The sequence below is a fragment of the Salvelinus alpinus genome, chromosome 17 (assembly GCF_045679555.1).
Source record: "Salvelinus alpinus chromosome 17, SLU_Salpinus.1, whole genome shotgun sequence".
NCBI classification, from domain to species: Eukaryota; Metazoa; Chordata; class Actinopteri; order Salmoniformes; family Salmonidae; genus Salvelinus; species Salvelinus alpinus.
Window position 1 is genome coordinate 39135266 of NC_092102.1, and position 72089 is coordinate 39207354.

A 72089-nucleotide genomic window follows, 5' to 3' on the forward strand; every position below is an offset into this window, starting at 1 on the left:
ATTTAAAGACAATGCTACCAAATACTAATTGAGTGTATGTAAACTTCTGACCCACTGGGAATGTGATGAAAGAAATTAAAGCTGAAATAAATCATTCTCTCTGCTATTATTCTGACATTTTACATTCTTAACATAAAGTGGTGATCCTAACTGACCTAAAACAGGGCATTTTTACTTGGATTAAATGTCAGGAATTGTGAAAAACTGAGTTTAAATGTATTTGGCTAAGGTGTATGTAATCTTCCGACTTCAACAGTATATATGTATCTACTGTAGGTCCTAGGATACAACAATGAATAATGTTGAACTGACAAATACAATCAAGGGATCCATTACAATAATTAACACCTTGTGAAACAGCTGTGAAAACCAATCTGACAATATTTAAGATTTAAATATATAAACTTTGCTCATTTTTTGGTACATGTGTGTAATTTTTCTTTCACAGATTTTCTGTACTCTCACAAGGCAATCATAGACTAAAACAGGGATTTCTGGTGTGTGGAATAGAGGAGGTGGGTGTTGTGTGGGTGGGAGGTTCTTTCTGCCTGTCACTTGTTCTCAACAGGCAGTCAGTCTCGGGAGGGAGACTGCGAAGTCCAGACACTGCTGCTCTCTTTGTTCTGAGCGTATGCAGTCCTTGTGTTTTTAGCTAATCTGTGTATCTCACATTATGTGCCCAGTATGATCGCTTTCTTGCTCTTTCTTTGCAGATAATGACAACATGACAATAACAGTATCTGTAGATGATGTAATGAAAAGTTGGAGCATGGTTGGTAATGGAGGACATCAGGTGGATCCAGGTCTGGGTGTTAGGCAGAACCCCTAGGTCCTGGAAAACAGAAGCAGAGTAAAGAGAACAGGGTAGGAGACAGAGACATAAACAAGCAAACACACAGGTTACAGATTGATCAGGTATGTAACAATACAGTTAGTGTATGATTTAATTGAAATGTTTGATTAGACAAGCAATAATGTTAATGGCAGACAGAAAATAATGAATACCTGTTAAAAAAAATTGTCAGTGGGGTTGATCAGGGAGGTAAGGGATGGTCCCTGGAAAAGATAAGAGAGAGGTGAGTTGTGAGAGAAACTACAGGGTAGTGCCATGACCACTGGAGTCATACACCTTAACAGTACCTATCTGGAAGCGGATGTTACTAAGCCTTGAGATTGACTATTTAGAGAAACCCCTTGACCAGTGTTGGTACTGCTGACAGCATGGTGATGCCGCCCACTAGGATGAGGCAAATGCAAATAGTTATCATCTGAGATTTTTATATTCACCTTAACAGATGGTGACCCTAGCTATGAGCGAAAGAGCAGTGAGGTTTCCCAGGTCTCGCCTTCCTTTCGTCCTTTTTCCAAGCCAAGTCATTCGATTGGATGTCGAAGCACTTGGCCCCCTTCTTGATTATTCTCCGGTGGCTCTCCTTCTGTTTCTCCTGCGCTTTGTCCATGTTAAGTCTCACCTTGATAGATAATAGAAATAAAAGCAAATATATTTCAGATTATTACAAATGCTTCTCTTATATATATCTCTTGGAGGGCCAAAAAATAAATTAACAGCGGGTAATCATTTATACCTGGTCCTCATCCTCCTCATCCTCCTCAGCCCATGCCTGAAGATGGTCCTCGAAGGCCTTCTGATCTGGTTCGATAACTTCCACCACATCAGGTGGAGTTTCAGTGATCTCAAAGTACGTAACTGATCACTGAAATGCATGTGAAGTGGTGGAAGTTTTGTATAAATACAAAAATAGTGATGGACAAACAACACTAAGTTAATCACAAATGTTTAATACTTCAGTATATGCAATAATTGTTGAATGGAATAGTTATTAGCTATTAGTGAATAGTTATTAGCTATTTTCATACAAATATGAACACTTTAACACATTTATCGTGACATCACATATATTACCTGAACTAAACTGAGCCTTTGTTCATAGAAAATAAAACAAATAGGATCTAAAACATTGAAAAAAAGTACAGAGAGTTTGGACGCCATCTTAAACCCTTCTCTTACATGTAAACCATTAGCAACCTAGCCAACCTCCATTACACACAATGGTGAAACCAGTTTTTCCCTCGGTTAAAACTCCCTTCAAAGATCACCAAACTCATGGACTATGTAGTTAACCATGTTGCCTCAATATTTTGAAAGTCACATTGCACATTACATTAACTGAATTAATAGGGTAAAATGATGAAACTGAGAAACTTTAGTAGTTTTCAGTAGTAGGCATTCTCCAATATTGAAGAAGAAACCAAGCCACTTCAGGCCACTTTTCTCTCTGTAATTGAATATGGTGACTTGTTGTATATGCATGCAACCTCCTCCATCTTACAGAGATTGGACTCTGTTTATCATGCATCCTTGCGCTTTATTACAAATGCCAAGTCACTCACTCACCATTGCATATTGTACCAAATGGTAGGTTGGATCTCACTTTATATGCGCAGAAAGATACATTTGTGTGTGTTCATCTACAAGCCCTTTTGGGTAAACTCCCTCTTTACCTCTGTAGTCTGGTCTCCTTCACCACCAGTTACCATACCCGGTCTGCTAGGTGGTTGCTACTTAAAGTCCCCAGAACATTCATAGTATTAGGCAAGACTGCCTTCTCTTTTTGTGCTACATATGCATGGAATAATCTACAATTCATGCTTCATCTAGATATGTCAGTGCCACTGTATTAATTTAAAATATTGATGGGAGACTCTGTTTACAGAGGAGTGTAGATGCTTTTTTTAGGCTGGATCATGTTGTTGTATTGTAGTGTTGTATGTTTTAATTATGTAATGGATTGATTGTTGCTCCCTTCTTGACCAGGTCTCCTTTGAAAAAGAGACTCAGGGTCTCAATGGGCTTTTCCTGGTTAAATAAAGGTTAAATAAATAAATAAAATATGGAAAAAAACTCCAAGTCACAGCTCCCCCTATAAATGCAAATACCTAGGAGGCCTAGAAAATGATACAAGGGATAGCTCCATAAAAGAACAAAGAAATTAAAACATCAAAAAATGACCAATACATATTTATGTGTCACATATACACATGGCATATGGGTACCACCTTGACATCTCTGATCTGCTTGCCTCAATAAATTAATGCTAGAACATTGGTTGCCAGGATTAGCTATTTGTATCTCTTAATAATTGCACAACGGTGCAAGTTAGACACATTTTCTTTTGTTTACATGTGAGCATGTCTTTTTTTGTCAGTCCTGTCAATGTTGAGGCTCCCGAGTGGCGCAGCGGTCTAAGGCACTGCATCTCAGTGCTAGAAGCGTCACTACAGACCCTGGTTCAATCCAGGGCTGGATCACAAACGGCCGTGAGTCCAATAGGGCAGCGCACAATTGGCCCAGCGTTGTCCGGGTTAGGGGAGGGGTAGGCCGTCATTGTAAAATATGAATGTGTTCTTAACTGACTTGCCTAGTAAAATAAAAAAAATCACACATGCCTCAACACGCATAGGTCACTTTGCCTGCTGCCAAATCTATGCTAAAAGTGGGAATGTTTCACAGTATTTCTGATTATCTTAACTCCCCATCACCAATGAGCCAATTCTTTTTTACAGAAAACAACGCAACCACCACTGCAATATAGGCCTACACTCACAAAAAAGGTGCTATCAACAACCTAAAAGGATTCTTCCTCTGTCCCCATAGGAGAACCCTTTTTGGTTCCAGGTAGAACCCTTTCTGCACGTAGGTAGATCACTTTTGGGCTCCATTCCACAGAGGGTTCTACCTGGAACCAAAAAGGGTTCTCTTTTGGTGACAGCCAAAGAACCGTGTTGGAACCCCTTTTTCGAAGAGTGTACTCAACAAGTTCAACCTGTTAAGTTTACACCATTTCATTCTGTACTCAAAAATCTGCCTGGTACACAAGATAACACGCAACAACCTCTGCTCAGACGTAAATAGCGGTGTTCCAAGAACCTCCACCAGGGATGACTGTAGTATCCTCAAACGGACAAAAAGGAGACAGAGGGCACCCCACACTAATTTTAGATCCCAAGGGGTCTTTATTTTTATACTGTATGTTCTCACTCTCATCACTATCTCCTTAGCCATCTTCCATTTATGGCATTTCAAGATTGACACAGAGAGGCACATCAAACTCGTGTATTTTCTTGTAACTCCATCCATACACACACAGAATACTGTAGCATCTTGTTTACATTTCTCACATTTTAGGCATCCAGCTGAGGCCTTGGATGGATCATGTTGCAATGAGATGAGCACAGGGCTGTATGTACAGTCCTTTTCAGTCTGACGTAAAATTAGTTGAACAGGAGAAGAGGAGGTGGTTGCTTGTGGGAGAGCAGTGGGGGTGGTGGGTACAACAGCTGCAGTGATGCTTATTGGTTGCTCTGGCTCATCACTTCTTGACAAAAAGAAAGATCGATTTAGAAATGAGTTTGACATTGCCATAGTTCAACAGCTGAAAAGCCTTCATTAGCATACTCCCAGAGATAGCAAGACATTCAGTATTCACTGAATGAAGTAGCCTACCATCCCCATTTACAATTTCATTCATCAATGAAATAAATTATACCATAGCACATTCAATTACGTTATTATTGTAGACTATAGGCTACTCCTGTATCTACCTTGTACAATACTGTAATCATCAAATGAAGTAGCCTACCCATGCAGATTTACAATTTAATTGATCAATTAGATAAATTATAGTAGCACATAGTTACATTATTGTGGAATAGGCTACTCCTGTATCCACACTATATTAGGATACCATTATGATTTCATTGGTCTTGTCAGGCATGATTTTAGGTCTTCGATCGAAGTTGTATGTTGTACCTCGTTTCCCTTCTTCAGTGAAAAGTAGTTTAGCATCCCCCATTCAATTCAGTCCGAGTTTCAATTTGTAGGCCTAGTGACAGAGGAAAAATAAACCCATAGCTCCAGCACACAATGTGGGTATTGTATTACAATGTAAAATATGTATATATCCTATAGCCCCACGTGTGTATATTTTAATTAGAATTTAATTCATCCATTAAATAAATATTACTTGCACATCAAATTACATTATTATTGTATTGTATTGTATTTATTAGCGATCCCCATTAGCTGCTGCTAATTACTTATATTAGGGTTACTTACTGTACAAGGAGGGGTGTCCAAATATGTGTGATGTGTTTACCTCCCACATCAGTGTATTCATCATAGTGTCAGCGTTTGTTGCTGGCATGTCATCCCTAAGTTTGCTTATCTTGCCAATGAAAAAGTCATTAAAGTAGTTGGCAATATCAGTGGGTTTTGTGATGAATGACCCATGAATGATGTATTCAATGAATGATGTAGCCGAGTAGTTTTTTCCGAAGCTTTTTACTATCATTCTTTATATCATGTATCTTTGTTTCATAGTATAGTTTATTTGTATTTATCTTAGTCACATGATTTCTTAATTTGCAGTACATTTGCCAATCAGTTGGGCTGCCAGACTTATTTGCCATACCTTTTGCCTCATCCCTCTCAACCATACAATTTTTCAATTCCTCATCAATCCAAGGGGATTTAACCGTTTTTACAGTAATTTTCTTAAATGGGTGTGTGCTTATTAGTAACTGGAATAAGCAATTTCATAAATGTGTCAAGTGCAGCATCTGGTTGCTCCTCATTATAAACCACAGACCAGTAAATATTCTTTACATCATCAACATATGAATCACTACAAAACTTATTGTATAACCTATACTAGACCCAGCCTTTGGACCTTTGGTTTTCCTAGATATAGCTATTAAATTGTGATCACTACATCCTATGGATTTGAATACTGCTTTAAAGCAAATTTCTGCAGAATTCATAAAGATGTGCTGTTTGTAAATATCCTGGTAGGTTGACTGACAACCTGAATCAGGTTGCGGGCACTGGTTACAGTTTGACGTTTTTTCTTGAGTGTGTAGCTTGATGAGAGCCAGTTAATATTTAAATCACCCATAAAATATACTTCTCTGTTGATATCACATACATTATCAAGCATTTCACACATATTATCCAGATACTGACTGTTAGCACTTGATGGTCTATAGTAGCTTCCGACAAGAATGGGCTTTAGGTGAGGCAGATGAACCTGTAGCCATATTACTTCAACAGTATGTAACATTAGATTGTCTCTAAGCTTTACAGGAATGTGGTTCTGAATATAGACCGCATCACCACCCCCGTTGGCATTTCTGTATTTTCGGAAGATGTTATAACCGTGTATTGCTACCACTGTATCATCAAAGGTATTATCTAAGTGAGTTTCAGAGATAGTCAGAATATGAATGTCATTTGTTACAAGCAAGTTATTGACTTCATGGACCTTGTTTCTCAGGCTGCATATGTTAATATTGTCTATTTTTTAGCACTTTTCTGAGTTGCTTGATTGCTTTTAATGCTTTACTGGGTAGACTATCAGAGGCAGACTTGCTCATGTTATTTATATTGGAGCTGATAGTGCAGGGTGAGCTGCACAAAGTGATCTTCCTACTAGGGCACACCACCTCAGTGCTAACAGTGTAACTCTGGTTCATAGGCTCATGATTACTGCATACAATAGCTGTAGGATCAACAAAGGTATTCAGGGCAATTACCGGGACATAAATTAAGTTACTTACATTGTGTCTGCAAACGCCCCTAGGATAATGTACATTTGATGCAGCATTATGACGACTCATTGTCACAATGGTAGGGATTAACTGAGCTGGTCTTGGGTCATTGATAAGTCATTGTTTCAACGCAGCCTTGAAATGTGTCGACAGAGTCCAGGAGCCAAGATGATTTGGATGGACTCAATCATTCCTGTAGAGTATCTTCTGTTTCCAGAAGGTGTCAAAGTTATCAATAAAAGTGACTCCAGCAGAGCTACAGTAGTATTTTAGCCAGATGTGTAATGCCGGTAGCCTTCTGAATTTTTCACACCCAACGATGGTAGTGGACCTGAAATGATTGGCCATTTTCTGGAGTCTTTTAATGCTAAAATCTGTTATTTAAAATACATTTTCATATGTTCCGAGCTGGCCCTCCTGATGTCGTTTGACCCCACATGGACTACGACAGTGTCAGCACCCGGGATCTGTCATAGAACAGTTGAAGTAACCTTGTGGTGTCCTGTACTCGTGCTCCTGGGTAGCACAGGGTTTTAGCCTTGGGAACTGAGATGTTTCTCACCATAGAGCTGCCTATGGTGCCAGCTGGTGATGTTGAATGGGCCGGTCTCAGCCTCACGGTCTGATGAGGATGGGAGCTCCGAGGATCTGAACCCGAGATATAAGTTACTGGAGAGGGAGACAGAACAGAGGATGAAGACGCAGGTATCTTTGGATCCGATCTTAACCAACAATGCAGTTTTCAGAAAATACCTAAAAAAACAAATAAAATAGCATGGTTGGTTAAGAGCTGATAAGACAGCAGCCCTACCCTCAGGTGCCATCACTAATCATCTAAATGTAATCGTTACAGTTACTAGTTACCTGTCCAAAATTGTAATCATTAACGTAACTTTTGGATTACCCAAACTCAGTAACGTAATCTGATTACATTCAGTTACTTTTAGATTACTTTCCTCTTAAGAGGCATTAGAAGAAGACAAAAATGTATGTTACCAATTGAATGATATATATTGCAGGATAAATCAATGTTCAAGTTTACATATCTGGCCATATATGGATGTTACATTTTACTTTATGGGTTGTTTAAGTAGGCTTCTTCTAACCTATCGCTTTCTACTACATATAATTATACGGTTAAATTATATCTTTACATTAATACATATAATTTATAAATCCAAAAATGTGTGTTGCAACTAGATTGCCCCTTTAAGTCTATCAAAAGTGTGCGAGTTTGAGCATGTGTCCATTAGGCCTATGGATTTTTTTATCAGAATGAATTAGATTGAGCAATAAAAGCCTCAATTTTATTCCATAGGCTGGGATCCACACTATGCATCTGTTGCAAGAGCGCATTTTTCACTGGCTGTCCACTGATTTAAAAAACAATGATTGATAGGCAGCTTAAACAAATTGAATTCAACCATTATTGGGTTCATATACACATTTAGGTCTGAGATTAGCCATTCACAGCAACCACAACCCGTAAGGCGCAAAAAGCTAAATGCAATATGTAGATATAAATAATAAGTGATATCCGGTTCGCCGTAGACTACACCACTGCTGTCATCCTTACCTGCAAGCGTTTATTCAACTTGGATAATCTTTGGATGCCGATAGCAGTCGCACCATTGGAAGACATAGCTAGTACTGTAGCCTACTGTACAAAAGCCTATTCCTGCTCTTTTCCCATGATCCATAAAACACATTTGGTGTGTCATCATAGTGGTCTCTGACTTGTGGTCAGACTCGCTCAGGTGGAACAAATTTAAACTTGATCCTTTTTTCAATGCTGATTTGAATGTCATTGAAAAAAACAGAAGTGTCCGTTTTTTTTCCGCAAACATCCTTTCTGAATTGAAAAGTAATCCTCAAAGTAATCATCTAGTTGTTCAAAATTAATCTGATTACAACATTTTAGCTGGTAACGGATTACAGTTGCCAGTTTTTTGTAATCCCTTACATGTAACGGTCCCGTGTGGCTCAGTTGGTAGAGCATGGCGCTTGCAACATCAGGGTTGTGGGTTCATTCCCCACGGGGGGACCAGGATGAATATGTATGAACTTTCCAATTTGTAAGTCGCTCTGGATAAGAGCGTCTGCTAAATGACTTAAATGTAAATGATTACGTGTAATCGTTACTCCCCAACACTGGTAATTACCACCTTTCCACTTGTTTATCAACGCAGCATGAGCTCGTTTTTCGTTTTGTTTTCAGGGGTGTATTCATTAGACGGATTATGTTGCAAAACGTTTAATCTGTTGCAAAACGTTTTGCATCAGAACTCGTTTACTCAAAACGGTAACCGTTTTTGCAAAGAAAACGAGAGTTAATATTGGACAAATTCAGGTATGTCACTCCCTGTTTGGTTCCATTCTATGTTATATGCTTCCGTTTGGTTCCTAGAATAAACGGTAAGCTCCGCCCATTTCTACAATGTATCTTCTTAAAATCAGATTTTAACCCTAACCTTCACCACACTGCTAACCCTAAACTAGCATAGCAGGTGTAAAAATACACCTGAGCCGAGTCCTCACATCCGTTTTCAACAGGAAATGTGTACATTTATATAATACTGTATCTCTGAAAACATCATCTTACTGCCAAAGCTGCTACGGGTGGCCTAAACCTAACTTTCAATTACGACCAAAAAGCTAAGTTTTGTTTTCAGGATTTTTTAACAATTTTGACTGTGTTTGTGTTATCTATTGGAAACCCGCTTTCATCTGTTGCAAAACGTTTTGCAACAGATTAAATGTTTCGCTACGGAATTCGACTAATGAATACACCCAGTTGTATTGAAGGCAACAATAGGTCCCCCAAATTGACAGCTGAGAGAGAAGAAATGGCGATGCTAGGATCCTTTAGCTCTGCACAGCAGAAGAAAAATGTTTCTGGAGGCGACAGGGACGTGACAGAGTTCCTCTGCCCGGTTTGTCTAGAGATTTTTGATAGCCCTGTCACAACACACTGTGGACATACGTGAGTATCTTTACACAAATATATATTTTTGTCTATTATTAACGTAGCTGGCTAGACATCGTCCAAGTTCAAGCTAACGAGCTGTCTAACGTTAGCTATTTGGCAAAACTAGCCAGCCCACCAGCAAGATCTGTTGTGAGCTGGCTAGCTAAACGATTGAACATGTATGTACACCCATAACCTAACTACTTCTGACAGGAATGAATAATTAGCTATCCATTAATGTTTATTTTGGCATTCAATGTAATGTTTGTAAGATATTTGTAAGTTCATAAATCTGCTTTACGTTCAGTTTTGTTTACGTCAAGAAATGGGGTTCAAGAATCGTGGGTTTTGTAGTCGAATGATTTGTGAAATTCATTCATGTAGATCTTTAAAGAACTACAAAACCCAATGTCCTCATGACAGGACTTTTCCTCGGTGACGGAAGTGCATTTAGTAATAAAACATTCGCACCGTCATTAAATTTCATAAAGTAAAGTATGAAACTATCGGTGATGAACATAGAGGTCTAACGTTAATCATCTGCATCATTGTTTATTTGTGTGATGCCAGACGTATAACATTCAGTTTCGTTTTCCTTCTGTATTGAACAATTCGTTGGTATTACATTACCTATAAATAGATGTGTGCTATCATTTTAGCGGACTAAACTCCATTCCATGGTGAAGGAAGTTTCTGATTAACTAAACCAATGTCTAGCCCCGACTAAATCGATTCGCTCAAGGTTAATACTTCAAAAACATTTTATTATGAAACGCCCAGCTTGTCTATGTTTGCCTTCTTTAGTTGCGTGCCATTCTTTGTCTGCTGAAACCCATACTTTTTCAATAAACGTTAATCTAATACTGCCAATGACTGTTTGCTAATTGCTGTTGCTCAAAGACGGCAACTCGGCGCATGTGTCCGTTGAATCTCAACAAGGAAACAGTCGGTGGTGGTATTTGATTAACGTTTATTTAAATAAAAAGTATGGATTTCAGCAAAGAAAAGCACACTACAGAGGACAAACATGGCTATAAGGCGGGCGTTTCATAATATTACATTATTGTAAGTATTGACCTTGGCAAATTGGTGTAGCCAGACCTAGATTCCACCAAGCCTGGTCTCGACCACGCCATTGAAATTCATCAGAAACTTCCTTCACCGTGGAGTTCAGTCCGCTACTTGCATTTTAGCCAATTAATGATTTTCTACACTTCCACTCTCCTTTCCATTCTCTCCCTCCACCCTCCAGGTTTTGTCAAAGTTGTCTGCAGGCGTGCCTGCGGCCCCAAAAGCCAGTGTGTGCCGTGTGCAGGGCAGCACTGGGTCACTGGGCCAAAGCCACTGACCTAGATGCCCTCATACACACCTCTGTGGCGGCCTGCAAGGGCTGTGGAGCACAGGTGTGTCTGTGTGTATAGCATGCTGTCATTTTGTAAAACACTGAATAGTCACGGGAATTAGGACGAGGGAGTGAATTTTATATACAGTGTATTCAGACCACTTGACTTTTCCCACATTGTTACATTACAGCCTTAATCTAAAATGTATTATTTTCCCCCCTCAATCTATACACAATACCCCATAATGACAATTGTTGCAAATGTATTAAAAAGGAACTGAAATGTAACATTTACATAAGTATTCAGACCCTTTACTCAGTACTTTGTTGTAGCACCTTTGGCAGCGATTACAGCCTTGAGTCTTCTTGGGTATGACGCTACAACCTTGGCACACCTGTATTTGGGGAGTTTCTCCCATTCTTCTCTGCAGATCTTCTCAAGCTCTGTCAGGTTGGATGGGGAGTGTCGCTGCACAGCTATTTTCAGGTCTCTCCAGAGATGGCTGGGCCACTCACGGACATTCAGAGATTTGACCCGAAGCCACTCCTGCGTCGTCTTGGCTATATGCTTAGGGTCGTTGTCCTGTTGGAAGGTGAACCTTCACCCCAGTCTGAGGTCCTGAGTGCTCTGAAGTAAGGTTTCATTAAGGATCTCTCTGTACTTAAATCTGTTCATCTTTCCCTCGAATCCTGACTAGTCTCCCAGTCCCTGCCTCTGAAAAACATCCCCACATTATGATGCTGCCACCACCATGCTTCACCGAAGGGATGGTGCCAGGTTTCCTCCAGATGTGACGATTGGCATTCAGGCCCGAAGAATGGTTTCATCAGACCAGAGAATCTTGTTTCTCATAGAGTCCTTTAGATACCTCTTGGCAAACTCCAAGCGGGCTGTCGTGCCTTTTACTGAGGAGTGGCTTCTGTCTGGGCACTACCATAAAGGCCTGATTGGTGGAGTGCTGCTAAGATGGTTGTCCTTCTGGAAGGTTCTCCCATTTCCACAGAAGAACTGTCAGTGACCATCGGGTTCTTGGTCACCGGGTTCTTGGTCACCTCCCTGACCAAGGCCCTGCTCCCCCGATTGCTCAGTTTGCACGGTCAACTGTGGGACCTTTTTATATAGACAGGTGTGTGCCTTTCCAAATCATGTCCAAATCAATTGAATTTAACACAGGTGGACTCTAATCAAGTTGTAAAAATATCTGAAGTATGATCAATGGAAACAGGATGCGCCTGAGCTCAATTTTGAGTCTCATACCAAAGGGTCTGAATTCTTATGTAAATGAGGTATTTCTGTTTTCATTTTTAATAAATGTGCATTTCTTAACCTGCTTTTGCTTTGTCATTATGGGGGGTTGTGTGTGTGTATTGATGAGGAATTTTGTATTTAATACATTTTAGGATAAGGATGTAACGTAACAAAATGTGGAAAAAAGGAATGGGTCTGAATACTTTCTGAATGCACTGTATTAGTATATGTGCACAAAAGTCTATGTTTCTGAATATTCTGCACTACCATTAGCACTGAGGCCTGGTTCCTCCTTGTCTCTCTCAGGTTGGCCTGTCCCAAATGAGAGGCCACACGGCAGCCTGCTCCAAGTACCAGGAGTACATTGAGGAGGGGGTCAGAACCACTGCCCAGACCCAGCCTAACATTATCGGGTGAGACGGGGAGGGTGTAGCCTGTGGTGGCACAGCAGCTTTGAAATGCTGTTCAATCGTCCACTAATGGACTTAGAAAGAGAATATTATACTAAGTAATTCATATATGTATTGATGATCAACCCATCTTTATAGGTTCTCAACTTGTATTGGCTCTAAATATCCACTTTTTTTTATTTTTTTTATTGACTATTGCATAAACACTGAGTTTCATAGTGAAGGGCACAGACCCATAGACGTGCTGGTTGTTTTGCAACAACACAGATGGGGGGGGGGGGGATAGTTTACATGTCGTCTCCAATGTTTATTGAAAACATAAATACATTTGAACTATGAGGACTTGTAGTCTCTCAAATACATTGTTACAGTTGTTGGTTAGCTAGTGATTTTTGTATTTTTTTTGCTATAGTAGCATAGACATAACATCAGTCACATTTCAAAACAAGACATAGTATGAAGAACAGGAGAACTAGCTGAAACGAGCTACCTCTGTTGCTAGCAATCTGGCCATCCATATTCACAACACACCGCCTTCTGTCCCATTGAAGCGTTCACATTTTTTTCCAGATTTGTCAGCTAGCTCGTCTATAGAGACCATGGTCATGTATAATACAAACAAAGGAAGCACTGCTTTAGCATATCCAACATGTCCTCATTCCCCTTCCCCTCTGTCTCTCCAGCTCTGTGCCCAACCCCTTCACCTTCTGCCCCTACTGTAACTCTCCCCCTCTGTCTCCAGCCCTTTGCCGAATCGCTTCACCTTCTCCTGCCCGTACTGTAACTGCCAGAACCTTGACCAGGACGGCCTGGTGGAGCACTGCACTTCCCAGCATGCCCGGGACACGCGCCACGTGGTAAGGGGTCCTCACTGAAATGTGACCCACCTGATAATTGGCTCCCCTCCAGCATTTTTTTGTTCATTGCTTCAGGCACGGGTGTAACATGAGATGTTGCATAGAAAGAGTGAGAATGATGGAGGGAGAGAATAAGTCAGAGCTTGACAGAAAGCCAAGAGAGGAAAACAAGATGACAGAAAGATGGAAGGGGGGGGGGGGAGTATGGAATAGGGATGGCTTGTAAAACCAGGTGCTTTGGGATGTGTGCGTATGGTGTGAGTCTTTTGGAGCCGCTCCACTGTGCTCCTCAATCATTCTGCAGAGCAGGTCCTAAATCATCGCACACACAGCTATCTGCCAGGAGCCTGTATGACTTACTACCGTACCAGAGTCCCCTCCTAGCCGCTGACGGTCACACACACTTTAGTGTTATAGCGGGGGAAAAGGAAATAATACCTGCCAAGGTGTATAGTCATAGCTTGTGCCTTTCTAGAAGCAGGGTGTGGTGGAGGGTGGGGGGGCATGAGAATGTCTAGGTGTGTCACAGCATTTACGTTAGCCGGTAATTGACGACTTTTGGCTGGTAAAACAATTATAGACTTGCAATTGTCTCAACTGGTACCAGGCCACGCCAGTCAGTCCGTGAAAGACTCCGCTGTGTGCATACAGGGGAGAAGTGTTGAAAAAATGCTATATAGATTTTCCATATCAGTGCCCTTCACCATTAATTATATTTTGCTAGATTAATCTTCCTAAAATATAATTTTCAGAAATGTCATACTACTCGACCAACAAGGAGTATTTAGGTGAATGATGCAGCTTACCTCCGTCTTTTAATCTGGTTTAGTAGCCCAAAAAAAAAACGGTGCATAATGTTAAATACTAAAGTGAGACTGAGATCTTGTTGCTATTTGGGGTGACCATGTCTGATCACTGTGACCATGTCTGATCACTGTGACCATGTCTGATCACTGTGACCATGTCTGATCACTGTGACCATGTCTGATCACTGTGACCATGTCTGATCACTGTGACCATGTCTGATCACTGTGACCATGTCTGATCACTGTGCTGTTTCATCCATAGCAATGCTGCTCTCCTTTCTCTTATTTTGCTCAATATTTACAGTACTCGCTGAAGTTCACTCAAACGATTCATTTAGACCAGACGTTTATTTGAAACGGGTGTTTATTTGTTGAAATGTGTGTCGCTGTTTAAAGGGACTGGCGGCTCTTTGAGACTCAGCTCAATAATCATTGCAGTCACTTTCATGTGGTGTAAATCGGCAGTGGGCACTCCTAAAGAAGCATTAGCCTACGTGAGACGGCATTCAATTGGGTGTCTATTTGATAAAGCCTGTAAAAATCTGGACGTACATTTGACGGAAAGGCTGGTGTGTGAGTGTGCATGTCTATTGCTGCTTTAACACACTGTGTTTGTAATGTTACTTGTGAGGGTGCGCTAAAGACTTGTGTCCAGATGAATAATGTTTTATTCTGTTGCAGGTGTGTCCTATCTGTGCCTCTATGCCTTGGGGAGACCCTAACTACAGGAGCGCTGACTTCTTCCAGCACCTCAAGATTAGACACACCTTCTCTTATGACACCTTTGTCGTAAGTGGATCTTAAGACGCAGTGGCCACAATTCAGTTATTGTACATATCTGTTTTTGTTATTTAATTATTCCCCTTCTCTCCTCCTTTCTCTCCAGGACTACTCCACAGACGAACACACTATGATCCAGGAGGCTCTACAGCGCTCCCTCATGGAGAACTGAGGTGGTGTATGTCTGGAGGAAAAGGGGATTTGGGTGGGGGGGAATTGCACTGCACCCTCCTTGAGCTGGGCTAGTGGTGTAACCATAGGCAACATAATATTAAGGGTGGGTGCAACTTCCTGCCTGCATAACCAGGAAGCTTTGAGCCCTACCGAACAACTCCTCTTATCACTTTAATATTAGACAATAATCATTCAAACATAAATAAACCAATACAAGTTGAACACAGTTAATGTGCTTTCTGGTGTAGGACTGGTAGAAGAGTGATGTCCCTGTATCTCTCCAGAGAAGCGTGTTGTAAGATCAGTCATAATCCACTGAGTCATTATGATTTGATCTGTTCATTGATAACATTGTCATGTAGGCCTAATGTACCTGACTCCCAAAGTTATGTTAGTTTGCTACTGTTGATTCTGCAATAAGAGGCTTTGACCACTAGGTGGCTACCCTTTGCCAACAAAATGCAATGAGACTTTGTTCTTCAATGCGAGAAAGCATTGTAACGTGTAAACTGCCAGTAACTCTTATTCCAGGAGGAATGTCTTTATATAATGTGTACTCTAAATACTTTTCCTGATGAGAATAGATGTCTGAGTGTCAAACCTTCTCCCTGTGGTGTACACTTGTTCACACAAGAAACTTAAGTAGTGTTTTTGTCTTTTACTGTATCCTTTTTGATTTTCTCCCAAGTAGAGACATGGGTCAGTGTGTTGCTTCGGAGCCTAGACTACTGAATATGGTGATAGAGGCTGCATTCTGAGAGTAGGACTTCTATGCATGTGACATAAGAGCCATATTCCTTGAATGTGGCATTCCTCCGTGTAACCTCTCACGGCTTTCGAGGTGCATGCTAGACCTTCTTGCTGGTAGATGGCCTTCATTTAAGACATCTGTAAGTTATTTGGTATTGATTGGTTAAGATATTAAGTATGAGCCTCATACAATCAGGCAGTATCTGTCGTTTAAATAGTTTATCATTGGACAATTGGATTTGATGCACTGGTATGGGCCCCCTGTAGGCTGTAGTTTCCCATGTTTGGCCAAAGGAGGGCAGTAGAGCTCCATCACTCTCCATCTAACATTAGAGGCACTGTTCCATTTCCAGCATCATCTCTAGACTTGCTATTAGGAGTGCAGGCTTTCGTTCCGGTCCAGCACTAGCCTACTTACACACACACACACACACACACACACACACACGCCTGTTTCGAATAATCAACTACTCATAGTCTTCAATATGAACCACGATAAGATGGATCAAGTACTGGGCTGCATCAAAAGCCTGCTTACCTTAACTCCTGGGTGACACCCTTGCTCTGCCATAGCTGGGTGGCTTTCAATAGCAGCGGAATAAGAAAACATATTTAGGGTACGAACTTATTCAATTAGAAAACATTTTGTTTTCTATTTCAAAACATTTTCTGCTACCCGTTCCTCTGGAACATGGCCCTAATGTTGATGGTGAGCATTTGGATGAGAACTTCAGATGCTTCAGTAAAGTGTTTTTATTTGTGAAAGCGTATCCTATTTAATAAATGATTTGTTCTGGCTTTGTAGAGCTACTGGATCTCTTTTACAGAGCTTTCACATTATGCCAGAGTTTCTGCCACAAGTTCATAAAACATACATCGACTAAGTTTTAATACATTGATCAGTTATGTGTGGTCAAGGAAATGATGGAACTTCAAAGGGTGAGGCCTTTCTATGCCTGGAATGTGTATGATGGGAAAAAATAACATTGAAATTGAATGATTTACATTTTTGCCTGATTTTCATAAGTGGGGGTTGAAAATAATATTGAAATGCATAAGTTTCCTTACGATCAATCAATAAATAGCTAGGTTAATGAAGGTTTTTGTTTATAATTTGAGAAATGTTCATTGTGTACATTTTCTTAAGTAAGCCTTGCGTTTAAAATCTACGAACCTGTGGTACCTATAGGATAAATCACGCTCAGCTGAAGTAGCACTGGTTCGGAGGCTGAATCTGGTTTTGCATAATTGTACTTTATACCAGGATTTTTTTGTTTTGTTTTTTTTCTCCAATAAAAATCTTTATACGTGTGATAAATGTGTTCATGTCTTGTTTTTTTTCTCTCCAAATACTCTATTTAAGAATCTCTTCTATATCCCTCTACCCCTTTTCATTAGTTTTTTTTATTTCTCTCTGTTGTCTGAAGGTGCTAAATCCTGATAAATTAAAGCTCTTTAATTATTTAAACATTGAACCTTGAAATCAGCTTATGTGATTTATACCTGAGAGTGAGCTATGTGGGGGCAAAAACAACACTCCGTGCTCTGATGGATGACCAAATGTGTGTGTGTGAGTGAGAGAAAGAGTTGGTAATGTGTAAGGTACATCAATCTTAAGCCAACCATGATTATGCCTGACTGTCTACTTGGGGGCAAGGTAGGAGATCAGACTAAGTAAAATGTTAACTTGTAACTCATCTACAAAGGGAATAGGGATGATGAGCACATCTGGATGGTTTAAGAGAAAAGCTAGGATTGCTTAGAATCTAGGCTGATGTATGTGAAGATGAAGAACACTGAATAGATTGTTGGATCAAGTACTCTTATGGATTCATGTCCTGCAAATGCATAAATATATGATGAAAATAGGTTCTTTAAGAGTCACAATGTTCCATTGTGGATCCAAATAAAACAGTCAGAATGATGAAAGAGCCTTGTAGCACAGTGTGTATTGACTATGTCCATAGGGAGAGGAGAGAATAACCCTCTGCTATCTGCTCTTTCCTTTGTGTCGTTCTCTGCATCTTGTTTCTCATTAGTTAAGTGATATCAACCATCTCCCACTTAGCTCTGTGGAATACCTCAGCAGCCAAACTTCTTCATCTCTGCCCCCCTTTCTCCTCCCCTCTTCTTTTATTTCCTTTCTCTCGTTTTCTCCCTTTTTCTCCCCGATCAGGTTTTTAGCTCCTGGCAGAGCGGAGAGGAGAAGTTGACTGTGTGAGAACTAACGAGATTCACCAGCAGTGCTTCTGGGCAGGAAGGAAGTAAAGCTGAAAACATGGTAGGGAGACTCTTGTCTGTTTGGTGGCGGCGGTGGAAAGGGAGAGGAGGGCCAAGGTGGGGAATAGGAAGAAAGAGGGAAAAGGGAAGAGAAGTGAACATATTGAATAAAAATTTCATAAAGTTGAGCTCGTGATTTCTTTGATGCAAGCATTAGATAGTGTGTGGCAGACTCGGGGCTGTGTAGAGGCAGCAATTAACGCTACACGGCCCCGCGGGCACACTGCGAGAGGGGAGGAGAGAGGGCGTCGATTTGTTTCAGATGTGTGTCACAGCATCGGCATGTGATGCTACCCCAGACACACTTCCACCCACTTTTCTTTTGTTTTACCTCTTTCTCTTTTGTTCTCTCGTTCTTGGGTTCTCTCAAATTATCTCAACCTGTGAACGGAGACTTGAACAGCACAGTGTTCACCTGAGGTGTCTCATCTCTGTCTCTGGCACTACTGTGTAGTGTGTAGGCCGCGTCAAGAGGGTGGTTTGGCAAGCAGGACCAGTGTCAAAGATGGTCTTTGGTTTCATCGTGTTCAGGTTCACTGGACCTTTATGTCATCAAATGGGTTGACCTGTGTGTTTATAGCACTAGGCTGAAGGAGTAGCAGCATCACCACCCTGGACTCATCTTTATGTCCAGTACTTTGTGTGTACTTGTGAAGCCTTTATGTACATGAGCATACAACGGCTTCTGTCAAGTGGCCTGGATCTTTATGGCAAAGGTGGTAGTGCGCTTGCACTTTAATTCCATGGCCATTGGGTCAAGTCTGTATATGTTGAAATGTTCAAAAATCATTTAAAAATGCATGCAAATTAAAGTTATCCCCCCTTTTACCGCGACCTCCAGACTTTGAAATGACTTAGTTTATAGAATGTGTGAAGTGTGAGTCATAGAAAAAGCTCTCTCTTTCTCTACCAGTCTGGAAAGATTTCTCAAGATCTGTGTGGTACCAACGAACTCAAGGTGACTTCAAGGTTTCTCTTTCTGTACCTCTGTGCCTGGAAAGTTATCTCTGTCTTTCTCTCCCTCTTTTCCTCTCTCCATCTCTCTCCATCTCACTCTCTCTCTCTTTTCTAGTTTTGCTGAGCCAGGTATATGTGGCGGGGTGTGTGAGTGGAGCTTTGGGAGTTTGTTCACCGTAAAAATTCCTCAAAGTCAGGAGAAACAGGAAGCGCGGGAATCCTGCCGCCCAGGCACCACCTCCTCGTTCTCGGCTTCGGCTTGGCAGGTTAGTCCTCTCAAATGTTTGAACAGAAAACGCTTGCGGGCTTCCCCAACATCAAGACTAGTTCTACACCGATTCCTCTTCCGCTCTTAAACTCCCAACTACCGACCCCCTACCCCAACCACACACACATTCACATGCAAACACACACACACTACGGTATGTGTACCTACACAGACACTGCAATATGCGTACCTACATACACACTCAGGAGCACACACACAGGCTCCTGTTATAAGGCTGAAAGCAATAATGTCTTTGATTTAATAATGCCTGGAACCAACTCTGAATCTGCTTCAACGTACTGTGTGTTTCCAGGGCTACTTTCTTAGCAGGTAGGGTCCCCAGGTTTTCAGAGTAACAATGTGTATGTGGCCAGTAGTTTGTAAACAAAGAGCTTTAACATTATTAGTGGTTAGTAACCAGTGGCCCAGTGAAAAATGGTGTTTAGCTAATATCATGTCCCTTTCAGAGGCTGTATCACATCCGGCCGTGATTGGGAGTCCCATAGAGCGGTGCACAATTGGCCCAGCGTTGTCTGGGTTTGGGCGGGGTAGGCCATCATTGTTAATAAGAAGTTGTTCTTAACTGACTTGCTTAGTTAAATAAAAAAATAAAAAAAATAATTCAGAGATATCACTCTTTCTCAGAGCTTTTCCTATGAATCACACTTCACACATTCTATAAACTAAGTCATCCCAAAGTCTGGGGGTCGCGTTAAAAGCTTGGAAAGTGCACAGAATCACTGTAGCAGCAGAAATATTCTCCTGGAAGTGAAAATGAATATAAAACGCATTGATAGGACTGTTGGGGGAATTGCTAATCATTGCTCCATTTATTTATTTATTTGAAATCCGCACAGCCCCTTTACCAATATTTGAGAGTTAAGCCCTCTGAGGTGTAAGTGTAGGGGGGTATGATCCCAGGAGTGTGTGTGTCTCTGTGTGTGTGTTTGTGTTTGTGTGTGTGTGTGTGTCACTGTGGAATACCAGGCCAAGTGGGCGGAATGGAGCAAAATGTTGTTCCCCCCTCCCTTGCCTCAGTAGACGAAGTAAGACGCCAGCCTAGGGAAGGAGCTAGGCCCTGGGCTATTATTCTCCCATTAATTTTTCCATTTGAAATCAAGTCTCCATGGGCATGCAAGGGGGAACCAGGGGGTGGGTGAGCTGGGATTGGGGGGACCCAAATGGGGGCTGCAACTGCTTTAATGTCCAACAGGGGAGGCAATTTCACTTTCATAAGAGTTGCTCATTATGCGTCGGAATGTCTTTCATTTCTTTCTCCCTCTCTTTTCCCTTCTATTGCTCTTTACTGTAAAACTACAGCCCAAGGGAGAGCTCTACCGCCATTAACGCTCTGTTTGATTGTGACACACACACAAACTCAAACACACATTCATACATGTGAAAGCAAGCACCCACACACAAACACACATGTGCATGCACACACACACACACACATACACACACGCTCACAAAATATTTGCACTTCAATTGTATTGTTTGTCTGTTGTCTGTTTTTGTTTTCTCCACAGAAACATACACATACAATAGCAAAGATGAGTGTACGCTCACGTTAATTGTGGCCTGGTCTGTTGTGGCTTGGCACGATTTGGTCTGGCCTGGCTTTGATAAGTTTCAGCAGCCGCAGTGATGAATATCCATGTCATCAGAGAATAAAGGGAAAAAAGTGTTCAGTGTAAAAAGGAGATGCTACACTCTTACAAAACAAGGTGCTATCTAGAACAAAAAAGGGTTATTTGGCTGTCCCCATGGAAGAACCTTTGAAGGTTCCCTTTTGGTTCCAAGTTGAACCCTTTTGGTTCCAGGTAGAACCCTTTTGGGTTCCACGTAGAACCCTTTCCACAGAGGTCAGCCTAGTAGTTAACCTCAAGGGTCAGTATACAAAAGGTTGCTGGTTCGAATCCCGAGCTGACTATGTGATACATCTGTCGATTTGCCCTTGAGCAAGGCACTTGACAGCTGCAAAACCCTCTTTTTCTAACATGCTGACCAGACCGTTCGTGTGTGTGCCATCGCGTGCATGTTGATTTTGTCCACCCACACCAGATGTGATCAGGACACGCAGGCTGAAATACCAAAACAAACTCTGAACCAACTATATTAATTTGGGGGCCGGTCGAAAAGCATTAAACATTTATGGCAATTCAGCTTGCTGTTGCTAGCTAATTTGTCCTGGGTTATTTTACCTGAAGTGCACAAGGTCCTCTACTCAGACAATTAATCCACAGATAAAAGGTGGTAATAGTAATCTCTCCTACTTCAGGCTTCTTCTTCTTCTTTGGACTTCATATGGAGGTTGGTAACCAACTTTAAGGTGCATTACCACCACCAACTGGACTGGAGTGTGAACCTCAGTTCCTCTTTCAATCACCCATGTGGGTATATGCTCCTAAAAACCAATGAGAAGATGGGAGAGGCGGGACTTGCAGCGCGTCAAGCGTCACAAATAAAACCAAGTTCGATTTTAACGCCTGGCTACGCAGAAGTTGTTGACGCACGCGAGCAGTGTGGGTGCATTGATTGAATAACATGCATGTGTAAATGTATTTTGCAACATTTGCGCACTCGACAGGAGCGGTGTGGTCAGCATGTAAGTGTGTACGTTCATACTGTGTGTATGTTCAGATAGGACAAGTCGGACAGGTGGCATAAGTTCGACCAGCCGGACAGATAGGATAAGTTTGGCTGGCTGGCCAAATAGGTCAAGTCGGTCAGATAGAATAGTTTCGGCCGGCCAGATAGGTTAAGTTGGCCAGATATGACAAGTCGGCAGGTAGCATAAGTTTGGCCGGCAGGCCAGAGTGAATAAGGTCGGCCGGACGGACAGACGGATAGGATACTGTAAGTTCAGCCACCCGGACAGATAGGGAAAGTTGGACAAAAAAAAAAAATTGGCCAGAGAGGACAAGCCGGACAGATAGGATAAGGTCAGCCGCCCAGACAGACAGGGAAAGTCAATCAGAACATTTATGTCAGCCAGATAGGACAAGCCGGACAGAAAGGACAATTCGTACAGATAGCATTATTTCGGCCGGACGGAGAGGATAAGTTCGGCCAGATGGCATAAGTTCGCCGTCCAGACAGATAGGATAATGTTGGCCGGCTGGTCAGATACGCCTAGTCAGCCAGACAGAATAAGTCCGGACAGATACGTCTATTGGCCAGATAGGACAAGCAGGCAGGTAGCATAAGTTCGGCAGGCAGGCTAGATAGGTTGAGATAGCATAACATCAGCGTCAGGCCAGATAAATTAAGTTGGCAGGTGGCATAAGTTCAGTCGGCTGGCCAGATAGAGACAGTTGGCCAGATAGGACAAGCCGGACAGATAGGATAATGTCTGTCGGACGGACGGATACGATCAGTTTGGCTGCCCAGACAGATATGTAAAAAATAGGAGAAGTTGGCCAGATAGCATATCTTCAGCCGGACAGACAGATAGGACAAGTTTAGGTGGCCAGTCAGATAGTACAAGCCTAACAAATAGGACAAGTAGCCCAGATAAGATGAGTTTGGCCAGCTGACCAGATAGGATAAGTTTGGACGGCCAGCGAGATTGGATAAGTCGGCCAAATAGGATATGTCGGCCAGATAAGATAGGCGAGCTGGCCAGATAGGATAAGTTCGGACGGCCGGTCAAATAGTACAAGTTTGCCAAATAGGATATGTTGACCAGATTGCATATGTTCTGCCGGCCAGAATGGATAAGTTTGGCCGGCTGACCAGATAGGATATGTTCTGCCAGCCGGTCAGATAGGATCATTTGACTACCCGGACAGATAGGGTTAGTCAGCCAGTTATGTAAAGTAGGCCAGATAGGACAAGTCAGCCAAATAGGACAAGCCGGACAGATAGGCTGAGGTCGGCCGGATGGACAGATATGATACGTTTGGCCGCCTGCACAGACAGGGAAATTTGGCCAGAAAGCTCAAGCCGGCCAGATCGGACAACTCGGACAGATAGCATAAGTTTGGCCGGATGGGCGGAGAGGATAAATTCGTCAAGATGGCATATGTTCGACCAGCCGGACAGATAGGATAAGGTTGGTCAGCTGGCCAGATAGGCAAAGTTGGCCAGAAAGACAGGTTTCAGATAACTTATCTGGCCTTCAGGCCGAACTTATGCTAAGTTGGTTGGACAAGTCAGCGGGTAGCAAAAGTTTGGCCGGCTGGCCAGATTAGGATACATTCGGCCATCCGGACAGGTAGCTAAAGTTGGCCAAATAGGATAAGTTTGGCCGGCCAGATAGGATAAGTTGGGCCAGCCACCCAGAAAGGATAAGTCAGGCAAATAGGACAAGTTAGCCCGATAGCATGAATTCGTCCAGAGACAGGACAAGATAGGCCAGATGGCCAGATAGGATATGTTCGGCCGGCCGGTCGGATGCGGCAAGTTCGGAGGGAGGAAGCTACTCACGGAGAGACTGCTAAGAACATACAGAACAATAAGTAATGGACCTTTTGCATCTTTATTTGTTCTTCCCCCTCTCCCTTATTCCTTCTGTCCCCCAACACACACACATAACCTCCCTCCCTCCCTCCCTCCCTCCCTCCCTCCCTCCCTCCCTCCCTCCCTCCCTCCCTCCCTCCCTCCCTCCCATCCACCCACACAAACACACCTCCTCTCCCTCTTATTCTTCCCTTTAATTTAAATCACCTTCCTCTCTTTCTTTGAAAAAGCACCACAGTTAGCTGATCTGTCAATCAGCTGTTGTCCTGTTGTGTGTCCTAAAGGAGTTGTGTGTGTGTGTGTGTTTGTGTGTGTGTGTTTGTGTGTGCGTGCTTGTGAGTGGCGGGTTGGTGGGCCCTACACCTCCAGCAGCGGTGAGCGGCTCGATCATTAACCAGGCAGGTAGTGAGTCAAACTGCTGAAAGGCGAGCCCAGTGACAGCTGATTTGAAAGACAATGGCCCCGTTCCCTCTACTTAACTTGTCACGCCAGTCAAAGCACCTTCTCCATTAACTTCAGACAGATCTGGAGGGAAACGACCCCCCATCTGCACATACATACACACACATACCATCTCGTCCCCCACACTGTGTGACAAGTATTATGGTGCTATATTGAGCTATTAGTGATGGGGGTAGCCTAAATGGAGGCCCTCTGGCTAGAAAGAATATAGAAGGAATACTGGAGATTTTTGTGGATAGTGTGTTGAATATGAATATCTGTTTCCCAATATTAGCATTTTAGATTAGTAGGGTTTTAGATCAATATGATATACCTGCAATGATTTGTAAGTGTAATAGAGTTGAACTCTAAGTTTAACTACAGAATTGTCAAACTTCTGTAAATGTTCACCGAGTAGGTAGACTTCTACCCTATGTACAGTATATAGAGTCATTAAACACTGCTCACTTTAATTATATTTACATGCTATTTTACCCACTTTTTGCAGTATGTACTGTACATTCGGAAAGTATTCAGACCCCTTCCCTTTTTCCACATTTTGTTACGTTACAGCCTTTTATTAAAAAAAAATATTTTACTAGGCAAGTCAGTTAAGAACAAATTCTTATTTACAATGACGGCCAAAGAACAGTGGGTTAACTGCCTTGTTAAGGGGCAGAACGACAGATTTTTACCTTGTCAGCTCGGGGATTCGATCTAGGAACCTTTCAGTCACTGACCCAATGCTCTAGCTACTAGGCTACCTGCCGCCCCAGCCTTATTCTGAAATGGATTAAATAAAACATTTTCCTCATCAATCTACACACAATACCCCATAATGACAAAGTGAAAACAGATTTTTAGACATTTTAGCAAATGTCTTATTTACATAAGTATTCAGACCCTTTGCTATGAGACTTGAAATTGAGCTCAGGTGATTCCTGGTTCCATTGATCATACTTGAGATGTTTCTACAACTTGATTGGAGTCCACCTGTATTAAATTCAATTGATTGGACTTGAATTGGAAAGGTACACACCTGTCTATATAAGGTCCCACAGTTAACCGTGCATGTCAAAGCAAAAACCAAGCCATGAGGTTTGTGTTGAGGCACAGATTTGGGGAAGGGTACCAAAACATGTCTGCACCATTGAAGGTCCCCAAGAACACGTTAGCCTCCATCATTCTTAAATGGAAGAAGTTTGGAACCACCAAGACTCTTCCTAGAGCTGGCCGTCTGGGCAAACTGAGCAATCAGGGGAGAAGGGCCTTGGTCAGGGAGGTGACCAAGAACCCGATGGTCACTCTGACAGAGCTTAAAAGTTCCTCTGTGGAGATGGGAGAACCTTCCAGAAGGATAACCATCTCTATAGCATTGCACCAATTAGCCACTCCTCAGTTAAAAACACACGACAGCCCGCTTGGACTCTCAGACCATGAGAAACAAGGTTCTCTGGTCTGATGACAACAAGATTTAACTCTTTGGCCTGAATGCCCAGAATCACGTCTGGAGGAAACCTGGCACCATCCCCACGGTGAAGCATGGTGGTGGCAGCATCATGCTGTGGTGATGTTTTTCAGCTGCAGGGACTGGGAGACTAGTCAGGATCGAGGGAAAGATGAATGGAGCAAAGTACAGAGAGATCCTTGATGAAAACCTGCTGCTGAAGGTTCACCTTCCAACAGGACAACGACCCGAAGCACACAGCCAAGACAACGCAGGAGTGACTTCGGGACAAGTCTCTGAATGTCGTTGAGTGGCCCAGCCCGGACTTGAACTCGATTGAACATCTCTGGAGAGACCTGACAATTGCTGTGCAGCGACGCTCCCCATTCAACCTGACAGAGCGGATCTGTCAAGATCTGCAGAGGATCTGCAGAGAAGAATGGGAGAAACTCCCCAAATACAAGTGTGCCAAGTTTGTAGTGTCATACCCAAGAAGACGCGAGGCTGTAATCGCTGCCAAAGGTGCTTCAACAAAGTACAGAGTAAATGGTCTGAATACTTATGTAAATGTTATGTTTCCGTATTTATTTATTTTTTGCGAAAATGTATAAAACCTGTTTTTGCTTTGTCATTATGGGGTGTGTAGGATGTTGACCCAAAAAAATATTTAATCAATTTTAGAATAAGGCTGTAACGTAACAAAATGTGGAAAAACTCAAGTGGTCTGAATACTTTCCGAATGCACTGTACATACTGTATTCTAATCAAGGCTCATCCTAAATAACTACTGGTGTACACACCTTTTCTATTCATATACTGTCCATACTGTCTTTACACACCATTATATGTATATCTATTTATTTGTTATTTTTATTATTATTACATTATATGCATATACACTGAACAAAAATATAACTGCAACATGTACAGTGTTTGTTCTATGTTTCATGAGCTGAAATAAAAGGTCCCAGAAAAAAGCTTATTTTTCTCACATTTTGTGGACAAATTTGTTTACATCCCTTGTTAGTGAACATTTATCCTTTGCCAAGATAATCCATCCACCTGACAGGTGTGGTATATCAAGAAGCTGATTTAACAGCATGATCATTACATATGTGCACCTTGTCCTTCTATGAACTGGAACTCAGTAAAATCATTGACATTTTTGCAGGCTGCATTTATATTTTTGTTTATATTTCGGTCTTTGACATTGCTCGTTCTGATATTTCTTAATTTCTTAAGTTTTTGTTAGATTTTTCTGGGTTATGTATAGTTTTTAATTATTGATAGGTATTACTGCCCTGTTGGAGCTAGAAACACAAGCATTTCACTGCACCTGCAATAACTGCAAATATGTGTATGCTACCAATATGCTTTGATTTGATGTAGCACACTATGAACTAATTGAACCACTTGTACTGCTGTTGTCTTTCAGATCACCACTAACTGAATACCATCATCACAATCTGACAACCAAAACAACACTCAACTCTCCCTAGTTTCAGTCCACCTCCAAAGCCCTTTTTCTCCATCACATTAATAGTACAACGCTTCCCAATTATTAACCGCCCCTGCAGAGCGCCTTTCGCATTCGAGCCAATCCCTCCCTCCACTTCCTGTGCTTTGTGATAATAGGCACTGGGACGACGCAGGCACATCTGTCAATCAAAGTGGCGTTGCCCCCCCTTGGTCCTGCCCAGTGGCTGCCCATACACCCATACACCTCCACGGCTGCTTGGAGTCTCAACGGCTCAATGAGTAACCACCCAGCAGGTACTGAATCAAACTGCTGACGAGATGGTGGAGGAGGAGGAGGAGGAGGAAAGGGAGAGGGATGTGTGTGTGGGTGGATGATGGAGGAAAGGAGGTAGAGTTTTTGTGTGTGTTGGGGGAGGGGTGGTCCAGAGATGACAATAGCATAATTTCATCATTTCACAGCCCACCTTGGTGATGTAACCTTTCACTGTGAATGGAGAGATGGGGAAAAGTTCTGTCCTTTCACTCTCACTCTCTCTTTTCTCTCTCCACTCTCCCACTCTCTTCCTTCCTCTCTTTGTCCTGCTTTGATGCTCTCTCTTTCCCTAGTTCTCACTCTCTCTCATCCTGTCTTCCATGAAAGAAGAGTGCTGTCAGTCTTGTCACCGCTGCCCAGCTAAACATTAACGTCTCCTCTGCCTGCCAAGTGTAGGGGGCAGAGGGGAGGTGAAACGGGGATGGCCCTCAGACAAAACGAGTGATGAAAAGAAGGAGTGATGTCGCAATGTGCCTGACAGATTATCCTTTGTCTTTTCTCAACCTGTGTTTGTGTATCTGTGCCATCAGCAGATTCCTGGCTTGAAGTAAAGGTTTTATGCTTCTGTTTTTCCTCCACTCTGAAGACTTGGACCTGAGGACACGTTGTCGGGGCTACTGTCCTATGTAGACAGGCCGTCATTCTGTACAATGAATGGAAAATTCTCTACAGGTCTTATATGACCAGACTTAAGGTGTAGTAGAGATAACACTATGTCATCAACACACGTGACACGTGGACATTATTTTGAATCGTTCAATTATTTTTCATAAAAGGGTAACCGCTTGAGTCAGAAGAACACTGCAGAACACTGGTTTAAAGTGATATAAATGAGCTCTCTTTTTTTCTCTAATTCTCAATCTTCCTGTTTTCTTCTCTCTCCGTCTCCCCATCTCACTTCCTCATCTCTCTCTCTCCATCTCTCCATCTCGCTTGCTCATCTCTCTGCCTCCATCTCTCAATCTCTCCCTCCACCCCTTCATCTCTCTCTCTCTCTCTCTCTCTCTCTCTCTCTCACACACACACTCTCTCTCCTATCCCTCTCTTTATGTTGTCACTCAGGCATATCCCTTCTTTCTCCTGATCTCTTTTGAATTATTAACTCTCTAGCTCAGGGGAGTGAATAGGTTGTGCTGAGTAGACACAGCACAGATCCGGCTTCACATTGCACGCATTTCGGAAGTCCGTCCATTTGGTGGGGGATTATATAGCTGCTCCCTATCAGCCCCCAACCACACACTATACACACATTATGCACTTTCTCTCTCCCCCCTCTCTCTCTCTCCCACGCCCACGCCCACACAGGCACACACATATGAGGTGCAACCTCACCATCACAAAGGGGTGTTTTACTGACCAGCAATATACATGTCAGATATGTATATAAAAATACATAAGCATATAGAGAGTACAGAAATACAGTTTTCCCCATTGGCATTCCTCTAAACTGTAGTGTTGGAGCTCTGAGCCTCCTGTGGTGAAGCCTCCCCCTCGCCTAGCCAGGCTCTCCCCAGGAAGGCCCTCTCCTCTGGGCTGCACCAGCAATGATTAACCCTGGTGCTGATCAATGGTTCTGCTGACTGATACGTCACTGGAACCTTGCAGCTGCCATGTAAAGGAAGCGTCAACTCTATGCTGCTGGTGACAGAGCACGTCCACTCTGTCACACACGTATTCACGCATGCACGGACGCACCCACCCACACACACACAAACACACACACATATATACAGATGCACGCGTGGGTGGTAACATGAACATCCAGCAGTGTACACAAATAAAGATAGATGTCTTGGAGAGAGGAGAGGAATGTTCTCATGGCAAAGCAGTAGATGGAAGGGGACTTTTCAGTTTCCATATTTCGTTTCCCATGGTATCTGATTCAACAATCCAGTCTAACATGTAAAATTAAGATGAGCAAGTTTGCTTTGTCACAATTAACCTTGTTTTATATTAAATGGAAGATTTCTATACATAAATACACAGGTGCCATATAAGGGAAATCGGAGTTGTGTGTTAACCGTGTTTGACATGTACCTTTTGTGTTGCCTCATTATGGAATGGGCCGGGTCATATTAGGGGGGATTAAAAAGACAAAAACAGCCCATCATTCCTAATACACCTGTAATCAGGGCCTTAGTGTAGATGATTTCCCTCCCTCCATCTCTTTTACTCTTTCCATTCTCTATCTATTTATCTATCCCTCTCCTTACCTCTTTCTCTCCCTCTCCTCCTTACCCCCCCCCCCCCCCCCCCGCTTGTGTCTCAGTATTAGGTACAGAATCATTAACCTGTCTGTGTGAGTGGGATGTGCTGACAGAACATTCTGCCTTTGTGTTTCCTGTCATCTTCAGGAAGTCATGGTTTCCCTCTCTGTCGAGGACCAGGGCCACAGAGTGATGAGCTATTCCCTATATCTCTCTTTGTTGTTCATTTTTTTGTATTATTTTCAACTTTGTATCTCTTCTATTTCATTGTCTCTTTCTATCTCACCCTCTAGCTGAATAAGCAGTTTTTTTATTATAGTGTACATAATGTAGTGTGTTACTATGGTATGCTTACAGCCTATACAGGTTACTCTGCAGAGTATAATATTAGGAAACACACAGCATTAGCATGTTTTTTATATGAAAGTATGTTTTTTATAAAGAGAGAGAGTGTGTGTGTGTGTGTGTGTGTGTGTGTGTGTGTGTGTGTGTGTGTGTGTGTGTGTGTGTGTGTGTGTGTGTGTGTGTGTGTGTGTGTGTGTGTGTGTGTGTGTGTGTGTGTGTGTGTGTGTGTGTGTGTGTGTGTGTGTGTGTGTGTGTGTGTGCGTGCCTGTGTGTGGGGGGTGGCACAGTGGCCCAGTGGCCCCTCCCTCTCGTCCTCATGCTGAGAGTTGGTTAAAGTATTAACCCAGCACCGTTTAACAATATTGCTGACTGGTGTGAGGAGCCAGGGGATCAAAGTTATCATGTAGAGGAAAGAGGGTCCTTTCAGCTGCTCCCATACAGCCTGTCCACTCCATCTTACTGGGCCATTCACACAGGCTTACAGCAGCAGGACCAAGGCCCCTCCCACCCTCCCACTCCTCACCTACCTCATACTACTCTCATTTTTCATCCCCTCCCACTCTCCTTTCTTACCACCTTTCCTAATTTTAATTTTGTTACCATTTTGCTTCCTTTAAATTGAGATTTTAGACTTTTGCTCATGTTTTCCATGTTAAATTCCTTAATGCTGTTATGTAGGCGCACATACATTCCACACCCCACCTCCCTCACTCTACCTCTTCTCCTCTCTGTCACCTGCAATCTCAAGCCCATCCACATTTGATTAGCTGGGTCATTAAATCTTGATATGTGTGAAACAGTCCAGATTGAGATCCCTGCTAATGTCTCTCCAGCCAGACAGGAGTGGGAGGACAGGCTATGGCCACATTAATAAGGTATCATTATTCCCTTTACATACTTAATTGTATTGATGAAGGCTCCCTGTATATAAGTATAACTATAACTATATACAGCGTCTGAAAAGAGGTCTGGACCTGTATGGCACAGAAAGTTAAGCCCCGGTTGAAGCCCCTCTGTTCGTTCATTTTGTATCTCTGGATTTTGAGTTCCTTCCAGTTCCAAGTATTGAATAACTTGACAGGTCCTCTAAAGCCTTGTTCACATTGGCAGTTTGAAGTGACTCAAATCCATTTTTTTTTGCATATCTGATTGGAATCTGTTATTTTTCCTGTAGTCTGAACAGCCAAGAAGCACATGGAATTTGATATTTCAAGCCACATTTCAAACCACCTTCCTACAGTACGTGGTTTGAAATCAGATACACATTTGACTTGTGTCTAAATAGTCAAATGTGATTTATTTTCCCTCAAGTGGTTTTTAGACATTTATTTGACATATCTTGCTGCTTGCTAGGTACTCTGTTGACAGTTTGACAATAACTTGTGGTAGCTAACTGGCTTGTTAATCGTTTACAAATGAGTGAATGTGCTAGAAAGCTACACAGCTACCTGGCCAGCTAGTTGACTGCTGTGGCTTTCAAAAAAGGACTTGTTTTGAAAGTTGGATCATTTTATCCTTCAAGGCTTTAAAAGTGTTCTTACACTATGATTTTGAACATTCAAAGCAACTGGGAAACGTCCATGGCAGGCATTGTTGTCACCTTAGATTGCTTCATTAACTTCTGAGTGATAGGAAGCTCGAGCACCACCACCAATCAACCTACACCACTACGCACACACCCCTAGTTTATTATGACAACTGGCGTAGCCATGGCAGCATAATGACTGCTGTCTTAACATACAACAATCCAATTTGGTCACATGTAATTTGCTGTTTGGACAGTCAGTATTCCAAAACAAATTGTAAAAACAAAACTGATTTGAGCATTAAGGCCTGGAGTGTGAACAAACTCCATAATGCTGCTCAGTTGTGTCCAGCAGAAGTGTGTGTTACCTTAAACAAACATCCCAGCTATAGGTGTGTTGACTTTGGCAGAGCAACTAGCTGTTACACAGAAGGAGAGATATTTCTGGATAGGTTTTCACACAATGCTGTGGAATTACGGGGTAAGGTGTGACAGTTCCATCTCTACTCAGTGACATCATCACCTGGTCTGTCCAGAGCTCTGCCAACCACAAGGAGAGCATTAACCGTACACTTTGATTTACCTTACATACACACAAGAGACCACTATCCATTTATTTTGATTTTTATACTGTGTGTGTGTGCGTTTGTGTGCGCCTATGACTGTATTAGAAGAGTCCTCAATGGGAAAGGCGCAGATGGAATGATGGAAGGGGCAAGAGGTGGGGGGAGAGAGTATGTATGTATGTGTGTGTGTGTGTGTGTGCTGGGGGGGGGGGGGGGGGTTACCCTGCCGGCGTGGATGGTGATAGATTGGTCTGGGGAGGACGGCTATGCAGATCTACTCATCAAGATTGATGTTCTGCCATTCTGCTTTAAGTGCAATTAAAATGGGGCCTGTGTTAAAAAGCCCACCCAATAACATAACCCAGGCTTAGATTACACTACAGCACTGTACCGTATTACCAGTTATGAAGAGGCCCATTGAGACTACATCTGATGCTCCAGTTGCCCAGTGTGTCTGTGTAGTCCCACAGTGACATCCCACACAGTGTCTGTGTAGTCCCACAGTGACATCCCACAGTCCCCAGTTCTGTTCTGTCCTGAGAACTGGACACAAAAGGCCATGTGAAGATACCAAGATGTTTGTTTTCAGTTTTCCCTCATTACAATCTCAACTCCATCTAGACAGAATTACACCAGAACCCACATTTGTATCATCCATTGACATCAATAGATGATTTAGACGGAAATGTAGAGTATTGTAGGTTTCCTCCCTAAGTGCTGTCCTCCCCAGTTCACTAGGCTACGCCCAGCTCAGTTAGTGTCAAGTTGTTAACCCCATGTCACCAGAAGCCCAGGCCGTATTTGGGCCTCCGTGATGGATGGGTCTTCATGGACTTGTCCCACGCAAACATATTCTCAGAGTCAGCTGAGAGAGGTGCAGCACGTGTGTGTCTCACACACATGCACACACACACACACACACACACACACACACACACACACACACACACACACACACACACACACACACACACACACACACACACACACGTGTATCTACCCCCAATCATATTCCTGTACACGGTCTACAGGGGCCCCTCTCTCGCTCGCCCACCAACACCTCATGTCCCCCTCCAAACCCAGATGGTTGGGTCTGACCCCACTGTCACAGACACAGAAAATAATTTAGATTTTCGTATTTTTTAAATGCTAAAATCGATCCCTCTCCTTGGCCCGATTATGTGAGGGCTTGACATCTTGGTTCTCTTAATGAACCAGTAAAAATGAATTTAGTCAACACTCCCCCAGGGAAACATGTAATGATGAATTGCAGGGTTTTTACAAATGAGTATGATTTTCTGTCTTTTGTCAAAATGTGAGAACCGGCTTGAACCTAAAGGGAAAACACGTCCATCTTGGCTCACTGAGGTGATGCTCTGTTTTTCATTAGTCTTCTTTTCATATTCAGGGACTCCCGTAGAGCACAGAGGACAGAGTCTGTACAAGTAGGAATGTCTTAAATCTTCTAGCTATAGGCAAGAACATGTTTCTGTCTCGAAGAAAATGAAAACCGTCATAAAAGATTATAGAGATATGTTGGTTTTAGTCCAGTTTGCAGGATCTAAGAGCATTCTGGATCTGGATTTCCTAGAACAACATGTTATCAGGAGCAGGTATCTTTGGTAAGGGCAAGGTTTTGTTGCTCTTTAATAGAAAGGATTGTATCTTTTGAAAGTCATGGCATTTCCCCCTGCTTGAAGTGATATTTTCTTTGATTTTCTTATGTACAGTTGAAGTCGGAAGTTTACATACACCTAGGTTGGAGTCATTAAAACTTGTTTTTCAATCACTCCACAAATTTCTTGTTAACAAGCTATAGTTTGGGCAAGTCGGTTAAGACATCTACTTTGTGTATGACACAAATCATTTTTGCAGCAATTGTTTACAGACAGATTATTTCACTTATAATTCACTTTATCACAATTCCAGTGAGTCAGAAGTTTACATACACTAAGTTGACTGTGCCTTTAAACAGCATGGGAAATACCAGAATATGTCATCATGCTTTAGAAGCTTCTGATAAGCTAATTGACATAATTTGAGTCAACTGGAGGTGTACCTGTGGATGTATTTCAAGGCCTACCTTCAAAGTCAGTTTCTCTTTGCTTGACATCATGGGAAAATCAAAAGAAATCAGCTAAGACCTCAGAAAAAAAATTGTAGACCTCCACAAGTCGGGTTCATCCTTGGGAGCAATTTCCAAACGCCTGAAGGTACCACGTTCATCTGTACAAACAATAGTACACAAGTATAAACACAATGGGACCACGCAGCCGTCATACCGCTCAGGAAGTAGATGCGTTCTGTCTCCTAGAGATGAACGTACTTTGGTGCGAAAAGTGCAAATCAATCCCAGAACAACAGCAAAGGACCTTGTGAATATGCTGGAGGAATCAGGTACAAAGTATCTATATCTACAGTAAAGCGAGTCCTATATCGACATAACCTGAAAGGACACTCAGCAAGGAAGAAACTACTGCTCCAAAACCGCCATAAAAAAAACAGACTAAGGTTTTCAACTGCACATGGGGACAAAGATCGTACTTTTTGGAGAAATGTCCTCTGGTCTGATGAAACATAAATAGAACTGTTTGGCCATAATGACCATCGTTATGTTTGGAGTAAAAAGGGGGAGGCTTGCAAGCTGAAAAACACCATCCCAAACGTGATGCACGGGGGTGGCAGCATCATGTTGTGGGGGTGCTTTGCTGCAGGAGGGACTGGTGCACTTCACAAAATAGATGGCATCATGAGGCAGGAAAATTCTGTGGATATATTGAAGCAACATCTCAAGACATCAGTCAGGAAGTTAAAGCTTGTTCGCAAATGGGTCTTCCAAATGGACAATGACCCCAACCATACTTCCAAAGTTGTGGCAAAATGGCTTAAGGACAACAATGTCAACCTATTGGAGTGGCCATCACAAAGCCCTGACCTCAGTCCTATAGAACATTTGTGGGCAAAACTGAAAAAGCATGTGCGAGCAAGGAGGCCTACAAACCTGACTCAGTTACACCAGCTCTGTCAGGAGGAATGGGCCAAAATTCACCCATCTTATTATGGGAAGCTTGTGCAAGGCTACCCGAAACGTTTGTCCCAAGTTAAACAATTTAAAGGCAATGCTACCAAATACTTATTGAGTGTATGTAAACTTTTGAACCACTGGGAAAGTGATGAAAGAAATATAAGCTGAAATAAATCACTCTTGTCACGTTCTGACCTTTATTTCCTTTGTTTTCTGTCTTTGTGTCTCTGCACCAGATAGGACTGTTTTCGGTTTTCACGTTTGTTGTTTTGTATTTGGAAGTGTTCAGTTTATTGTCTTTAATTAAACATTATGGACACTTACCACGCTGCGCTTTGGTCCTCTCCTTCTTCCACCGAAGAAAACCGTTACAACTCTCTACTATTATTCTGACATTTCACATTCTTAAAAATAATTGGTGATCCTAACTGACAGGGAATTTTTACTAGGATTAAATGTCAGGAATTGTGAAAAACTGAGTTGAAATGTATTTGGCTAAGATGTATGTAAACTTCCGACTTCAGCTGTATTAGATCCAATGTGTCACAATATATATTTTCAAAAGAAGGTACCTCCCAGCAAACCGGGAACATTCCCAGAACATTAGCTAAAATTCCCATTAACTTCTAGTTAGGGATCTAACATCTAACAAAATCTATTTATTTAACAAAAATGTTTTATATGAAATATCCTTGCAATGTTCTAACATTCACTGAAATGTTGTGCAAAACATCTGTTACATTCCACAAAAGTTTTTATGTTTGTATGAAACATTTGCCTGATGTTGCAATAACTTTTCTATAAACCTTTTAATCTATTCTTTCATAAAGGTTCACAGAATGTTTCACTAGGTTGTGAGAACAGTCTGGTGGGAATATTTTGGGGACATAACAAAAAATAATGATCCCAACAACTGTCCAGTCGTGCATATACAACGTTTCTTTTAGGGTGTAAAAAAAGGAACACCTACGTGAGAATGTTGTTTATTGACTACAGCTCAGCGTTCAACACCATAGTTCCCTCCAAGCTAATCACAAAGCTAAGGAACCTGGGATTAAACACCTCCCTCTGCAATGGGATCCTGGACTTCACAACAACACATCCTCCACGCTGACCCTCAACACTGCGGCCCCTCGGGGGTGTGTGCTTAGCCCCCTTCTGTACCCCCTGTTCACCCATGACTGCTTGGCCTTGCACGACTACAACACCATTCTTAAGTTTGCCGACGACACAATGGTGGTAGGCCTGATCACAGACGGCGATGAGACAGTCTACAGGGAGGAGGTCAGAGACCTGGCAGAGTGGTGCAAGGATAATAACCTCTTCCTCAACGTCAGCAAGACAAAGGAGCTGATCGTAGACTACAGGAAACAGAGGGCCAAGCACAACCATCTTTCACATCGACGGGGCTGTGGTGGAGCGGGTTGAGAGCTTTAAGTTCCTCATTGTCCACATCATTAAGGACCTATCATGGTCCAAACACACCAACTCAGTCGTGAAGAGGGCACGGCAGCGCCTCTACCCCCTCAGAAGGATGAAACATTTTGGCATAGGCCCTGAGATTCTCAAAAAGTTATACAGCTCAACCACTGAGAGCATCTTGAATGGCTGCATCACCGCTTGGTATGGCAACTGCTTGGCAAATGCTACAGAGGGAACTGAGTATGACCCAGTACATCACTGGGTTCGAGCTCCCTGCCATCCAGGACCTCTATACAAATGCGGTGTCAGAGGAAGGCCCTAAAAATTGTCAAAGTCTCCAGGCATCCAAGTCATAGACTGTTCTCTCTGCTACTGCACAGCAAACGGTACTGGAGCACCAGGTCTAGGTCCAAAAGGCTCCTCAACAGCTTCTACTCCCAAGTAATAAGACTGCTGAACAGGTAATCAAATGGTTACGCAGACTATTTGCATTGACCACCTTTTTTGTACTGGCTTTATGCACACTCACTGGACTCATCCTTGAGATTCTACAACTTGATTTGAGTCCACATGTGGTAAATTCAATTAATTGAACATGATTTGAATTGTTTGCAGAGCTCTGAGACAGGATTGTGTTGAGGAACAGATCTGGGGAAGGGAACCAAAACATTTCTGCAGCATTGAAGGCCTCCAGGAACACAGTTGCCTCCATCATTCTTAAATTGAAGAAGTCTTTAATCACCTATATTTCTTAGAGCAGGCCACCCGGCAGAACTGAGCAATTTGAGGAGAAGGGCCTTGATAAGAAAGGTGTCCAAGCATCCGATGGTAACTCCAACAGAGCTCCTCTGTGGAGATTGGAGAACCTTCCAGAAGGACAACCATCTCTGAGGCACTCCACCAATCAGGCCTTTATGGTAGAGTGGCCAGAAGGAAGCCACTCCTCAGTAAAAGGCACATGACACCCCGCTTGGAGTTTGCCAAAAGGCACCTAAAGGACTCCCAGACCATGAGAAACAAGATTCTCTGGTCTGATGAAACCAAGACTGAAATCTTTGGCCTGAATGCCAAGAGTCACGTCTGGAGGAAACCAGGCACCGTTCATCACCTGGCCAATACCAACCCTACAGTGAAGCATTGTGGTGGCAGCATCATGCTGTGGGGGTGTTTTTCAGCGACAGGGACTGGGAGACTAGTCAGGATCGAGGGAAAGATGAACTGAGCAAAGTACAGAGATCCTTGATGAAAACTTGCTCCAGAGCACTCAGGACCTCAGACTGGGGCGGAGGTTCACCTTCCAACAGGACAACGACACTAAGCACACAGCAAAAACAATGTAGGAGTGGCTTCGGGACAAGTCCATGAATGTCCTTGAGTGGCCCAGCCAGAGCCCGGACTTGAACCCGATCTAACATCTCTGGAGAGATCTGAAAATAGCTGTGCAGCGACGCTCCCCATCCAACCAGAGCTTGAGAGGATCTCAAGTCAAATCAAATGTATTTGCCAAATACAGCAGGTGTAGACCTTAGCGTGAAATGCTTACTTACAAGCCCTTAACCAACAGAAAATAGAAAATATTTACTAATAAACTAAAGTAAAAAAAAATCATAAAGTAACACAATAAAATAACTATAATGAGGCTGTTTACAGGGGGTACCGGTAACGAATCAATGTAGGGGGTACAGGTTAGTCTAGGTAATTTGTACATACAAGTAAGGGTAAACTGACTATGCATAGATAATAAACAGTGAGTAGCAGCAGTGTAAAAACAAAGGGGGCGGGGGGTCAATGTAAATAGTCAGTGTGGCCACTTGATGAATTGTTCAGCAGTCTTACGGCTTGGGGGTAGAAGCTGTTAAGGAGCCTTTTGGACCTAGACTTAGCGCTCTGGTACCGCTTGCCGTGCAGTAGCAGAGTGAACAGTCTATGACTTGGGTGACTGGAGTCTTTGACCATTTTTTGAGCCTTCCTCTGACACTGTCTAGTATATAAATTCAGCAAAAAAAGAAACGTCCCTTTTTCAAGACCCTGTCTTTCAAAGATAATTTGTAAAAATCCAAATAACTTCACAGATCTTCATTGTAAAGGGTTTCCCATGCTTGTTCAATGAACCATAAACAATTAACCTCAGCTGACTCTTAAGAACCCGACCCCAATTTTCCCCTAACATGACATACCCAAATCTAACTGCCTGTAGCTCAGGGCCTAAAGCAAGGATATGCATATTCTTGGTACAATTTGAAAGGAAACACTTTGAAGTTGTTTGTGGAAATTTGACAGGAATGTTTGAGAATATAATACGTTAGATCTTGTAAAAGATCTATCATGTACCATCATCTTTGAAATGCAAGAGAAAGGCCATAATGTATTATTCCAGCCCAGGTGCAATTTAGATTTTGGCTACTAGATGGCAGCAGGGTATGTGCAAGTTTCAGACTGATCCGATGAACAATTTCATTTATTTTAAATGTTTTTGATCAAGACTGCCCAAATGTGCCTAATTTGTTATTTGTTGTTTCATGTTCAAAACTGTGCACTCTCCTCAAACAATTGCATGGTATTCTTTCACTGTAATAGCTACTGTAAATTGGACAGTGCAGTTCATTTTTAACTTTCTGCCAATATCAGATATGTCTATGTCCTGGGAAATGTTATTGTTACTTACAACCTCATGCTAATCGCATTAGCCTACATTAGCTCAACCGTTCCACAGAAGTTAATGAACATGCACCTGTGGAATGGTCGTTAAGACACTAACAGCTTACAGACGGTAGGCAATTAAGGTCACAGTTTGAAAACGTAGGACACTAAGGAGGCCTTTCTACTGACTCTGAAAAACAACTAAAGAAATATGCCCAGGGTCCCTGCTCATCTGCATGAACGTGCCTTAGGCATGCTGCAAGGAGGCATGAGGACCGCAGATGTGGCCAGGGCAATAAATTGCAATGTCCGTACTTTGAGACAGCGCTACAGGGAGACAGGACGGACAGCTGATCATCCTCGCAGTGGCACACCACGTGTAACAACACCTGCACAGGATCGGTACATCCGAACATCACACCTGCTGGACAGGTACAGGATGGCAACAACAACTGCCCGAGTTACACCAGGAATGCACAATCCCTCCATCAGTGCTCAGACTGTCCGCAATAGGCTGAGCGAGGTTGGACTGAGGGCTTGTAGGCCTGTTGTAAGGCAGTTCCTCACCAGACATCACAGGCAACAAAGTCACCTATGGGCACAAATCCACCGTCGCTGGACCAGACAGGACTGGCAAAAAGTGCTCTTTACTGACGAGTCGCAGTTTTGTCTCACCAGGGGTGATGGTTGGATTCGCATTTATCGTCGAAGGAATGAGCTTTACACCGAGGCCTGTACTCTGGAGCGGGATTGATTTGGAGGTGGAGGGTCCGTCATGGTCTGGGGCGGTGTGTCACAGCATCATCGGACTGAGCTTGTTGTCATTGTAGGCAATCTCAACGCTGTGCGTTACATGGAAGACATCCTCCTCCCTCATGTGGTACCCTTCCTGCAGGCTCATCCTGACATGACCCTCCAGCATGACAATGCCACCAGCCATACTGCTCGTTCTGTGGGTGATTTCCTGCAAGACAGGAATGTCAGTGTTCTGCCAGCGAAGAGTCCGGATCTCAATCCCATTGAGCATGTCTGGGACCTGTTGGATCGGTTGGTGAGGGCTAGGGCCATTCCCCCCAGAAATGTCCGGGAACTTGCAGGTGCCTTGGTGGAAGAGTGGGGTAACATCTCACAGCAAGAACTGGCAAATCTGGTGCAGTCCATGAGGAGGAGATGCACTGCAGTACTTAATGCAGCTGGTGGCCACACCAGATACTGACTGTTACTTTTGATTTTGACCCCCCCTTTGTGCAGGGACACATTACAATTTCTGTTAGTCACATGTCTGTGGAACTTGTTCAGTTTATGTCTCAGTTGTTGAATCTTGTTATGTTAATACAAATATTTACACATGTTAAGTTTGCTGAAAATAAACGCAGTTGACAGGGAGAGGACATTTCTTTTAGTTTAGGTCCTGGATGGCAGGAAGTTAAGCCCCAGTGATGTACTGGGATGTAATTACTAACTTCTGTATGTCCTTACGGTCGCATGCCTAGCAGTTGCCATACCAGGCGGTGATGCAACCGGTCAGGATGCTCTCGATGGTGCAGCTGCAGCTTCCAAATTTTTTCAGTCTCCTGAGGGGGAAAAGGCATTTTCATGCCCTCTTCATGACTTTCTTGTTGTGTTTGGATCATAATAGTTTGTTGGTGATGAGGACACCAAGGATCTTGAATCTTGATCTCTGCCCACTCCACTACAGCCCTGTCAATGTGAATGGGGCATTTTCGTACCTCCTTTTCCTGTAGTCCACAATCATCTCCTTCATCTTGCTCACGTTGAGGGAGAGGATGTTGTCCTGGCACCACACTGCCAGGTCTCTGACCTCTTCCTTATAGGCTGTCTCATCGTTGTCTGTGATCAGGCCTACCACCATTGTGCCGTCAGGAACCTTAATGATGGTGTTGGTGTCATGCTTGGCCTGGGACAACAAGGAGTACAGGAGGGGACTAAGCACGCACCCTTGAGGTGTCTCCGTGTTGAAGGTCAGCGTGGCAGATGTGTTGTTGCCTACCCTTACCACCTGGAGGCGGCCAGTCAGGAAGTCCAGGATCCAGTTGCAGAGGGAGGTGTTTAGGCCCAGGGTCCTTCGCTTGGTGATGAGCTTTGTGAGCACTATGGTGTTGAACACTGAGCTGTAGTCAATGAACAACATTCTCACATATGTGCGGTGGTGTAAAGTACTTAAGTAAAAATACTTTAAAGTACTACTTCAAATCAAATGTATTTATATAGCCCTTTGTACATCAGCTGATATCTCAAAGTGCTGTACAGAAACCCAGCCTAAAACCCCAAACAGCAAGCAATGCAGGTTGTAGAAGCACCTGAGTCATTTTTTGGGGTATCTGTACTTTACTTTGCTATTTATATTTTTGACTACTTTTACTTTTACTTCACTACATTTCTAAAGAAAATAATGTACTTTTTACACCATACAGTTTCCCTGAAACCCAAAAGTACTCATTACACTTTGAATGCTTAGCAGAAAATAAAAATGGTCAAATTCACACACTTATCAAGAGAACATCCCTGGTTATGACTACTGCCTCTGATCTGGCGGTCTCACTAAACACACATGTTTCATTTCTAAATTATGGCTGAGTGTTGGAATGTGCCCCCTGCTATCCGCTAATCAAAAAAAATTTTACTGGGAGTGTTTCACTTTTACTTGAGTCATTTTCTGTTTAGCTATCTTTACTTTTACTCAAGTATGAGAGTTGGGTACTTTTTCCACCGCTGCACAGGAATGTTTTTTGTACCATGATACAAACATATATTTGTATATTACTCGCTAATGTTCAGTCTCTGAATAATAAAGTTGATGAGCTGAGGGCTAGGATTTCCTTCCAGAGGGACATCAGGGATTGTAACATTCTCTGTTTCACGGAAACATGGCTCTCTCGGGATACACTGTCTGAGTCTGTACAGCCAGTTGTGTTCTCAGTTCATCACGCAGACAGGAAGAAATATCTCTCCGGGAAGAAGAAGGGAGGGGGTGTACGTTTCATTATTACCTACTCATGGTGTGATTGTGATAACATACAGGAACTCAAGTCCATTTGTTCACCCGACCTAGAATTCCTCACAATCAAATGCTGACCGTATCACCTCCCAGGAGAATTCTCTTCAGTTATAGTCACAGCCGTGTATATTCCCCCTCAAGCCGATACCACGACAGACCTCAAAGAACTTCACTGGACTTTATGCAAACTGGAAAACATATATTGTGAGGCCTCATTTATTGTTGCTGGAGATTTTAACAAAGCAATTTTGAGAAAAACTTTTACCGAAGTTCTATCAACGCATTGACTGTAGCACTCGCGCTGCTAAAACACTGGATCACTGCTACTCCAACTTCCGAGATGTCTACAAGACCCTCCCTCGCCCTCCCTTCGGCAAATCTGACAACGACTCCATTTTGCTCCTCCCTTCCTATAGGCAGAAACTCAAACAGGAAGAACCCGTGCTAAGGACTATTCAATGCTGGTCTGACCAATCGGAATCCACGCTTCAAGATTGTTTTGATCACACGGGCTGGGATACAGTATGTTCTGTGTATTCTCCGAGAAAAACAATGACAAATACACTGATACGGTGACTGAGTTTATCAGGAAGTGTATAGGAGATGTTGTACCCAATGTGACTATTAAAACCTACCCTAACCAGAAACCGTGGATAGATGGCAGCATTTGCGCAAAACTGAAAGCACAAAACACCGCATTTAACCATGGCAAGGTAATGGGCAATATGCCCGAATCTAAACAATGTAGTTATTCCCTCTGTAAGGCAATCAAACAGGCAAACGTCAGTATAGAGACAAAGTGGAGTCCCAATTCAACGGCTCAGACACGAGACATATGTGGCAGGTTCTACAGACAATTACGGACTACAAAAGGAAAACCAGCCACGTAACAGACACCGAAGCCCTGCTTCCAGACAAGCTAAACACCTTCTTTGCCCGCTTGGAGGATAACACAGTACCACTGATGTGGCCCGCTACCAAGGACTGTGGGCTCTCCTCCGTGGCCGATGTGAGTAAGTCATTTAAGCGTGTTAACCCTCGCAAGTCTGCCTGTCCAGACGGCATCTCTAGCCGCATACTCAGAAAATGCAGAGACCAGCTGGCTGGAGTGTTTACGGACATACAGTTGAAGTCGGAAGTTTGCATACACCTTAGGCAAATACATTTAAACTCAGTTTTTCACAATTCCTGACATTAAATCATAGTAAGAATTCCCTGTCTTAGGTCAGTTATATCACCACTTTATTTTAAGAATGTGAAATGTCAGAATAATAGTAGGGAGAATGATTTATTTCAGCCTTTATTTCTTTTATCACATTCCCAGTGGGTCAGAAGTTTACATACACTCAATTAGTATTTGGTAGCATTGCCTTTAAATTGTTTAACTTGGGTCAAATGTTTCGGGTAGCCTTCCACAAGCTTCCCACAATAAGATGGGTGAATTTTGGCCCATTCGACCTGACAGAGCTGGTGTAACTGAGTCAGGTTTGTAGGCCTCCTTGCTCGCACACACTTTTTCAGTTCTGCCCACAAATGTTCTATAGGATTGAGGTTAGGGCTTTGTGATGGCCACTCCAATACCTTGACTTTGTTGTCCTTAAGCCATTTTGCCACAACTTTGGAAGTATGGTTGGGGTCATTGTCCATTTGGAAGACCCATTTGCGACCAAGATTTAACATCCTGACTGATGTCTTGAGATGTTGCTTCAATATATCCACAGAATTTTCCTGCCTCATGATGCCATCTATTTTGTGAAGTGCACCAGTCCCTCTTGCAGCAAAGCACTCCCACAACACGATGCTGTCACCCCCGTGCTTCACGGTTGGGATGGTGTTCTTTGCCTTGCAAGCATCCCCTTTTTTCCTCCAAACATGACGATGGGCATATGGCCAAACAGCTATATTTTTGTTTCATCAGACCAGAGGACATTTCTCCAAAAAGTACGATCTTTGTCCCCATGTGCAGTTGAAAACTGTCGTCTGGCTTTTTTTATGGCGGTTTTGGAGCAGTGGCTTCTTCCTTTTTGAGCAGCCTTTCAGGTTATGTCGATATAGGACTCATTTTACTGTGTATATAGATACTTTTGTACCTGTTTCCTCCATCATCTTCACAATGTCCATTGCTGTTGTTCTGGGATTGATTTGCACTTTTCGCACCAAAGTACGTTCATCTCTAGGAGACAGAATGCTTCTCCTTCCTGAGCAGTATGATGGTTGCGTGGTCCCATGGTGTTTATACTTGCGTACTATTGTTTGTACAGATGAACTTGGTACCTTCAGGCGTTTGGAAATTGCTCCCAAGGATGAACCAGACTTGTGGAGGTCTACAATGTTTGTCTGAGGTCTTGGCTAATTTCTTTGGATTTTCCCATGATGTCAAGCAAAGATGCACAAATTTTGATGGTAGGTCTTGAAATACATCCACAGGTACACCTCCAATTGACTCAAATTATGTAAATTAGCCTATCAGAAGCTTCTAAAGCCATGACATTTTTTTCTGGAATTTTCCATGCTGTTTAAAGGCACAGTCAACTTAGTGTATGTAAACTTCTGAACCACTGGAATTGTGATACAGTGAATTATAAGTGAAATAAACTGTCTGTAAACAATTGTTGGAAGAATTACTTGTGTCATGCACAAAGTAGATGTCCTTACCGACTTGCCCAAACTATAGTTTGTTAACAAGAAATTTGTGGAGTGGTTGAAAAATGAGTTTTAATTACTCCAACCTAAGTGTATGTAAACTTCCGACTTCAACTGTTTTCAATCTCTCCCTATCCCAGTCTGCTGTCCCCACATGCTTCAAGATGGCCACCATTGTTCCTGTACCCAAGAAAGCAAAGGTAACTGAACTAAATGACTATCGCCCCGTGGCTTTCACTTCTGTCATCATGAAGTGCTTTGAGAGACTAGTCAAGGTTCATATCACATCTACCTTACTTGACACCCTAGACCCACTTCAATTTGCTTACCGCCCCAATAGATGAACCGGCGATGCAATCGCCATCGCACTGCATACTGCTCTATCCCATCTGGACAAGAGGAATAACTATGTAAGAATACTGTTCATTGACTATAGCTCAGCATTCAACACCATAGTACCCTCCAAGCTCATCATTAAGCTTGAGGCCCTTGGTCTGAACCCCGCCCTGTGCAACTGGGTCCTGGACTTCCTGACGGAATTTCCCCAGGTGGTGAAGGTAGGAAACAACACTTCCACTTTGCTTTACATATTTTGCAATACTCATCTCATATGTATATACTGTACTATATTCTATTCTATTCTACTGTATCATAGTCTATGCCACTCTGACATTGCTCGTCCATATATTCTTAATTCCATTCTATTCTTAATTGCAATGCATTGTGTGTATTGTTGTGAAATTGTTAGATATACTTGGTAGATATTACAAGCATTTCACTACACCCGCAATAACATCTGCTAAACATGTGTATGTGATCAATACAATTTGATAAAATTTTATTTGACATTATCTGAATGTCAACACAACTGGACAGTTTTAGTGTTTAGGGAAACTATCTCTTGGCATATCCCCACATGTCACGCCCTGACCATAGAGAGCTTTTATTCTCTATGTTGGTTAATTTTCTATGTCAGAACCTCCTGAGACGGTCCACAGTCCGGAACCTCCTGAGACGGTTCACAGTCCGGAACCTCCTGAGACGGTCCACAGTCCGGAACCTCCTGAGACGGTCCACAGTCCAGAACCTCCTGAGACGGTCCACGGTCCGGAACCCCCTGAGACGGTCCACGGTCCAGAACCTCCTGAGACGGTCCACTGTCCGGAACCCCCTGAGACAGTCCACGGTCCGGAACCTCCTGAGACGGTCCGCGGTCCGGAACCTCATGAGCCAGCGATTGTCTGCAGTCCAGAGCCTCCAGCGACGGTCTGCGGTCCAGAGCCTCCAGCGACGGTCTGCGGTCCAGAGCCTCCAGCGACGGTCTGCGGTCCAGAGCCTCCAGCGACGGTATGCGGTCCAGAGCCTCCAGCGACAGTCTGCGGTCCAGAGCCTCCAGCGGGGGTTCTCAGTTCAGAGTCTCCTGCGAGGGTTCCCAGTCCGGAGCCTCCGGCGACGATCTACGGTCCGGTATTCCCCGGCGCCAATCTACGGTTTGGAGTCCCCAGCGACGATCCACGGTCCGGTTCCTCCGGCGAGGATCCACGGTCTGGTTCCTCCGGCAAGGATCCACGGTCCGGTTCCTCCGGCGACGATCCACGGTCTGGAGCATCCGGCGACGATCCCCGCACCAGAGCCGCCATTGAGGATAACGTGTCCTCGAGCGGAGTGGGTGCTTCGCCCCGCACCGGAGCCGCCCCTGACTGTACCTTTGGGGGGTACTGTCACGCCCTGACCATAGAGAGCTTTTTATTCTCTATGTTGGTTAGGTCGGGGTGTGACTAGGGTGGGTCATCTAGGTGATTATGTGTTTATGTTGGCCAGGTATGGTACATAATCAGAGGCAGCTGTTTGACGTTGTCTCTGATTGGGGATCATATTTAGGCAGCCATTTCCCCTTTGCTTTGTGGGATCTTGACTATGGATAGTTGCATGTTAGCACTATTGTTAGCTTCACGTTTCGTTTTGAGATAAAACATTTTTGGTTTTGCTGTGAGTTTCACTTAGAAATAAAAAGATGTGGAACCAAGATCACGCTGCGCTTTGGTCCACTCATTATAACGATCGTGACACCACAATGTTCCCACAAACTAAATAAATATTTTAGGAACTTTTAAAGAACATATATTACAAGAATATTCTTGTAACATTTTTTGCAACCTAATAGAAACATTGTAATAATCAGCACAAATGGACAGTTTTTGTGTTTTGGGGACATATCACCTATCATTGTCATGTGATTTGGGTGGGCATTCTATGTTCTTTTATCTATGTTTTGTATTTCTTTGTTTTGGCCAGGCATGGTTCTCAATCAGGGACAGCTGTTTATCGTTGTCTCTGATTGGGAACCATACTTAGGTAGCTTTTTCCCACATGTGTTTTGTGGGTAGTTATTTTCTGTTTAGTGTTTTGCACCTGACAGGACTGTTTCGGTTTTTCACTTTGTTATTTTGTTATTAGTGTTCAGTTTCAATAAAAAGCATGAACACTTACCACGCTGCGCTTTGGTCCACACCTTCTTCAACAGATGACCGTTACAATCATGTCCCAAATTTTTCCCACAAACTAATGAAACATTCTGGGAAACTTTAAAGAACCAATTATATGTGTTCTGGGAACGTTCTTGTAAAATCATGTGTGTTTTTTGCACGCTAAAAGAAACATTGTAGAATTGTCCGCACAACTGGACAATTTTTGTGTTTTGGGAACACATCTTTTGTGATGTCCGCACATTGTTCTCACCGGACTCTTCCCACAACCAAATTAAACATTCTGGGAATCTTGAAAGAACAGATTAAATGTGTTCTAGGACCGTTCTTGCAACATCAGGTGAATGTTTTATACAAACATTCTATAATCATCACCACACCTGGAAAGTTTTTGTGTTATGAGAACATTTGCCGCAACCTAACAAAAGTTCTGGGAACCTTCACAGAACCGGTTTTGGTTTGCTGGGCTTCCTTTACGGTATAGATCTAACAAGATAAGAATGTAAGATTGCATGCATTCCATGTAAATAAATTCCTCAATACTCTTCAAAAGAGTGTATGTCTTGCGGGCTCTGTGAAACAGAGAGAGGACAGCTAGATGACTGATCACTCGTCAATTTCATGCGTTCCTTCACTCCCATTACTCATCTGCACCGACCCTGTCACTCTCTGCAGCTGCTCGCCTTCCCTCCTCCACCACTCATTTTTCTCTTCCTTCCTAACTTTCTCTATTGTTATTTACTCCTCACCAAACAGCCCATCTTCTGAGGTATCATTTTAATGGGTTATTGTATCATAATGTGGCAGGGGCCTGAAAATGGACAGATTAAAAAAAGGAGAGAAGAGAAGTCCGGGTTTTTTATGTAGGCGGTTGAGTTTAGTTACATGGCATATGTTCTTTTTTTCTCCTTTACTTTTGTTGGGCAGGGGGTTAGCTGGCTATAGAGGGGGGTTGTCATAATGTGTTGCGTTGTCCACTCTGGATCGCAGGGTCAGATTAAAAAGCAGACCCTGGTCCTTCTTAGCCGTGGTCCCCACACAGGACACAATGACAGGGGGCGATCCATCACGGCTGTCCCTAATAGGGAGGGGGTTGCTGGGGGTGAAGGGCTGCAGGGCTGGGGCCTGGGTCTGGGCCTGGATGGGTGATGGAGGGGAAAGGGAACAGGATGGGGCTGGTTAAAGTTTAACCAGGAGTCTTCCTACACACTAAGAACTACATTCAAGACCCATTCTCTGGTGGTGGGAGATGCCGATGTTTCGGCAACCCCAAATACGTGACCCATCGCCCACTCTTCCCCCTTGTCACCCACTCACAGCCCTGCACCCAACTGGTTCCACACAGATCAGGGCGGCAAATTTAAGTTCTTAGCTTGGGAAGAAAATTGCTCCGAACTACCTCCCCCCCCCCCCCCCCCTCTCTCTCTCTCTCTCTCTCTCTCTCTCTCTCTCTCTCTCTCTCTCTCTGTCACACACACCAGTACCAAGACCATGTGGGTATATTAAACTAGCCCTCTAACCCTTATATTTACTGACTGTGACTTCATATTCCAAATTTCCTACCGACTTGCCCCAATTTGTCTATGCCACTATCAATAAAAAGTGTCAACACATTTCTGCAGTGGATCAATAGCAATGGGGTACTTTGTGATTGTGGAAGCCTTGGCCCCATAGCACGCTGTGGTTACAGCGTTTTAATAGTATTTTAATACACTGTTACACACTTTGAGGGAATTGGGCAAAACCTGTCCCCAGTGAGTTAAATATGTGTATTGAAAATCATATTTTCATGGTGGGCTATTCAGTCTTGATATAGTTTCTCCCCAGTCATAGCTGATTCTTACTGTAAGATCTGACCTCACTCTGTGCTTTTTTTGTTCTTTTTGAAAACCTATGTGCTATTAAGGCTGAAGGTCTTAACCCTATGTGTTCCTGTTCATTGGTCCAATCAGTTCCATTGATTGACACAATGATTGAAAAGGATGTGTTTGTAATGTGTTCTGAGACACAGACGTAAAGAGATAAATAGAAAGGTGCAAAGGAGATGGAGGTTTACAGATTAGGATATAAAAATAGGTGTAGAGAGAACAAGATAAATATAGAGATGTTGAAAAGAGAGATAAGGTAGAGAGGAGGATAACTTTGAAGGGAGAGGACATTAGCTCATGTCTGAGTAGTCCCCTCAGTATGCATGGTCCGTGGTCATGTTCCTAAGAGCTGGAGTCACGCGCCCACATGACTTGATTAGACTTGATGAGATGACTTGACCCTCCAACACACACTTAATAATGCAGTTATTTCTGCCCGTTTGACATGGGGGGAGGCAGCCACTCTAATGGTGGGGATGGGGGGGGGGGGGGTTGTGATGGGAGGGTGGTGGTGGGTGAGGAGAGGAGATGTGGGGCGAGTGGCAAGAGAAAGGCAGGGTTTGGCAAATGTGGAGAAAGGGTTCAAGGTAAGACTGGTGGTGGGGGAATCAGAAGAAGAGTGGTATGGGAGTGGGATGGAGGGGGCTAAAAGAGAGGTGTGGGAGTGGGATGGAGGGGGCTAAAAGAGAGGTGTGGGAGTGGGATGGAGGGGGCTAAAAGAGAGGTGTGGGAGTGGGATGGAGGGGGCTAAAAGAGAGGTGTGGGAGTGGGATGGAGGGGGCTAAAAGAGAGGTGTGGGAGTGGGATGGAGGGGGCTAAAAGAGAGGTGTGGGAGTGGGATGGAGGGGGCTAAAAGAGAGGTGTGGGAGTGAGATGGAGGGGGCTAAAAGAGAGGTGTGGGAGTGAGATGGAGGGGGCTAAAAGAGAGGTGTGGGAGTGAGATGGAGGGGGCTAAAAGAGAGGTGTGGGAGTGGGATGGAGGGGGCTAAAAGAGAGGTGTGGGAGTGAGATGGAGGGGGCTAAAAGAGAGGTGTGGGAGTGGGATGGAGGGGGCTAAAAGAGAGGTGTGGGAGTGAGATGGAGGGGGCTAAAAGAGAGGTGTGGGAATGAGGTGGAGGGGGCTAAAAGAGAGGTGTGGGAGTGACATGGAGGGGGCTAAAAGAGAGGTGTGGGAGTGAGATGGAGGGGGCTAAAAGAGAGGTGTGGGAGTGGGAGATATGGGAAATGGGGTTGAGAGTGAGATAGGGAAGGAGACATTCTGGGCCAGAGAGAGAGGCAGAGTGGGGAGTATGGAAAGAGGCTGAGATGGATGGGGGGTGGGGGGGTTATTCAGGGGTGGTGGGGGGGAGCTGTCCGTTTGTACAAACCTAAGAATCCGTCATGTGTCGCCTCCTATTTCTCCTCGCTGGGTTGAGGTGGCGCCGACAGCCGGGACTTTTCCTCTCCCTCCTCGCCACGCGTAAATGACATTACGGAAATTGTGTTTGTGCCGTCGCCTGGACTGGGGGCTCCTGGGAAACTGTGGGGGTAGGGTGGGATGGGGGGTGAGGGGGTCACAGAAGGAGAGAGAGATGAGAGAAAGAAGGGGGGAGAAGGAGAGGGAGAGAAGGGCTGTTGTCAGCAATTTCCTGAGGGGACATGGACCTTTGTCGTGTCCCCCAAAATCCCACAGGTACATACAGGTGTGTGTAAGTGTGAGTGCATGCGTGTTTGTTTGTTTTTGTGTGTTTGAAGTATATTCTGTATGTGTAGCAGGTCATTTCAGTGAAGAGTGGAGGTAATATCTTTGAACTGGACTAACACAGCAATCAGTGAAGCTTACTTCATAATGTACGTTCATGTTCACTGCAATCTATAAGTTTACTTCATAATGTACGTTCATGTTCACTGCAATCTATAAGTTTACTTCATAATGTACGTTCATGTTCACTGCAATCTATAAGTTTACTTCATAATGTACGTTCATGTTCACTGCAATCTATAAGTTTACTTCATAATGTACGTTCATGTCCACTGCAATCTATAAGTTTACTTCATAATGTACGTTCATGTCCACTGCAATCTATAAGTTTACTTCATAATGTACGTTCATGTCCACTGCAATCTATAAGTTTACTTCATAATGTACGTTCATGTCCACTGCAATCTATAAGTTTACTTCATAATGTACGTTCATGTCCACTGCAATCTATAAGTTTACTACATAATGTACGTTCATGTCCACTGCAATCTATAAGTTTACTTCATAATGTACGTTCATGTCCACTGCAATCTATAAGTTTACTTCATAATGTACGTTCATGTCCACTGCAATCTATAAGTTTACTTCATAATGTACGTTCATGTCCACTGCAATCTATAAGTTTACTTCATAATGTACGTTCATGTCCACTGCGATCTATAAGTTTACTTCATAATGTACGTTCATGACCACTGCAATCTATAAGTTTACTTCATAATGTACGTTCATGTTCACTGCAATCTATAAGTTTGCTTCATAAAATAGATTCACATGCTGTTTTCCTCATTAGCTTGTGAGGCAACACCCGTGTTATTTTCTAGACTGTAAGCAAAATTATTTCAGGAGGGAAAAATGGCTCATTTTCATCTAATGCCTCTGTGAAATCATGGGCTGAAATGCATGTTCAAATGCTTGTCATTTAAGAGATGCAAGATACATGAGCAGAAATACATGGCCACGGGAAAGTAGCTGCCTGTCGACATCAATTCTGAGAATGAATGTGTCCCAACAAATCTTGTTGTTTTATTTCTGCCATCACCCCCCTGCCTCCATAACGCGCCTTTAGTCATTAGTCCTGATACTTAGTGATTGACACCCAGTTAAAGTGCACCTTCAGTGCATCGCTTATCACGACCCACCGACGCGTGCACACACACACACACACACACGCGCACACACACATTAATATTTACTCACTTAAACACACATACACACACACACACTCTTAAACCCCAACGTGGACATAAATTTCTCCAGCTGTGACTTCTAAGACAAATAGCCAATAAAAGTGCCAGGGGTGTTCACACACATTTCTGGCACAATCAAATCAATTTCCTCTAAGTAGCCATAAACATGTTCCCAGTTAAAAGGGATGAGGGGCCCCTTTATCCCTGGGCCCCTGGCCTCCTCCTCCACCCCAGAGGCCCCTATACAGAGGTCAGGACCATATAGAGCCACAGTCTGATCCATCTCCCTCAGCCTGGCCCTGGACCCAATACATCTCCACCCATCCATTCATCTCAACCACTTAGAGAGAGATCAGGGCCTTAAGCCACATTTAGGCCTTTTCACATCCATTTCAGCCACGTTTTCTGATTTCAGGACAACCACCATTAATCAGTTCCAGGAAGATCATTGACAAAGGGAGGCAGAGGGGGAGGCCTGCTTGGGCCCTGCAGGGGGTTTGGACCCTGAGAGAAGGCTGTGATCCACTCTAGGGCCCTGGCTGCCCTCCAGGCCTGTGAAGGTCCCTGGGATCAGACAAGAGGCCTGTGTGTTGTGGCTGGGCGTTCATTATTAATATTCCTTACTGAGGGTCCATGATCAGCAGTGATCTTTCTATCATTAAAGACTTCAGAAAGCTTCACCTTGGACTGGCCCCTCCTCTCTCTCGTTCTCTCTCTCTCTCTCTCTCTTTCTCACTTTCTCCCCATCTCTTCTCCAGTACAATGCAGCTACTGTAGTTACTCCAAAGGGGGTGCTGGGTATACAATTGATGTTGATGCATCTCCCATGGCGGTTGATTGTAATTGTAATTGAGCATAACCACTCCTCGCATATTAACACCATGTAAACCCCCATTCATACATACACACAACCCCCCCCCCCCTTCTCTGTCTACTAAACCTCATGCTCCAACTTACACTCATGGGAGTTGACACCCGGCTCCTACAAATCCAGTTAATATTCAATGGTTCATTAAAAATAGATTTGGAGCCGTAAAAGGGGAAATCACACATATTGTATGTGAACACTGACTCTTGCCTTTACTTTTAATTGTCCTTTATGGCTGAGATTTGGCCCTGGCCCCAAGTTTGGGATGGCCTGGGGGATAAAGCTCAGGGTCACAGTGGCCAGAGCTAGGCCCGCCTCGACCCAGACTAACCCAGGCCTTAAAGGACCAGACCAGAGAGAGCAGTTTTTACTGCTGAAATATTCAGGAGGCTGAGCATGCCCTAAGAGACTGGAGAGGAGGGGGAAACACTAGCCCTTATTTTCACCTCTACTACACTGATTTCAGAGCGCTCTAAGGTTGTTGATAAGACTAGACCCATATCTGAAGGTGATGCCCGTTTAAACACAGTATTAGAATCTGTGGCTACATGTGGTTAGAAAACAAGGTGGCCAGGTGTGTGTTCAGTGTTTGATGGGAGAATTGTTAGTTACTGGCAAGAAGCATGTCTGAAAAGAGGTTCTGGTATCTGTCCTTGCCTTTGCCCTGTTGCTTGTGTTCAATGTCCATCCAATGTCCATAATTAAGCAACTGAATATTGTAATGTATCAGTGTCATGGGAAGTTTGCCTGATGTCAGCTGTTTGTTTTGATCAGGTTGAGTCTCTCTGTCCCAAGAGCTCTTTACATGTCATACCACTACAATGTCACATTATGGCTTTAGGGAAAGGAAAGCGGGATACCTAGCCAATTGCACAACTGAATGCTCCAGTTTCAACTGTTCTGCCTGCGGCTATGGAACCCTGGCCTGTTCACCGGACGTGCTGCCTGTCCCAGACCTGCTGTTTTCAACTCTCTAGAGACAGCAGGAGCGGTAGAGATCCTCTCAATGATAGGCTATGAAAAGCCAACTGACATTTACTCCTGAGGTGCTGACCTGTTGCACCCTCGACAACCACTGTGATTATTATTATTTGACCATGCTGGTCATTTATGAACATTTGAACATCTTGGCCATGTTCTGTTTTCATCTCCACCCGGCACAGCCAGAAGAGGACTGGCCACCCCTCATAGCCTGGTTCCTCTCTAGGTTTCTTCCTAGGTTCTGGCCTTTCTAGGGAGTTTTCCCTAGCCACCTGCATTGTTTGCTGTTTGGGGTTTTAGGCTGGGTTTCTGTACAGCATTTTGAGATATCAGCTGATGTAAGAAGGGCTATATAAATTGATTTGATTTGAATGCATTCAAACGAAATGTGTCTTCCGCATTTAGCCCAACCCCTCTGATTCAGATGTCATCGGCACCCAGGGAAAATTTGTTGTTGGGGGTTAACTGCCTTGCTCAAGGGCAGCATGGCAGATTTTTCTACTTTGCTGGCTTGGGGATTCAAACCAGGGAGGAGAGGTGAGAGAGGTTGGGGGGTGAGAGAGAGGTGGGGGGGAGTGAAAGAGAGGTGGGGGGTGGGAGAGAGTTGGGGGGTGAGAGAGAGAGATGGGGGAGTGAGAGATAGGTGGAGGGTGAGAGAGAGTTGGGGGGTGAGAGAGAGAGATGGGGGAGTGAGAGATAGGTGGGGAGTGGTAGAGAGAGGTGGGGGGATAAGAGAGAGATGGGGGTGAGAGAGAGATGGGGGAGTGAGAGAGATAGAGGAGTGAGAGAGAGGTGGGGGTGAGAGTGTGGGACAGGAGAAGGTGAAGAACACTCTTCATGTGTCTGTCAGAGGTAGAGGGAGAGAGGAAGGAGAAAGAGAGGCAGGAAGGAGAGAGAGAGTGTGGAGAAAGAGAGGAGGAAGGAGAGAGAGAGGGTGGAGAAAGAGAGGAAGGAGAGAGAGAGGGTGGAGAAAGAGAGGAGGGAGAGAGAGAGAGAGGATGGAGAAAGATGGTCAGAGTCTGTCTGTCACAGAGAGACAGGGAAAAAAGACAGTCAGGAAGATTCTCTGAGCTGTTTGATTCATGCAAATTGAAAAGGCGTATCGATTGATAATTGATTTACTTTGATACATGCGTCCGCAGTCGACGTAGCGATACACAGACCTGTCTCTCCACCATTCTGTGACTCGCCCCTCATTTGGACAAATCAAATTCATCTGTCCATGTATTCCTCCCCTCATCCCCCCATCCATCAGTCTCATTAGATCACCCCTGTCAACTCCCAGAGGTGTTTGTGAGTGTGTGTGGGTGCATACGTGCTTGTGTACGTGTGTGTATGTGTGTGTGTGGGTGCATACGTGCTTGTGTACATGTGTGTATGTGTGTGTGTGGCCTCCACCTCCAGTTTCCTCTGCAAAGCCAGTGAATCCTGTGACCAAGAATGAGCAGGTGTGATTCCCATGCATTAAAGGAGGACCTGGTGACAATTTACAACATTAATAAATGACAGGCGAAGAGAGAGGGCGGTGGGAGCGCGAGACGGAGGGAGAAGTGGAGGGAGGATAAGAGGAGGGCAGGGTGCACTTTGATTTAAGGACAGTCTGCAAGTCAAATCTATTCAATGTGAAGGAGAGAACATGTTAAAGACCTGTGAAAGAGTGTAAATAGTCAAATGCTATTCGGCTATGAACTCTATGGCCTGTCCTCCCTCTCCACCTCATGCTCCTCACATGTTCTCACCTCCTCCAACTTCATTGCTCCCTCTTCTGCTTCTTTCAGTGTCTACCTTCATTCTGCCCTTCCTCCTTTTCATCCACACCACCATTTCTTCTCCTTCTTCACAGACAGACAGACATTCAAGATTCATTTGAAATTCGATAGTTGGATATATAGATAAAGTGCAGACAGATATACAGCAGGGGTAGGTGGCCATTGAGTCAGACTGTTTGATTTAAGGTCTTTCAGCCACTTTATCACAGATCTGTTTTGGGCCCATTTATTTATATGCAATATTGATTTCATTATCCTGCCAGTAAAAGGGTTCATAGAGGCCTGTGTTCATCATGATGTGTGTGTGTGTACGTGTGTGTGTGTGTTTAGCCCCGTGGGGGATAAGTCTCATGCTCCTCTCTCTCTCTCTCTCTCTCTTTCTCTTGCATGGCTCTCTCTCTCTCTCTCTCTCTCGCTCTCTCTCTCTCTCTCTCTCTCTCTCTCTCTCTCTCTCTCTCTCTCTCTCTCTCTCTCTCTCTCTCTCTCTCTCTCTCTCTCTCTCTCTCTCTCTCTCTCTCTTTCGCTCTCTCTCTCTCTCTCTTTCGCTCTCACTCCCTTGGTCTTCTCTCTCTCTCTCTGTCTGTCTCTCTCTTTCTCTCTGTCTCTCTATCTCTATCTCTTGCTGTCGCTCTCTCTCTATGTCTTTCTCTCTTTCTATCTTTACTCTCTCTCTCTGAGGTAATCAAAATGGTGTGTCTATAATCTGAGCAGATGACTAATAAAGGAGAGTAGAGCTTTGGGTCCTTTCCCCAGCGGACATTATGGCTAGGTATTAAACCAAGTGCTTGTGTAATACTGTCAACTCACACTTTTAAAAATGTGGTATTTATATATTTAATTCTCTGAATCTATCTCTTTATTCACAAATTAAAATAATAGTGTCTTTGTGGGACGCATTGTTCTCATCAGTTAAAAAGTGGTTTCTTACTCATTGGTGTGTGTGTGTGTGTGTGTGTGTGTGTGTGTGTGTGTGTGTGTGTGTGTGTGTGTGTGTGTGTGTGTGTGTGTGTGTGTGTGTGTGTGTGTGTGTGTGTGTGTGTGTGTGTGTGTGTGTGTGCACACCCTTGTGTGTGTGTGAATATTTGAATCACAATAGGAGTACGTTGGTCCTCTCATCATACTTCGGGCATTTGTGAATGTATCTCTAATGGAAAGCAACGCTGTTTAAATACTAATAGGCCATGACAGCATAACCCACAGAACCCCACCTGATACCCCTCTGCTCTCTTTAAACAGTCTTTCATGGTTTTGGTAGTGTTATACTAGGTCTCATTTAAATGTTTATATTGGTGTTGGCCATGTTGTTGATTGGTTGAGCCGTGCTCAGGGGTTGACCTGATGGTTTGCGGGGGTCAATCTAGGGGCCTCATTGGAGCGAAATGAGGTCATGCTAGAGTTGTGGTTAAATGGTGTGTGTGTGGGTATGTGTGCTTGTATGTGTGTGTGTGTGTGTGTGTGTGTCTGGGGATGTTGATTAGGACGGGTCACTCGTGGGGGATTCATTAACAAGGTGAGGTCATAGTGGGACTCCTGGTGATTGGGGTTTGGGTATTCTGAAAGGCAATACATGGTGTGTGTGTGTGTGTGTGTGTGTGTGTGTGTGTGTGTGTGTGTGTGTGTGTGTGTGTGTGTGTGTGTGTGTGTGTGTGTGTGTGTGTGTGTGTGTGTGTGTGTGTGTGTGTGTGTGTGTGTGTGTGCTGATCAACAGACTGGCATCTTGTATTGATTTGGTTCGATTTGCTGTGATGATGTCACGTCTCCTATATCTGTTGCTGCGGGTCACCACGATGATGGGATGCCTGGTCTTGAGAGTATTGTTTATGTATGACATCACCTGCAGTTTCGAGGAAATGTTGAGCATTTTCAAGGTACAAAATAGGTTAGAGTTGTAGCATGCAGAGTTAACATTCTCAGGATGTTGTCATGTTTTGTCTTTGATCATGTCTTGTCCCTGTGCTTCCCTCTGCTGGTCTTATTAGGTTCTTTCTCTTTCTCTCTCTCTATCGTTCCGTTCCTGCTCCCAGCTGTTTCTCATTCTCCTAACGACCTCATTTACTCTTTCACACCTGTCCCCTATTTTGCCCTCTGATTAGAGTCCCTATTTCTTCCTCTGTTTTCCGCTCCTGTCTTTGTCGGATTCTTGTTTGATGTTTGCTGTTCCTGTGTCCTTGTTTCGCCCTGTCGTGTTCTTTGCCTTCTTCAGATGCTGCGTGTGAGCAGGTGTCTATGTCAGCTACGGCCAGTGCGTTCCCGAAGCGACCTGCAGTCTGTGGTCGCGTCTCCAGTCGTTCCTCTCTATTGACGAGAGGATTTCTGTTTCCTGTTTTGGATTTACTATTGATTATATCCAGGAGAATCATTATTTGTTTAATACTGGAATAAAGACTCTGTTACTATTACGTCGCTTTTGGGTCCTCATTCACCAGCATAACAGAGTTACTCTGGGCAGCCCACTGAGTGTCGCTCTTTTCTCACCCAGTGTGATATTGTGTTCTCTCTCCAGCCCAACACGTACTCTAGTGAGAGAGCTCGGATCGCTTACGTCATATCACTCCTTACTGGTCGGGCTCGGGAGTGGGGCACAGCTATCTGGGAGGCAAGGGCTGAGTGTTCTAACGATTATCAGAACTTTAAAGAGGAGATGATCCGGGTTTTTGATCGTTCAGTTTTTGGGAAGGAGGCTTCCTGGGCCCTGGCTTCCCTATGTCAAGGTGATCGATCCATAACGGATTACTCTATAGAGTTTCGCACTCTTGCTGCATCCAGTGACTGGAACGAGCCGGCGTTGCTCGCTCGTTTTCTGGAGGGACTCCACGCTGAGGTTAAGGATGAGATTCTCTCCCGGGAGGTTCCTTCCAGCGTGGACTCTTTGATTGCACTCGCCATCCGCATAGAACGACGGGTAGATCTTCGTCACCGAGCTCGTGGAGGAGAGCTCGCGTTAACGGTGTTTCCCCTCTCCGCATCTCAACCATCTCCTCCCACCGGCTCAGAGACTGAGCCCATGCAGCTGGGAGGTATTCGCATCTCGACTAAGGAGAGGGAACGGAGAATCACCAACCGCCTTTGCCTCTATTGCGGTTCTGCTGGACATTTTGTCATGTCATGTCCAGTAAAAGCCAGAGCTCATCAGTAAGCGGAGGGCTACTGGTGAGCGCTACTACTCAGGTCTCTCCATCAAGATCCTGTACTACCTTGTCGGTCCATCTACGCTGGACCGGTTCGGCTGCTTCCTGCAGTGCCTTGATAGACTCAGGGGCTGAGGGTTGTTTTATGGACGAAGCTTGGGCTCGGAAACATGACATTCCTCTCAGACAGTTAGGGAAGCCCACGCCCATGTTCGCCTTAGATGGTAGTCCTCTCCCCAGTATCAGATGTGAGACACTACCTTTAACCCTCACAGTATCTGGTAACCACAGTGAGACCATTTCCTTTTTGATTTTTCATTCACCTTTTACTCCTGTTGTTTTGGGTCATCCCTGGCTAGTATGTCATAATCCTTCTATTAATTGGTCTAGTAATTCTATCCTATCTTGGAACGTTTCTTGTCATGTGAAGTGTTTAATGTCTGCTATCCCTCCTGTGTCTTCTGTCCCCTCTACTCAGGAGGAACCTGGTGATTTGACAGGAGTGCCGGAGGAATATCATGATCTGCGCACGGTCTTCAGTCGGTCCAGAGCCAGCTCCCTTCCTCCTCACCGGTCGTATGATTGTTGTATTGATCTCCTTCCGGGGACCACTCCCCCTCGGGGTAGACTATACTCTCTGTCGGCTCCCGAACGTAAGGCTCTCGAGGATTATCTGTCTGTTTCTCTCGACGCCGGTACCGTGGTGCCTTCTTCCTCTCCCGCCGGAGCGGGATTTTTCTTTGTTAAGAAGAAGGACGGTACTCTGCGCCCCTGCGTGGATTATCGAGGGCTGAATGACATAACGGTTAAGAATCGTTATCCGCTTCCCCTTATGTCGTCAGCCTTCGAGATTTTGCAGGGAGCCAGGTGCTTTACTAAGTTGGACCTTCGTAACGCTTACCATCTCGTACGCATCAGAGAGGGGGACGAGTGGAAAACGGCGTTTAACACTCCGTTAGGGCATTTTGAATACCGGGTTCTGCCGTTCGGTCTCGCTAATGCTCCAGCTGTCTTTCAGGCATTAGTTAATGATGTACTGAGAGACATGCTGAACATTTTTGTTTTCGTTTACCTTGACGATATCCTGATTTTTTCACCGTCACTCGAGATTCATGTTCAGCACGTTCGACGTGTACTCCAGCGCCTTTTAGAGAATTGTCTCTACGTGAAGGCTGAGAAGTGCGCCTTTCATGTCTCCTCTGTCACTTTTCTCGGTTCTGTTATTTCCGCTGAAGGCATTCAGATGGATCCCGCTAAGGTCCAGGCTGTCAGCGATTGGCCCGTCCCTAAGTCACGTGTCGAGTTGCAGCGCTTTCTCGGTTTCGCTAATTTCTATCGGCGTTTCATTCGTAATTTCGGTCAAGTGGCTGCCCCTCTCACAGCTCTGACTTCTGTCAAGACTTGCTTTAAGTGGTCCGGTTCCGCCCAGGGAGCTTTTGATCTCCTCAAGAAGCGTTTTACATCCGCCCCTATCCTTGTTACTCCTGACGTCACTAAACAATTCATTGTCGAGGTTGACGCTTCAGAGGTGGGCGTGGGAGCCATTCTGTCTCAGCGCTTCCAGTCTGACGATAAGGTCCATCCTTGCGCTTACTTTTCTCATCGCCTGTCGCCATCGGAACGCAACTATGATGTGGGTAACCGCGAACTGCTCGCCATCCGCTTAGCCATAGGCGAATGGCGACAGTGGTTGGAGGGGGCGACCGTCCCTTTTGTCGTTTGGACTGACCATAAGAACCTTGAGTACATCCGTTCGGCCAAACGACTTAATGCACGTCAAGCTCGTTGGGCGTTGTTTTTCGCTCGTTTCGAGTTCGTGATTTCCTATCGTCCGGGAAATAAGAACACCAAGCCTGATGCCTTATCCCGTCTCTTTAGTTCTTCTGTGGCTTCTACCGACCCCGAGGGGATTCTCCCTGAAGGGCGTGTTGTCGGGTTGACTGTCTGGGGAATTGAGAGACAGGTAAAGCAAGCACTCACTCACACTGCGTCGCCGCGCGCTTGTCCTAGTAACCTTCTGTTCGTTCCTGTCTCTACTCGTCTGGCTGTTCTTCAGTGGGCTCACTCTGCCAAGTTAGCTGGCCACCCCGGCGTTCGGGGTACGCTTGCTTCTATTCGCCAGCGGTTTTGGTGGCCTACTCAGGAGCGGGACACGCGTCGTTTCGTGGCTGCTTGTTCGGACTGCGCGCAGACTAAGTCAGGTAACTCTCCTCCTGCCGGTCGTCTCAGACCGCTTCCCATTCCTTCTCGACCATGGTCTCACATCGCCTTAGACTTTATTACCGGTCTGCCTTCGTCTGCGGGGAAGACTGTGATTCTTACGGTTATCGATAGGTTCTCTAAGGCGGCACATTTCATTCCCCTCGCTAAGCTTCCTTCCGCTAAGGAGACGGCACAAATCATCATTGAGAATGTGTTCAGAATTCATGGCCTCCCGTTAGACGCCGTTTCAGACAGAGGTCCGCAATTCACGTCACAGTTTTGGAGGGAGTTCTGTCGTTTGATTGGTGCTTCCGTCAGTCTCTCTTCCGGGTTTCATCCCCAGTCTAACGGTCAAGCAGAAAGGGCCAATCAGTCGATTGGTCGCATATTACGCAGCCTTTCGTTTCGAAACCCTGCGTCTTGGGCAGAACAGCTCCCCTGGGCTGAGTACGCTCACAACTCGCTTCCTTCGTCTGCTACCGGGCTGTCCCCGTTTCAGAGTAGTCTTGGCTACCAGCCTCCTCTGTTTTCGTCCCAGCTCGCCGAGTCCAGCGTTCCCTCCGCTCAGGCTTTTGTCCAACGTTGTGAGCGCACCTGGAGGAGGGTCAGGTCTGCACTTTGCCGTTACAGGGCGCAGACTGTGAGAGCCGCCAATAAACGTAGGATTAGGAGTCCTAGGTATTGTCGCGGTCAGAGAGTGTGGCTTTCCACTCGTAACCTTCCCCTTACGACAGCTTCTCGCAAGTTGACTCCGCGGTTCATTGGTCCGTTCCGTGTCTCTCAGGTCGTCAATCCTGTCGCTGTGCGACTGCTTCTTCCGCGACATCTTCGTCGCGTCCACCCTGTCTTCCATGTCTCTTGTGTCAAGCCTTTTCTTCGCGCCCCCGTTCGTCTTCCCCCCCCCCCCCCCCGTCCTTGTCGAGGGCGCTCCTATTTACAAGGTACGAAAGATCATGGACATGCGTTCTCGGGGACGTGGTCACCAGTACTTAGTGGATTGGGAGGGTTACGGTCCTGAGGAGAGGAGTTGGGTTCCATCTCGGGACGTGCTGGACCGTTCGTTGATTGATGATTTCCTTCGTTGCCGCCAGGGTTCCTCCTCGAGTGCGCCAGGAGGCGCTCGGTGAGTGGGGGGGTACTGTCATGTTTTGTCTTTGATCATGTCTTGTCCCTGTGCTTCCCTCTGCTGGTCTTATTAGGTTCTTTCTCTTTCTCTCTCTCTATCGTTCCGTTCCTGCTCCCAGCTGTTTCTCATTCTCCTAACGACCTCATTTACTCTTTCACACCTGTCCCCTATTTTGCCCTCTGATTAGAGTCCCTATTTCTTCCTCTGTTTTCCGCTCCTGTCTTTGTCGGATTCTTGTTTGATGTTTGCTGTTCCTGTGTCCTTGTTTCGCCCTGTCGTGTTCTTTGCCTTCTTCAGATGCTGCGTGTGAGCAGGTGTCTATGTCAGCTACGGCCAGTGCGTTCCCGAAGCGACCTGCAGTCTGTGGTCGCGTCTCCAGTCGTTCCTCTCTATTGACGAGAGGATTTCTGTTTCCTGTTTTGGATTTACTATTGATTATATCCAGGAGAATCATTATTTGTTTAATACTGGAATAAAGACTCTGTTACTATTACGTCGCTTTTGGGTCCTCATTCACCAGCATAACAGATGTTCTGTCTTGTCACTGTTTCCTTCCACTGCTCCAGTAATGGTTGCCTGATAACTCTTATCTCCTTTTTACTATTCATCTTTGATAAAACTATAAAGGAAATGAATTTGAGAGTGTAGTCCACTCACCCCAACTTTCTCTTTCTTTCTGTCTCTCTCTTTCTGTCTCTCTCTTTCTGTCTCTCTTTCTGTCTCTCTCTCTGTCTCACTCTCAATTCAATTAAATTCAGTGGCTTTTTCGAAATATGTGCTTACATTGCCAAAGCAAGTGGAAAAAAAGACAAAACTAGTTAAAGAAAAAACTAAACAAAGACAAAAACAACCATATATTAACAGTAAACATTACACACAAAGAGAATAACAACGTTTAAAATAGTATATTATTAGTAGTTAAAAAATGCTGTATAACATTTTAAATATTACATGAGCTATATACTTTTTTTATGACAATGTGCAAATAATAGAATGTACAAATGACAGGGTGAAATAAATAGGCAGATAAATATAGGTTATATTTACATTGTTGATTCTGACCCACTGGTTGACCTTTCCTGTCACGACTTCCGCCGAAATCGGCTCCTCTCCTTTTTCGGGCGGCGTTCGGCGGTCGACGTCACCGGTCTTCTAGCCATGGCCGCTCCACTTTTCATTGTTCCATTTGTTTTGTCTTGTTTCCCCGCACACCTGGTTTACGTTCCCTAATCACACTACATATATATTCCCTGTTCCCCCCATGTCTTTGTGTGGAATTGTTTTGTTACGTGTTTTGTTTGACGCGCCAGGCTGGTTTTTCCCAGGGTACCGTGTTTAACCCGAAGTATGTTTAATTGTTAAACATTTGCATTATTGTGACTGTTGTCGCACTTTTCACTTTTGCCATTGGCTGGAGGTTTTTGACGCAGTTGCATCCGTCTGTTGTTGCTTCTGCCAAATAAAGTGTGCGCCTGATCACAACTCTCTGCTCTCAGAATTCCACAACAACCATGGAGTCAGCAGGAGCAGTTACCCCGGTCCGAGGGGTCGAGGAGCGCGTCCAAGAACACTCGGCGATGCTGCAACATCTCGGCGCCACGATGGATCGCGTTGTCCAGACCATGGACCACTGGGAGACAGGGAGACTCTCCAGCGCCTCGACCAGAGCAACGCTGTTTAAATACTAGTAGTAGTAGTAGTTACCACTACCCGTCCCTCCTGGATCTGGTCCCAGTGGGATGCGTCTCTCCCTTCCCAGGGAGTATGATGGGACGGCAGCACAATGCCAGGGGTTCCTACTACAACTGGACCTATACCTGGCTACCGTTCACCCGGCTCCCTCGGGAAGGGAGAGGGTGTTCGCCCTCGTCTCGTGCCTCTCGGGGAGAGCTCTGGAGTGGGCAAACGCCATGTGGGGAGAAGGAGATACGGCGTTGAACCACTTCGAGGAGTTCACCCGTGAACGTCTCTCTCCACCTGAGGCAGGGGACGAGGAGCGCCCAGGAGTTCGCCCTGGAATTTCGGACATTGGCCGCCGGAGCAGGATGGAACGACAGGGCCCTCATCGACCACTACCGATGCAGCCTGCGCGAGGATGTCCATCGAGAAGCCGCCCATGTTCACCTCCAGCAGGCCACGCTGCGCCAAAAAAACAGCGCGGACCGTGAACGCAGTGAGGGGACCGGGTCTGTCTCTCGACCCGAAAACTACCCCTCCGCCTGCCCTGCCGGAAGCTGGATCCGCAGTTTGTGGGGCCATTTAAAGTCCTGAGGAGAGTGAACGAGGTGTGTTACAGCTTACAGCTTCCCCCCGATTACCGTATATTACGTCGGGCGAGGGGCCTTCAATACCTCGTGGAGTGGGAGGGGTACAGTCCGGAGGAGAGGTGCTGGGTTCCGGTGGAGGACGTGTTGGACCCTTCAATGCTAAGGGAGTTCCACCGTCACCGGCCGGTTCGCCCTGCGCCTCGCCTTCCGGGTCGTCCCCGAGGCCGGTGTCGGCGCGCTGCTGGAGCCGCCCGTCAACGGGGGGGTACTGTCACGACTTCCGCCGAAGTCGGCTCCTCTCCTTGTTCGGGCGGCATTCTGCGGTCGACGTCACCGGTCATCTAGCCATCTCTGCTCCACTTTTCATTGTTCCATTTGTTTTGTCTTCTTTCCCCGCACACCTGGTTTACATTCCCTAATCACACTACATATATATTCCCTCTGTTCCCCCCCATGTCTTTGTGTGGAATTGTTTTGTGTGACGCGCCAGGCTGGTTTTTCCCAGGGTACTGTGTTTAACCCGAAGTATGTATAATTGTTAAACATTTGCATTATTGTGACTGTTGTCGCGCTTTTCACTTTTGCCATTGGCTGGAGGTTTTTGACGCAGTTGCATCCGTCTGTTGTTGCTTCTGCCAAATAAAGTGTGCGCCTGATCACAACTCTCTGCTCTCCTGCACCTGACTTCTATACCAGTAGTGCACAACCTGACATTTCCTTGTTGCAGCAGGTCACAAATTGAACTGCTGGGATTGCACACTGTGGTATTTTGCCTAACAGATACGGGAGTTTGTTAAAATGTAATTTGTGTTCAAATTCTTGGTGGGTTTGTGTAATGGAAGGGAAATATGTGTCTCTTATATGGTCGTACATTTGGCAGGTTTTTTGGAAGATGGCCAGGGACTCTACTGTTCCAGCTTTCGGGGGGGGGGCCCGGGCGGGGTGCCAGGACAGAGAAGAGCTTGGACTGGGCTGTGCGTAGGTAAGCACCATGGTCTTGTAGTGGATGCAATCTTCAACTGGAAGCCAGTGGAGTGTGCGGAGGAGCAGGGTGACATGAGAGAACTTGTGAAGGTTGAAAACCAGGTGGGCTGCTGCATTCTGGATATGTTGCAGGGGTTTGATGGCACAAGTGGGGAGCCCAGACAACAGCGAGTTGCAATAGTCCAGACGGGAGATGACAAGTGCCTGGATTAAGACCTGCGCTGCTTCCTGTGTGAGGTAGGGTCGTACTCTACAGATGTTGTAGAGCATGAACCTGCAGGAGCGAGTCACTGCTTTGATGTTTACAGAGAACAACAGGTTGTTGTCCAGGGTCATGCCAAGGTTCTTTGCACTTTGGGAGAGAGACACTGTGGAGTTGTCAACCGTCATGGAGAGGTCTTCGAGCGGGCAGGTCTTCCCTTGGGAGCTGAGATATCTGCCAGGCATGCAGAGATGCGTGTCACCACCTAGGTGTCAGAAGAGGGGAAGGAAAAAAGTAGTTGAGTGTCATTTGTATAGCAATATTAGGAGAGACCATGTGAGGATATGACGGAGCCGAGTGACTTGGTGTATAGAGAGTAGAGGGCCTAGAACCCGAGCCCTGGGGTACACCAGTAGTCAGAGTATGTGGTGCAGACACAGATCCTCTCCACATCACCTGGTAGGAGCAGCCTGCCAGGTAGGATGTAATCCAAGAGTGCATAGCCTGAGACAACCAGCCCTGAGAGGGTGGAGAGGAGGATCTGATGGTTCACGATGTCAAAGACAGTGGATAGATCTAGGAGAATGATAACAGAGGAGAGAGAGTCAGCTTTGGCAGTACGGAGAGCTTCTGTGACACAGAGAAGAACAGTCTCGGTTGAGTGACCCGTCTTGAAACCTGACTGGTTAGGGTCAAGAAGATCGTTCTGAGAGCGATAACAAGAAAGTTCATCAGAGAAAGAAAATAAAGAAAGAAGGGATACAGGTCTGTAGTTTTTGATGTCAGATGAGTCGAGTGTTGGTTTCTTGAGGAAGGGAGCAACTCTGGCCTTTTTGAAGTCAGAGGGGACACAGCCAGTGGTCAGGGATGAGTTGATGAGGGAAGCAAGGAATGAGAGAAGGTCTCCAGAGATGGTCTGGAGAAGGGAGGAGGGGATGAGGTCAAGCGGGCAGGTTGTCGGGCGGCCAGACCTCACTAGTCGCAGGATGTCATCTGGAGAGAGAGGGGAGAAAGAGGTCAAGGTGTAGGGTTGTTCTGTGTGAGCGAGACCAGTGGACTCAATAGGCTGAGTTGAATGACTAGCGGATGTCGTCAACCTTTTTTTCAAAGTGGTTGACAAAGTCGTCCGCAGAGAGGGAGGAGGGATGGGGGTGGAGGATTATGGAGGGAGGAGAAGGTGAAAAAGAGTTTCCTAAGGTTAGAGGTAGAAGCTTGAAATTTAGAGTGGTTGAAAGTGGCTTTAGCAGCGGATACAGAGGAATAGAAGTTAGAGAGGAGGGAGTGAAAGGATGAAAGTTCTTCCAGAAGTTTAGTTTTCCTCCATTTTCGCTCAGCTGCACGCAGCTCTGTTCTGTAAGCTCGCAATGAGTCCCTCAGCCAATGAGCAGGAGGGAGGGCCAAGCCGGCCGAGAGGAAAGGGGACAGTGCGAGTCATAGGATGTGGAAAGGGAGGACAGTAGTGTCGAAAGAGGCAGAATCAGGAGACAGATGATAGGATTTTTTTTTTTACTAGGTAAGTCAGTTATTAAGAACAAATTCTTATTTACAATGACTTCCTACACCGGCCAAACCCAGACGATGCTGGGCTAATTGTGCGCCGCACTATGGGACTCCCAATCACTGATGGTTGTAATACAGCCTGGATTCGAAACAGGGTGTCTGTAGTGACGCCTCCAGCACTGAGATGCAGTGCCTTCGACCGCTGCGCCACTTAGGAGCCCACCTACTGCCAACAGAACGAAACAAAAAAGAAAAATAGAAATGCAAGGCTTTATCGTTTTTGTACAGAAATGTTTGGTGATCGACTAGGAATGCCGTGGCTTTAGGTGGTTATGGAATTCAATGGCTCTTTTCAAGACTTTTATAATTAGCGGGTATAGTCTTAATTCTGCTCTGCATGCATTATTTGGGGTTTTACGTTGTACGTGGAGGAAGTTTTTTCAGAATTCTGTATGCAGAGTCTCAATTGGCTGTTTGTCCCATTTTGAGAATTCTTGGTTGGTGAGTGAACCCCAGATCTCACAACCATAAAGGGCAATGGGTTCTATAACTGACTGGAGTATTGTTTGCCAAATGCTAATTGGGATGTTGAATTTTATGTTCCTTTTGACGGCGTAGTCTCTCAGATCGTTCAGGCCGAGGCATGTGTAATTCTTTGTGTGCTCTAGGACAACAGTGTCTAGATAGAATACATGTTCATGGTCCTGGCATCTGGACCTTTTTTGGAACACACTTATTATTGTCTTACTGAGATTCACTGTCAGGGCCCAAGTGTGACAGAATCTGTCCACCAGATCATCTGCAAACAGGAGACATTTGATTTCAGAGTCTAGTAGGGCGAGGCCTGGTGCTGCAGACTATTCTAGTAGGGTGAGGTCTGGTGCTGCAGACTATTCTAGTAGGGTGAGGCCTGGTGCTGCAGACTATTCTAGTAGGGTGAGGCCTGGTGCTGCAGAGTATTCTAGTAGGGTGAGGCCTGGTGCTGCAGACTATTCTAGTAGGGTGAGGCCTGGTGCTGCAGAGTATTCTAGTAGGGTGAGGCCTGGTGCTGCAGACTATTCTAGTAGGGTGAGGCCTGGTACTGCAAACTATTCTAGTAGAGTGAGGCCTGGTGCTGCAGACTATTCTAGTAGAGTGAGGCCTGGTGCTGCAGACTATTCTAGTAGAGTGAGGCCTGGTGCTGCAGACTATTCTAGTAGGGTGAGGCCTGATGCTGCAGACTATTGTAGTAGGGTGAGGCCTGGTGCTGCAGACTATTCTAGTAGGGTGAGGCCTGGTGCTGCAGACTATTCTAGTAGGGTGAGGCCTGGTGCTGCAGACTATTCTAGTAGGGTGAGGCCTGGTGCTGCAGACTATTCTAGTAGGGTGAGGCCTGGTGCTGCAGAGTATTCTAGTAGGGTGAGGCCTGGTGCTGCAGACTATTCTAGTAGGGTGAGGCCTGGTGCTGCAGAGTATTCTAGTAGGGTGAGGCCTGGTGCTGCAGACTATTCTAGTAGGGTGAGGCCTGGTGCTGCAGACTATTCTAGTAGGGTGAGGCCTCGTGCTGCAGACTATTCTAGTAGGGTGAGGCCTGGTGCTGCAGACTATTGTAGTAGAGTGAGGCCTGGTGCTGCAGACTATTCTAGTGCCTTCGCCAATTCATTGATATAAATGCTGAAGAGGGTGAGGCTCAAACTGCATCCATGTCTATCTCCCCGACCCTGAGGGAAGACATCTGTGTATTTATTGCCAATTTCGATCACACACTTGTCTGTGTATGTTGATTTTATAATATCGTAGGTTTCCCCCTCAGCACCGCTTTCCATCAGTTTTTATTGCAAGCCCTCATGCCAAATTGAAAGCAACAAAGCATGAGAAGGCTTTGCTTTTGTTTTGTTTGTTTGTCAAATAGGGTGTGCTGGGTTTATACATGGTGTTTCGTACTGTATTTTGGTAAGAAGCCAATCTTACATTTGCTCAGGACATTGTTTTCACTGAAGAAATGTTGGAGTCTGCTGTTGATGATACAGAAGAGGATTTTCCTGAGGATACTCTTGACCCAGATTCCGCAGTAATTATTGGGGTCAAATTTGTCTCCACTTTTGTGGATTGGGGTGATCAGATCTTGGTTCCAAATATTGGGAAAGAGTTAAGTATAGCTAACTTGAATTTGTGGTCTGTATATTTTATCATTTCATTTAGGATACCATCAACACCACAGGCCTTTTTGGGTTGGAGGGTTTGTATTTTGTCCTGTAGTTCATTCAATGTCATTTAAGATTCCAATGGGTTCTGGTAATCTTTAATAACTGATTCTTAGTTTTGTAAATTGTCATGAATATGTTTTTGCTCTTGGTTCTTTGTTATATGGTTGAAAAGGTTGGAGAAGTGGTTTGTCCATGCATCTTCATTGAATAACTAACTCTTCCTGTTGTTGTTTGTTCAGTGTTTTACAATTTTCCCAGAAGTGACTTGATTCTATAGATTCTTTGATCACATTGAGCTGTTTTCTGACATGCTGTTCCTTAATTTTTCTTAGTGTATTTCTGTACTGTTTTAGTGTTTCCTCATAGTAAAGTTCTATGTTTTGGTTTTCTGGGTCTCTGTGCTTCTGATTGGATAGGTTTCTCAATTCCATTCTTATGTTGCACTCTTCATCAGACCGTTTCTCAATACTGTTTCCTTAGTTTTTCTTCTAGAATTTTTTATTTATTTGATATGTCAGCTAATATTTTAACAGTTTTGTTCAGACTTTCTACTGCTAAGTTTACATCTTCACTATTGCAGAGAAACATTTTGTCCAGGAAGTTGTCTAGAAGGGATTGGATTTGTGTTTGGCCAATTGTTCTTTGGTAGGTTTCTACACTATCTTCCTTCCATCTATAGCATTTTTTAATATCATGCAGTTTGTTGGGCTTTGATGCCTAATGGTTGAGTATTGCACTGTTCAAGCAAGTGGTGATTTTTCTGTGGTCTGAAAGGGCTGTTAGTTGGCTGACTGAATGCTCTGCGAGACCATAAAGTAGTGTACAGTACTGCTGCTAAGGGACGAGCTGTAGGTGTACCTATCGTAGGTGTCCCCTCGAAGCCTACGATTGACTATGTACAGACCCAGCATGCGACAGAGCTGCAGGAGCGTTGGCCCATTTTTGTTGGTTATGTTGTTGTAGTTGTGTCTAGAGGGGCATATGGGGAGGGAATGCAGTCCGCTACAGTTAGGTGTTTGTCCCTCTGTGTGCTGAGAGTGTCAGGTTTTTGTCCAGTTCTGACATTTAGATCACCACAGACTAGTACATGTCACTGGGTCTGGAAATGGTTGATCTCCCCCTCTAGGATAGAGAGACTGTCTTTATTAATGTATGGGGATTCTATAGGGGGGATATAGGTAGCACACAGGAGGACATTTTTCTCTTTTGAGATTATTTCCTTATTTATTTCTAACCAGATGTAAAATGTTCCTGATTTGATGAATTTAATAGAGAGGGTTAGGTCAATCAATCAAATGTATTTATAAAGCCCTTCTTATATCAGCTGATGTCACAAAGTGCTGTACAGAAACCCTGCCTAAAACCCCAAACAGCAAGCAATGAAGGTGTAGAAGCACGGTGGCTAGGAAAACTCCCTGGAAAAGCCAGAACCTAGGAAGAAACCTAGAGAGGAACCAGGCTATGAGGGGTGGCCAGTCCTCTTCTGGCTGTGCCGGGTGGAGATTATAACAGAACACGGCCAAGATGTTCAAATGTTCATAGATGACCAGCAGGGTCAAATAATAATAATCACAGTGGTTGTCGAGGGTGCAACAGGTCAGCACCTCAGGAGTAAATGTCAGTTGGCTTTTCATAGCCGATCATTCAGAGTATCTCTACCGCTTCTGCTGTCTCTAGAGAGTTGAAAAGAGCACGTCTGGGACAGGTAGCACGTCTGGTGAACAGGTCAGGGTTCCATAGCCGCAGGCAGAACAGTTGAAACTGGAGCAGCAGCACGGCCAGGTGGTCTGGGGACAGCAAGGAGTCATCAGGCCAGGTAGTCCTGAGGCATGGTCCTAGGGCTCAGGTCCTCCGAGAGAGAGAAATAAAGAAAGAAAGAGAGAAAGAGAGAAAGAAAGAGAGAAAGAGAGAGAGAATTAGAGAGAGCATACTTAAATTCACACAGGACACCGGATAAGACAGGAGAAATACTCCAGATATAACAGACTGACCCTAGCCCCCCGACACATAAACTACTGCAGCATAAATACTGGAGGCTGAGGTACACACCAAATCTATACCAAATAAACCCTGACTCTCTTCCCTGTTTCACTCCTGGTAGTTTGGTGGATGGGACTACCAGCTCTCTGTAACCTAGAGGGCAACCAGTGGGTCTGTCTCCTCTATCTCATGTTTCTTGTAGAATAGCAATGTCTGGATTCCTGATCTTTAGGCAAAAGGCAGATGACCTCAGACCTCGAATATTCCAGCATGAGATAGTCAAGGCATTGTGTTCTGTAAAGTCCCGCAGATCTGGGAGAGTGTCTCATTGATCTGAGCGGAGTGTCCGTTGCTCTGTTCGCTCCGGTGTGAGGTGCTGGGGCTGGGGCTGCGGTTGAGGGTGATGTCCTTCAGGGTCCTGGCGAAGGTGGGGACTGCTGTCTTGTAGAGGTGGACCTGGTCATAAAGGCTGTTCAAGTCCAAGGTGGAGTGGTAGACCAGGTAGATATTAGGTTTTGAAGCACAGTCCTGGGAAGTGCTTTCTCTCTCTCTCTCGCTCTTTTTCTCTCTATCTATCTCTCTCTGTGTCTCTCTGTCCACTGCACTGTCA

At 44.6% G+C, this 72089-nt stretch overlaps 1 protein-coding gene across 1 annotated transcript; it reads left to right on the plus strand.

Moving 5' to 3' along the window:
* Positions 1–9272: 9272 nt before the first annotated feature.
* On the plus strand, positions 9273–17281 carry rnf114 (ring finger protein 114). The gene is made up of 6 exons (XM_071348899.1): positions 9273–9610; positions 10848–10998; positions 12493–12599; positions 13339–13453; positions 14941–15048; positions 15146–17281. The coding sequence occupies exons 1-6, from the start codon at positions 9384–9386 to the stop codon at positions 15209–15211; spliced, it is 774 nt and encodes a 257-aa protein (XP_071205000.1). The 5' UTR covers positions 9273–9383; the 3' UTR covers positions 15212–17281.
* The last annotated feature ends 54808 nt before the right edge of the window (positions 17282–72089 follow it).

Coding starts and splice junctions, on each gene's coding strand:
- rnf114 (XM_071348899.1), top strand. CDS start 9,384: ATGTTTCGCTACGGAATTCGACTAATGAATACACCCAGTTGTATTGAA. Junction 12,600..13,338: donor ACCCAGCCTAACATTATCGG/GTGAGACGGGGA, acceptor CTCTGTCTCCAG/CCCTTTGCCGAATCGCTTCA. Junction 15,049..15,145: donor TCTCTTATGACACCTTTGTC/GTAAGTGGATCT, acceptor CTTTCTCTCCAG/GACTACTCCACAGACGAACA.